The sequence below is a fragment of the Hypomesus nipponensis genome, chromosome 18 (assembly GCF_054491055.1).
Source record: "Hypomesus nipponensis isolate SF chromosome 18, ASM5449105v1, whole genome shotgun sequence".
Lineage (NCBI taxonomy): Eukaryota > Metazoa > Chordata > Actinopteri > Osmeriformes > Osmeridae > Hypomesus > Hypomesus nipponensis.
This window is the reverse complement of record NC_140378.1, coordinates 2,496,541-2,561,548: the sequence shown is the minus strand read 5'-3', so window position 1 is coordinate 2,561,548 and position 65,008 is coordinate 2,496,541. Positions and strand designations below refer to the sequence as shown.

Sequence of the window (65,008 nt, the reverse complement as noted above, 5' to 3'; positions counted from 1 at the left end):
TTTTTTAACTTTTGAGAATAATATAAAAACGTGATGGAGAATTTAGTCATAGTTGTTATTGATCAATAATGATTTACACTATTGACCGTAGCCTTTAGTCTACACAGTATGCAGAGAATCATGTTTCAGTATGTAATCATATACTCATTCATCAACAATTTTTTTCCCAATTCACTAACTTTTTCCAAAAACAAAATGCACTACCAACAGTAACAAATAAGAAGCACAAAGATCATTATAACAAGATAGAGTTCAGAAGAAAAAGTCACCCTTACAGCTACCACAATAGAGGTCCTGGAAAGGACTGTACTGTTTTGAATTGCTTTGTATCATCAAATGTCTTCCAGACTACTTGACTACTAAATTAAGATCAAATGTAACAGTATTATCTAATCCAGTCATATAGCCTACTTGCATTAGACACAAAGATTAATCTATACGTGGCATTCATGGAATTCATTTTGGCTGTGTAGACCAGAAAACATGTATAAACACAACCTCTTGTTTGACTTTTGAGACTTTCCAAACTGTGGTGTTTTTTTCTGGGTAGCCCACTATTAGAGTGCAAAATCATATTTCTTAAACATGTTATGCTAACTGCGACTGCACAGTTTCTATGGATAGATGTTCCCCATGATTATAACATATGTAGACAAAATCCACATATGTTATAATTTAGGAATTTTCGCGAATTTTAGACATATGCTTTTAGTGTTCATTCCTGAGCACCTGTTGGGTTCATGACTGCAATTATTTTGTGTTTTAGTATTTAAAGTATTTTTTTAGAATTATAATCAATTCGCTGTGCACACAATGTAGAATTTCACGAGTAGTCCAGACATAACCGAATATCTTTTTCCAAATGTGCCTACTGTATCGACACTTGCATATCTAAATTGAATTAAGCCAGGTTTTGTTTAAGCAACAACACTGAACGTAATCACAACTATGACAATAATTCCATTCAGTATGTTCAATGTTGCAAACAACAGATTCATTCATTGCATATTGGTATTGTGTTATGTACATGTTTGAGGACTATAGATAAATGCAATACAGCTTGCTAATAGAGTTGGACGATGTCTACCGAAGTAACTTGCTATACAAATGCAAAGTATTTGTTGTAAAACCTATGAGTCAACAATTGTTTACAACAGTTGTAGACATTTCTTCATGGAATGCATGAACATTTTCGAAAAGGAAGGCATTTGATGAGAGAACCTTCGGAATCCTTTTACATAGTTCTGGAAGGCCCCTCTCCTTGGCTTGACACAAATATGGTATCCTTGTGCTCTTTTTTACCTAATTAAAAATTGTGTGATTTATTTACAACATAAACAAATACAAATCATTTGATATATCCGAAACAACTGTTTTTGTTGTTGTTGTTTGTTTATATCCCTTGAATAGAAGGTTACAAAATTGTTCACCTGTATTGCTGTACCAAATTGGAACTGTTTCATCGGATACTGACTGTGTGCATAAGCCCTGTATAAATAGTGGACTTTGTATCCAGTGCCAAAAGATGTTCTGTTGCACTTAGACTCTTTAGAAAATGTGCATGTTTGTGCCAAAAATGGTTGCAGGTTTCTCCCTTCAATCTTAAAGGAAACTCTCTAAGACATCCTGCTACTTTAGTCATTTGTTGCTTTCGGAGGATCTTTAGGATTGGCAGTTAATCCAGCATGTTCCACAACTCTCTTCTTTTCATTCCTTTTCTAGTCGTCTTGGTTACCCCTCTTGTCACTTGTCATATTTATACTTGAGTTGTTTACAAACGGCTCTTGGTCTCTTTTCCTGCATGCTGTATAATTTCCAAACCAGATGTTGGACATGATTGTCGTTATACTATGGTTAGTGGAATGCTTTGTAATGGATTGCCTTAACTGAAGATTAATAAAACAATGACAGCTTTTGCAGAATTGAAACTGTGGTCTTTATTTAGCATGGAGTTGACAAACAAAGATAACATCTAGATTGTACTTATTGCTATTCAAGATGCTTTGAAGGGAATCTAACATTGACATTCCATTGTGATGAATCCTGTCCCTTTTACAAGAGGTATTTCTTCCTGACATATTTGAATATGTTCCACACTCATGTGCGGCCTCCAACCAATGAGTGAGTGTCTCTGCATGTTGGCTTCACAGTTGTGTTTTTCTCAGCCTTATGAAATGCATTGCTGACTAGTCAAGTTGTCCACCTGGGGGAGAGCGACAACTGCTTGAGCTATAAATTAACAGCCAATTGGTTGCCGCCACTGCCATCCACAATGAAGCCACTGAATAATCACTGAAGAATGGGTGGAAACAGAATATGTAGCTAATGAGACAGAATGATCATGTTCCAGTTGTGTTTTGAGCCGGTAATTCCTAATGTCTCGTTGCCGGAGGGGATTAACAAAGTAGTTAATGCTGACTTTAGGGCTCATTATCTCTAGGGTGATTTTGTATTGAATCAGAGCAACAAAAGTAATGCTAAATGAAAGCTTAGGGTTAACAATCTTGTTCTGCCACATGACCATATTGTTGCAAAAGATTCATACCAGATTGTTGGGTTGAGACTGGTTCACAGGTTTGAAAAAAGATTCAATTACTTGTGCAGCATTCTCAAATTAGTAGAGGCAATTAATAAAATTAACATGTTTTATCCCTTCATCTCTGAAAAGAATTGCAAATTCTGTTTAAGTATATCTGCAGTGAAGTTCTAGATCTAATTCTAACAGTGAGACTGATAATTAGGCTCAATTTAAGGTTGCAGGTAGATAACTCAAAACAATGGATTTTAATTACAGATAATGTTTCTAATGAATGGGAATAAAAAGCACCATGCAAGAGTAAATTATCTCAATGGCCAAACTGCTCAGTAGGGACTGATATAATGATTGCCTCTGGGTGTAATTCTGAGCTAGTTCAGAGAGGCTGGTGTAGGAGGAGGTGTGAACGTGCTCCATCGGACCCGATCGATGATCTCAACCCCTACTTTCTCTGTGCTTACAAAGGGATGACCCAATATTGACCTGGCAGCCAACCAAGACTGCTTATCCTTTGTGTCGTGTCAGCACCGTGCTCTTGTGCACTGAAATGGTCTCACAGTTTGGTAGCAGCAATGTGGCAATTTTCTCCACATTTTTTCCCCGGGTGAAGGGGTTAGTAGCAAAGCTTCTGGAATCCTAATCTAATAACCTAATATCCTTCTGTGGTATTTTACAAGTACACATTCAAAAGTTTGGGTTTCTCACAACCTCTTGCACTATGCTGGTTCAGCGAACCATTTACTCCTCAAGTCTCTCCCAAGATCACACAAGCACCATTAACAATTTTATGTTGTCCCTTAAAATGCCCATTTACGTGCCACTTACGCCACCGCCAGACAAATAGAGTACACATCCAAATCACTCCAAAAACTCATGAGGGCTTTGCTTGCCTTTAGCAGGGAAGTGTGATAGAGGCTGTTGTATCTGGGTTAGGCATCTAGACATGAAATATGATTTATTTGAATGCAACCAAGAGTTTAATGGTTATATTTACAGAGACAGACTCAAATGGTATGATGGACTGTTTGCTTATATTACATAAAGCTGGGGGTACTGGCATTGCAACTAAGACATTTTGTGTAACATTGTTTTTCTCACCTCTCTACCAATACATCACATGTATACAATACATAGTATACCATATGTATATATAAAATATTACGTAACTTTCCTTTTCACGATCAAACTTTAACTTTTCTACTTGCACTGTTACTATTCCAAAAAGAATTCTTGTAGAATTTCCAAACCTTATCACAACTGTTATGTGGGTGAGGATGGCCCTTATGTTGTTTTAGCAACTGGGGGAAACAATCAGTGTATTTGAAAATCTCAAGTCAGACAGAATGAATCATATTTACTATTTGCACTGTGAGAACAGCCTTTTCCCCATACCAACAAATTATAGAAAAACAACTCTCTAAATCAAAGTGTCAGGGATACGTTAGTGATTTCACTGCATGCATTGAGATGCCGTGTGAAACAATGGTACACGCTATTGGGCTTCTGAGGAGAAAAGAATGATACAATACATCACTGTTACACGAACAAACTGGGCTGCGTTGAGAGGCATGTTTGTAACAGGCCAGCATGGGTCTGCAGTGCCTGCTGTCCTGTATCCACTGCTGTGACTGCTGCCTGCGTCTCAGGTACTCCATGGATTACCCCTGGTCTCCAGGTGCTGGGAGCCAGCTCTCTGATCTCACTGGCAGAGGAAAAGAGAAGGGGGGAGGGCACAGGAGGGAAGAGACAGAAGAGTGAAGAGATGAGAGAAGAAAGTTTATAGAAAGGTGAGAGTAAGGAGTTCATATGAAAAGGAGAGGGGGGAGAGAAGGGGCGAAAAGAAGAAAGAGTGGCAAGTGTGAGAGAGGAGATAAGGGTACGGGATGAGAGGAAAGGTTGATGTGAGGAAAGAGGTGGGGGGGTGTGGCTGACGGGTGCCGGTGGGGATTGTGGGGGCGACCCCATAGGGAAGCACCATGCTCTGACTCAGCGTATCTGGTTGAAGCCCTTACTAAGCCTGAGGGTTGGGATTATGCTACAGAGAGAATGACTGCCATGCTCGTGTGAGTAGAATTAGAAGCCACTGATGTTGATTCTACTGTTTTCATAGAATAGAAGAGGTGTTAAAAGGGGTCATGTTTCTACACGTTGTCATCTTTTCCTTAACCAACAAGTCCGAAATTGTGATGTGTCATTAACTCTCGCAAAGCTTCCAAATTTAGGTCAAAACTGTATTCAAAGAGCTTAATATTTAATTGTGCTTTTGGAATTAAAAATGAACAATGAGTATTGGAAAGTCACAATATGGTAGCGACTGATAGTTGTTATGCTTGAAGTTGGCAGCTCTCAGCTTAAGTCCCTCAAATCCTTTTTTCTTCCTCTCCGCTGTACTGTTCTGTGGCCGCTGCGCTTTGTCTCAGCTCAGATGAGTCCTACTCATCCTGCAAAGTGCCCCCTTGAATGACACTCAAACACACACAAGTATCTTCTTTATTTTGGTAACCCTTCCTTTTACAGTCCCTTAAGTACAAGGTATTTACGTAAAAGATAAAGGGTAAATTTTGTGCATTATTGGGTATTACCGATTGGTACCAAAGTGGTAAATACAGAGATAATTCAAAGTATTTACCCATTAACTAAATACGAACTTGCTGGTTATTACTGGGTAATTTTCACTGGTAATAATTAGGTAAAGACAGAAAACTAAACTTACCATTTACCTGGAAACTTATAAATATTACTATTTAAATACCGCTGGTAGTAAGTTGGTAACTACAGGAGGTAAATTATAATGTGTTATTGAGTAAATACCACTGAGTAGGTAAAGACGGCCAAGCTCCAGCAGAATTACTAAGAAAAAGCTCTACTACCTTGCAGTTACCTAAAGTTTATGTCGGTAACAATCCACGTCTAATTAGAATATAAGATAGTACTTTCCAATAAAATACCTTTTCAGATACATTTATTGATGATGGCCATACTCATTTACTTGGCTGGTAACAACCTCCATGGGAAGAGTTTTCCTCTACTATCATGGTAAATCTTCTTGGATACTGGGTAAGTTCTTGCGCATGTTTGGAGTATTTACTCAGTAAGTAAGCTAAAACTGTACTGTAAAAAGCTGTGTTTGTTTCCATGGTGTTACCAGGCTCTTACCATATATTTTGTAACCAAATATTACTTTGTCAACTTTACCCTTACTATGAACTAATACGTTCCACAGTGATACCAGGTAACACTATATACTCAGTAAGTAAGATGAAACTGTACTGTAAAAGGAAGCAGTGTTGGTTTCCGTGGTGTTACGAGGCTCTTACTATATCCTTTTCAACTGTTCATTCCCTTTTCCATGCAATAAACACAAACTTGGATTATGTTACTAAGAAAAACATGACACTTCACTATGTAAATTGTGAAATGAAAGCTCTGTTTCCATGGCATGACATGAACGAAATACAAAGGTTAAATCACAATTTCCCCAATGATGTCAGGCAAAGCTAGTGTGTTCTTGTCGACATTTTGTTTTCGGAAGCTGAGGGTCATGCTCCTGGTGTGCCGAACACGATAGCGGTGGACAACATCCTCTGAAGTCTCTGAACTACAAGACAGTTCATAAAAGAACATACACATTGGTGCTACATCATAATCACACAATTATATAAATATAATATAGTTAAAAGAATTATCTAGCTAACTACAGTACATTTTGCGCTAAAGAAAATGTGGTTTAATGTCATTTCACGTTAGCAACGTGGACGAGCAACCAGGCAATGGCAACTGCTAACTTAATAAAGCTAAATATTGTTGTAATGCTACTTGTGCTAGGTAACTAGCACTAGCTGTCTAGCAATGTGCTAGCTAACATTAGCTATAGCCTAACGTTATTATCAAAATACATTTGATTAGCACAAGATCAAAATACAATAATTTGATATGTATTGCTATACTTTTGCTTGACAAACAAATATTAGGCACAATTATTATTTTGTGACTTACTTAGCTAGTAATGCAAGACGGCTGCTGGAGCGTATGTACGGTTAAACGGAACCAACCAACTGTCGAAACCACTCACTGTTGACAGAAACTGTTCAGAATAAAACCCGGAACTTCCATATATTAGTTGGCAGGTGATTGGATGAACCATCGGTCTAATAGCTGCCAGTAAAACTATGATTTGTCCAAAACATAGTTTAAGGCTAAAGCTAGCCAATTTTATCTTTGTTTGCCATTTTAATCTCACTATGCGCGATATCTGCATCCAAAGTTTTGCTCGCGAACAAAACGTTCCTGAGTGGTAATACAACTTTATCTAATTTAACATCTGTTTTAGTGGTATGGCATTTACACAAAGATTACTTCAGAGGACAATTCAAGGTGGTAAAAGCTTAATAAGAAGGCTCCAGAGGGAGAGGCTGCTGGAAAGAAAAAAACAATGCCCAGTGTGCAACCACTTCTAAAGAACCAACATGACCACAGCATCCTTGGCTACCACACAGGATACACTCAGATCAATGTGCCAATTGATTATTCTGTATTCTAAGATATTACTTCAAATAGGTAGAATCTTATATATTTGTAGACTATGTTTTATGTACAGGAGCTGTATAAAGACAGACAATAGGGGCCACACTCATACTGACATGTGTTGTATGGTACAAAGTTATTTGAGTTTTGAGATTTTATATGGAGGTTTGTATAGATTTAACCTTTGTATTTGTTCATGTTATGCCATGGAAACTGTGCTTTAATTTAAAAAATGGTTACAATTTACATAGTGAAGTGTCATGTTTTTGTTAGTAACATAATCCAAGTTTGTGTCTATTGCATGGACAAGGGAATGAACAGTTGAAATGGTAAGAGCCACGGAAACAAACACTACTTCCTTTTACAGTACAGTTTTAGTTTACTTACTGAGTAAATAGTCCAAACATGCACAAGACCTTACCCAGTATCCAAGAAGATACAGCATGATAGTAGAGGAAAACTCTTCCCATGGAGGTTGTTACCAGCCAAGTAAATGAGTATGGCCATCATGGATAAATGTATCTGAAAAGGTATTTTATTGGAAAGTACTATCGTCGTCGTCGTCGTCATCTGCCGCTTGTCCGGGGATCGGGTCGCGGGGGCAACGACCTAAGCAGGGAGGCCCAGGCTTCCCTCTCCCCGGCCACTTCCACCACCTCTTCCTGGGGGACCCCGAGGCGTTCCCAGGCCAGCCGAGTGACATAGTCCCTCCAGCGTGTCCTGGGTCTTCCCCGGGGCATCTTCCCAGTGGGATGTGCCCGGAACACCTCACCAGGGAGGCGTCCAGGAGGCATCCTAATCAGATGCCCGAGCCACCTCAGCTGGCTCCTCTCGACGCGGAAAGTACTATCTTATATTCTAATTAGACGTGGATTGTTACCGACATAAACTTTAGGTAACTGCAGGGTAGTAGAGCTTTTTCTTAGTAATTCTGCTGGAGCTTGGCCGTCTTTACCTACTCGGTCGTATTTACCCAATAACACATTATAATTTACCATATATATCTCCTGTAGTTACCAACTTACTACCAGCGGTATTTAAATAGTAATATTTATACGTTTCCAGGTAAATGCTAAGTTTTGTTTTCTGTCTTTTCCTAATTATTACCAGTGAAAATTACCCAGTAATAACCAGCAAGATCGTATTTATTTAATGGGTAAATACTTAGAATTTTCTCTGTATTTACCACCTTGGTACCAATCGGTAATACCCAATAATACACTAAACATACCCTTTATTTTATACGTATATACTTAATACTTAAGGGTTTGTAAAAGGAAGGATTACCTTAATTTTTTTGTGTCTCTCTGTCTCTGCTCTCAGCGTCTATTGCTGGTGCACACTCAATATCTCAGTCTTTCTTGTTTACTCGGCCTTTCTCCACTTTCTTGCTTGCTCTCAAACACGTGCATACTCTCTTGCTCTGACACACACATTCTATCACACACACACCTCATTTTTGTCTTTCTCACACTCACCTGCACATCATTTATGTCTTTCTCACACGTGCACACACACACACATAAAGCAGGCAAAAGACATACTTCTGGACACAGTTTGGAGAGTTGTCGTCCCAACGGGTCTGGCACAACCCTGCTGCTCAGCTTGGTTGTGTCTCTCCTCCACAGTCTCCCTGCCTAGCCAGGGAAAGAGCCCCCGACTCTCTACAAAGTGAAGAGTAGAGATGATATCCATCTTAGCATTGCGTGCCCTAGCTGCTTGTAGCTCCCCTGCTAAGACTGGGTATCAGCTGCACCCAGCTTCCTGCTCTGAGACCTGTCACCCAGTGAGATGAGCCTCAGTGAGGTTGACTGTAGAAGAGTAGTTGTGTTGTCAATTTTCATGGGAGCAGGATTCACGAAGAGCTATCCATGGTGCTGAAATGTTTGGAGCCAGAGGGCAGTGGTGCTGTGTGAAGTGCGCGTAACCTCAAATACCTTTTATTGAACAGTTTGTCTTTGTCGCAACAATTAAATCATGTGAGACATTCTCTCTCCCTTCTCATTCCAGCCTTGACCATATCCTAATATGTGCATTACGATTCAAAAGTAACTTCTCATGTGGCTTCTTGTTAGAAAAGCATATACTTAGCATTTGACACTGCTGTGGATTTTGCACAATTGTCGGATTTTGAGCTAAAGAATGGAGCCCTACCTTGTTACCTTAGAATTCTGATGACATACACATTTTAATAACACCAAATGTATCTTAAGCTAACAGGAGCATCTGATAATTAGATTACCGGTTCATAGGTAAATATTAGCTTTAGCTCAAGGAAAGTCCCTCTGAATTTAAATAGGGGTATTACTCTGGATCTGGTCCAATTCTCTTGGCATAAAAGGGTGGCCTTTGCAGGTAACGTCTATGTGGTCTTGTCAACAAACTAATGGTCTATTCCACAATTCTATTACGCCTGTCCGGATGTCCTGCTGTGGTGATCCTGAAGAAAGTAACACTCAATTTCATATAACTCTTTCTTCCTCTCTGCTCACACATCCTGTAAGTGGAGTTGATCCTATTTGCCCCAAAACAATTCCCCTTGTCTCTCAATAACATGTTTTCGTTCTTGTCTCTTGTCCCAGTGCATCACATTGGACCCAAATTTCACTTCTGTGTGATTCAAATGCATGACAGTACTTCCACTTTAAGCAGATTCCCTAAGGTAAGGACCTTATTGCAGGTGAAAGGTGGATTTAGTTTGTGGATCATTTCACCCTGGCTCATGCTTCTTCTTATTGCAGAGCCAGCTACTTCATACTGTACAGTATGATTTTTAGGTTGTTTGATTTTACCACTGTCTGAACCTCTTACACTAGAATATGTTGATCATTCTCTATATATACAGTCTTTTATTACTGTATGTTTATTGATCGAGTCATGATACATGCTGCCCATGCACTCTCTATGCCCTGTGTTTCTGATAGTCCTATTGGCTCTGCTTTGACTGTATGCCTGTGTCAGCTCATGTATTCCCCCAACATGTAAAACACACACATACCCTTACTCGGCTGACTGCTAATCCCTAGCCCCGCCTCCATTCATCTCTCATGCAAAGTCTCCCTGTGGTTATGAAGTCAGTCATTCATCCTTTATGAAGACAAGAGATTCCTCTTGGTCCAGCATGTGAATTAAACATCCCCCTGACAACACTGTGACAACGTCCCCTCTGTGATGATGTCACATGGTTGGAAATGGACAAGGCTCTATACGGAGCCAGCTTTTTAGATTTCCCTAAAGACGGACCCCCTCACTGAATGATCCATCGAGACTACAGGATGTATTCCTGCCTGTCACTCTACAGATCATTAGGATACAGTGTGTTTTGATGTGTATGGTAAATACAGTGGCACACACTGTGCAGTCACAGTGAATCCCATTAATAATGCATGCTAACTGTATTCATTTTTCATTTACAGTTTGTAACTTTTATGTACTTGACCTTGTTTCCGTTCTGCAGAACACCTACAATATTCCACTCTTTCCTTCCCTCTCGCACTCAGAGTGGGAAAGATTGTGTTTCATTAGAGCTTGTTGGATGAGGAACAGGGTGATGGGAGACATGGAAGACAGGGGTCTAACCTGGGCAGGCTGATTGTAGTGAAAGAGAGGTCTGCACTGGGATGAGTGAACCGCCTCAAGCTCCAATTGTCGATTGTAAAATATAACTATAATGAAGTGGGTGTGCTTTTCAATCTTATTTTCCTGTTTAATTTTTCATCCATGCTATATACGTTTGAACCTAATCTAGAATTACTGAGATTCCTTTAACATGTCTTTAAAATGTAAAATGCTCTTTATTTAATATTATTAGTAAGCAACTGCCATCTTCAGGTTGAATCATGCTATTACAAGCAATCCTTTCATTACAAAATCAAGACAAAAATGGCATCACATTAAACACATCTATCAAAAGCTTTACTTCTGTAACAAAGTTACAGATGGGAGGAGTACTCAATCATTTACCAAATCCTTCACAAAGAATTGTGGCTAGTGGCTAGTGTTCAATTCCAAGTCATTGCAGAAATGTAGGGTTCACAATTCAATCTTTCAAAAAGGGTACAAAAAAGGCTCACATAACAAATATCCTCCACTAGTAGAAATGTTGTCTGTCAACTAACGGTTACAGCTTTTCGTTGGCAAACATATTATAATCTCTCTATTAAAAACTTGGTGAACCACTGCTGGCCTTCATCAACATTTTCAGAAACTACCGATTATCTTGTTGTGTTGACATTGTGTGTTGATTTGGTTTATTTAGTCTTAAAGAAAAGAAGTGTTCAACAGCTCAAAGTCCTTCCTTGACGATATGGTGTGGTTTCAGGCTGAACTTCTGTACGAGGCTTTTGTCAAGGAGACCACTGCACACAGACAGATCCTCCTCAGAGAACGGTAGCTGCAGCACCAGAGCCTGTTCACACTCAGTCAGGAGCTCAGACTGGGTTCTACTGTTGCAGGGAGAAGTTCTCACTAAGCCATCCCACTTAAAGCTGACCTGCAATAGAGACTCACTGTTTTCTAGTTCTTCTGGAAGTCCATGGGGAGGGCTAGGGTCGTCGGACTCACTAATATAGTTCAAGGCAGTGACACTGTTGCAAGGAACATACTGTGGCTGACTTACTTTTTTAGGCTTCAAGGAGGTGACAGTGTTCCTCAGTAACTCCATGGGGACAAAGTTGCTCTGGGTGAACTGGCTAAACGACACACTCTCCATCTCATCAGAGACTCTCTGGACAACCTTCAGGCTCCACAGGTCCCCAGCACCCACACTCTCGCTGGTGGGGGAGGCATTGCTTGGGTCCATAATGGTGCAGCTCTCTCCACCCACCTCAGCCTCATCCTCCTCCTCTAGGGAGCCTGTCTCCCAGGCACAGTCTATCAAGGGGGATCTGGAGCTCCGGCCGGGGGACTCGAACACCACCCCCCTGGGTGTGGTTCGGCTGTGCTGGTGGGGTTGGTTGGGGAAAGCAGTCACAGCGAACGGGACCTTGGGTTGGGCTGCCATGTAGTTCTGGACAGACTCTGGGACCAAGACTTCATGATGCTTCCTGCGGGGCAGTAGGGCGGATAAGGATGGGACGCACCTCCCCACGATGGGAACCAGGGAGGTGGGCCGCAATGCCGACACAAAGTCCTCCAGCTCCTGGTAGGAGGAGTGGTCTGAGTAGGGCACCACGTGGACGTCAGGGTGGAAGGAGACCAGGGGCCTGCTGGTGGGCAGGATGGCCAGGGTTGGGAACTCCTGGTTCCACAGGAGCAAGTTGGCTGAGCTGATCTGCGACTGGTCCACGGCTCGGATCCGGCCGGCTCCCGGCTCAGTGGTGAAGACATCTTGCAGCTCTAGGACTTTCAGGGTTTCCAGTCTCTCTGGGCTCACTTCCACCCAGGTCTTGAATTCTAAAGCCAGTTCCACCAGTAGGCACTCCTTACCAAGGGTATACATACCTGCAGGGAACACAAAAGTCACAGAAATCATCAGTTGTCTGTGTGTAGCTGCTACTAGCAACACGAAACACAATGATTTATTTGTTAGTTGCAACTCTGCAGTGCTTATGATGAGAGTCAACATAGATGAGGCCCTCACCGATGACCACATTGTGACCGGGATGGCTGCGGATGATCTCCTTGATCTGCTGGGTAGCTCGTTGTCTGGAAGGCAAGGTGCGCGTGGGGTCGCAATTGGTGTTGTCCAGGTACAGGACATCTATAGTGGTGTTGGTCCTCAGGCAATGCTCACGAAGCATGGATGGAGTGTATCTGAAGTCACCTGGAATTTTAGTTTATTTCTTTAAGATGGAAGTTCATTTGAATACGTTTCACATTAATTTATTATCTGTAAACAAATTTAAAAAAAAACATGCCAGTGTAGAGGATGGTGCCAAAGTAGCCTTGGAAGAGAAACATGACAGCCCCAGGGCAGTGGTTGGCATCCAACAGGGTGACCGTCAGCTTCTCCTTGCCAATATCATCCAGTGGGAGTAAGTATGGCTCACCCAACTCCAGAGGGTGAATCCATTCCTCTTTCACCTGGAGAGAGGATATACCATTGATAACAAAGTAGCCAGGAAACCAAAGGATTATGATTTTGATACATTACATTTGGAAAATGTGTCTGCCCTGCTGTATCATGATGATACTTGTTCTTACTTGTAGTTTAAGTTTCAGCAGTGTGGCTGAAACTGGAGAGCAGTATATGGGTCGGTTGCTCCAGGTGGACGTCAGACAGGCAGTGTGGTCACTGTGCATGTGGGAGAGGAAGAAAAGGCGTACGTGCAAACACTTGCGCACTTGCCAGAAGTCCACGGCCAATGGCGTGTGAGGAATGAGTTTCCCGTTCATTTTCAGAGCTCTAGTTTTCAAAAACAACGGCAGGAGAGTGAGAAACAAGCTAGTGAAACAATAGAATTAGTAAATAATGCTTTCAATCTTTACTACCATACATTAACAAAGAAATCAATTTAAACATAATTCAACAGAAATGGGGCATACTGTCGCAGATAGCTCCCTGCATAGCCTGAAACATACAGATGTTTGTACTGTATTATTAGCCGATAGTGCTAGCTACGCTACTGTATTTGTGCAACCAAACGGTTATTGGGATTGGGAAGCCTAGCTACTTAACAATTAGCACAAAAGCATGATACACTATAACGTTGTGAGTTGTACTCACCTGTGTAGTCATTTCATATCTAGTTAGCTGAATTGGCTGAGCGCTAGCTAGCTACAGTGCCTTACTGCTGAGACTCCCGATTCGTTATTTCCAACGTCATGATATTACAACCCGTTTCTTCTCAATGTAAATAATGAATGCATAAGGTAAATATCAATCTAGATGTCATTGCAATGCCAGTAAAGGGAGCACTTTTGTCTCGTTGGAACAGTAAACAGGGTTTGAGGTTTTCCTGTCGCTGCTCTTTCACAGCCAGCCACTGCCCCGCCCAGATCAGCTGCGCCTCGCTCTTTTTTGTAGAATTGACTTCATGGGCGTAGGGTTAGGGGACACACTTGGTAGGCCTACTAGTAGATATTAGGTGCGTTCGACATGGACTGCGGCTGCATGAAACGACCGGCGAGAGTATCCGCTTGCTTTCGGGGAGGAGTTGAAAACGGCTCTGTGAAGTCGGACATTTCAGCTTCTCGTGGTTTGCTGCGTTAACAGTCACGGGCCACGGCCGATTAAGCACTGTTTGCTTACTTTGCGTTATTTATAATTAAACGTAGCCTTTCCGTTAGTGATTGAAGAGGCGGAGTAAAACCCTTTCTTCAATAAATGTTTAATTCAATTAAACTGTTAAACCCGGATTTGAGCATTGGCGAAACTGAGAATAATTACAAAACACGAGTCAAAGTTGTCGTGTGTTAGTCTGGCAATCATGAAATAGCTGTGTCGTCACTAGAATCCGTGCAGTTGCTCTTCAGAAAATGCGCTCGGCTGTAGCCGGCTACTATGTAACACAGCTGGCAGTTCTCGAATCGATCTCACGGTACTTCGATGGCGACGGCACAGTGACCTATCCTCGGCGCCGTCTCAAGTAGGACAACAAGTCTAACCAGAATTCACTGTTTCAAGTCAGCCGCCTGAAGCTGGCTGCAGCGCTGCATGAAGTCAGTCCATGTCGAACGCAGCTATTCTCTGGTACTAGTCTACGGTGGCCCTGAAGTGCAAATGACACCCACTAACATGAAAGCGCTGCGTCCCCCAAATGAAAACAGACCCCCCGAATAAGAGTCAACTCCTCCCAAATAGGACGACGTGCTTATCTCCCCCCAATACAAGAGTACGCTCCCCCAAATGGGAAACAACATTACATTACAACTCAAAATATACATTACATGTCCCTACCAAAGCTGAGACCAAACCTACGCCCTTAATTGACTTCAACTATTGTCAATGTTATGTGCTCACATATAATCTGTCGTATTTGTTGAAATCTCATATTATATGGTTTACGACTAGTTACCGTAGTTTTTTGTGCAGTTATAATCCTAAAAAGTGTAATTTGACGTGCACCGTATAAAAACTGTGACCATGGCCCATACGCTATCATTGCGTTTGATGATTTCCAACGCCACTTGGAGGAGTACAATTATTGTCTCTAAAAACATGCTCAGCGTGATTCTACTTGGGAAACCCAACATTTAAACAGGAACGTTTTTTTTATAGTGACGAGAACCACAAAAAGTATTCCCCTTAATCTAATGGAAAGGGGGTAAACTTGACAGTGTATATTAACCAAATATGCTGGAATTGCAGTTATTTGACTATTAAATCAGAGCAAGTATGGTCAATGTAAAGTTGAATTAAATTGATAACTTATAACGTTGCAACTGAATTAAATCAATTACAAGGCAAGCATGTTAAAAAAGGAAGGTTTACATTTTACCTGCTCTATTATTGTATATTGTAGAGAGAAATTGAAGCGAGCAAGCAGAATAAAGAACAATGCACCTAATTCCCTTGTATACCCAACAATTTCACAATAAGGTGTGAAAACCATCAAGGAAATACTTTATCCAGCAACTTCAGTCTTTAGCATATCAGAGGTGGGGGCAGGGCGTCTCCAAACCTACTAAGAGTAACTAGCAATCCTGCGATTATACTAGCAATTATATTTTGCTTGTGTGACACAAAACAAGCATCCTCCTGAACAGACCTTCCCCCTGAACTTTCCTATATAAAAATCCCCTAGGTGGCAGTAGGAGCAAAGCAAAACACTCTGAAGACGCTGTGAATTGGGCAGAGCTGTTTCCTGGCAACGGTGACAGAGTTCCCTTCCCCCACCTCTCACAAGCACAGCTGACTTGAGGATTATACCTGGGGATGCTGTGCAGCAGACGCACCCACTTTATATCACACAGCTGGGAACCGACCCTCCACTGCCAAGAAGGAAATAAATTAGGAAATAAATTAACTATAAGAAACTCCCCTTGAGATGAACCTGCCAATAGAAATTATGGATGTGATTAAACATGTTGATCAAATGATGAGGAAGGCTCCCCATGTGTGATTATTGGAATAAGGCAGCAGAAATCAGTCCCATGTATATGCGTACATCTCAGGACAGGGCTTTCTGAGATTAAAAAAAAGTATACAAATCTTAAATAATACAAGAGACAATTTGCCAAAAGCAAGTAGAGAGTTATCTTTCTTGTTTACATGCCAACACACGTTTTAGGGTTAGGCAAAATCTACATGCCAGTCATTAAAATCAAATACATTTGTTTGTGAGAAAATCAAGAAGCAACATGCAAAATGACGATCAATTTTGTGGAGCCCAACACAGGATGAGTTGTGTATTTGTCAGGCAGAGGCAATGCTGACATCCTGGCCAGATGTCTAAATATGTCAAGAGTACAGATATGGCTGTCACACTCCCTGATAACTTTAATCTACCTCAGTGTTGCTGTGACATCTCCAACATTCTTATAGTGGCATATAGTCTTTCTCTGACTATTAAAAAATCTACGCTACGTTAAACATTCCCTTTTTGTTATGTGTAATGAACAATGTGAAAATATTTTGTAGTGAAATAGTTGATTATTGATATGCGACAAAGGGGGAGCCTTTGGCCAACAGATTGCTCTCAGATGTGTATGAATGGAACCTTCAGTTCCACAACACTTTCAAGACCCACACAGGGTCTACAGGGCATTATTGACATTGGCATTTTATCAGCCCCCATGAATGGAACAGTAATGTAAAATATCTCTGTTGCCACCATACATCTGAGTCAACACATTTGTTCTGTCAGGAGCTAAGTGGTTCGCCTCCCACCCTCCCTGCCAATATAGGGCCCCCGTCATACACATTTCTGTGTTGCAGCAGGGTATTTATGAAAGTGCTGAATTAATCAGAGAGATGCCTGAGAGGGAGTTGGAGTGGTACGTTGCCTGTGAGCAGTTTTGCAAGTACTTTCCCACCCAAACAGAAGCCTTCAGTTCACTCCGCCCTTGCAGGCAGGCAGGCAGGCAGGCAGGCAGGCAGGCAGGCAGGCAGGCAGGCAGGCAGGCAGGCAGGCAGGCAGGCAGGCAGGCAGGCAGGCAGGCAGGCAGGCAGGCAGGCAGGCAGGCAGGCAGGCAGGCAGGCAGGCAGGCAGGCAGGCAGGCAGGCAGGCAGGCAGGCAGGCAGGCAGGCAGGCAGGCAGGCAGGCAGGCAGGCAGGCAGGCAGGCAGGCAGGCAGGCAGGCAGGCAGGCAGGCAGGCAGGCAGGCAGGCAGGCAGGCAGGCAGGCAGGCAGGCAGGCAGGCAGGCAGGCAGGCAGGCAGGCAGGCAGGCAGGCAGGCAGGCAGGCAGGCAGGCAGGCAGGCAGGCAGGCAGGCAGGCAGGCAGGCAGGCAGGCAGGCAGGCAGGCAGGCAGGCAGGCAGGCAGGCAGGCAGGCAGGCAGGCAGGCAGGCAGGCAGGCAGGCAGGCAGGCAGGCAGGCAGGCAGGCAGGCAGGCAGGCAGGCAGGCAGGCAGGCAGGCAGGCAGGCAGGCAGGCAGGCAGGCAGGCAGGCAGGCACATATGCACTATGACACAGCAGGGTCTCTGAGCTCCTTTGATTGGACATGCAGAGAGTATTGACACCATGGGCAATACTCTTCTTGCTCTGCATCAGGTGGACAGTACTGGAGAACAATATCAAAGTAGCACAGTGAGTCAGAAACGGATGTGCAGATATTTAGTTTTGCTGCAGGGCAGTGGGTGTTGTACACTGAGTTGAGAATTCCATTCGATTTCTTTTCCTCATTTGATTTAATTAGCTCAGTTCATGAAACTAAGGCTTAAAAGGACTGTGTGGAGCTCCTGTGGACTGGCAAGGGGTGTAGTTTAGGAATGCATACTACATTCAGAGCATCTGGTAATTAACCTCTGAAATCCCCAAGATCCAAATTAACTCTCTTGTTGGAAACACAGATGCAGTCAAGTGAAATAAAAATGTTAGTTAAGTTTACTAGCTACAGTACATTAACTCTGTATTAGTAAGTAAGTAAGTAAGTAAGTAAGTAAGTAAGTAAGTAAGTAAGACTTTATTATAGATATGTGTATATTACAAGCTAAACGTATAATTGCTCTTAATTGGAAAAGTGTTGATGGCCAAATAATTGGTATGTGGGTTAAAGAAATGGCCTCGTACATGGCAATGGAAAAGATAACGTATATTGTTAGACGTAAACAAAATGTTTTTGATAATACCTGGGGACCTTTTAGGTACTTCTTAAGGTATAATACTAATGTTGGTAACTTGCTCCAGCAAGAACAGGCTCTGGGGGAGTAGGACAACTATCTGATTATGTACATTGACTAGTAGGAAAAACAACAACAAAAAACACAAATTTTTCAGTGTGTAAAGTATGCTTTTATGTATCTCTTTATTTTCTTTTTATTATCTGTTTTTAATTTAACTATTATTTAGTTACTCTATTATTATGGGTGGGGGGGCAGGGTGAAAAGTTTTGCTGTGTATTGTTCTGTTGTTACTCAACTTGATATGACTTGCAAACTGAAAAACAATAAATACATTGTTTAAAAAAAAGTAAGACTTTATTTATATAGCACATTTCAAACAAGAATTGTGGCTCAAGGGGCTTTACATAAAATCAATAAAAACAATAATACAAGTGATAAAAGTCATAATTAAAATAGCAACAATAATATAACTAATAAAAGTAGTAAAACCCTTCTGAGATAAAATTACTTAAATGCTTCGGTAAAAAGGTAAGTTTTAAGCTGTCTTTTAAATGTCGTGTTTGCTTCCTTAATATTTATGGGTAATTTGTTCCATAGTTTTGGGGCGTAATTAGCAAAGGCCGAATGACCAATCTTCTTATGACTGCTTCTGGTGACCTCTAATAGGCCTGCATTTGATGATCGCAGTGTTATAGCTGGTGTGTAGTTTATAAGGGAGTTAGCAATGTAGCTAGGTCCTTGTCCATGTAGAGCATTGTATGTGAGGAAAAGGACCTTAAGTCAATTCTGAAAGTGACAGGGAGCCAGTGTAAAGTAGCTAGGACAGGACTAATGTGTTCTCTCCTTTTAGTTTTGGTTAATAATCTAGCTGCAGAATTTTGAATGAGCAGTAGTCTTTCAGTGGTTTTCTTGGGAAGACCAGTGAAAAGTGCGTTACAGTAGTCCAGCCGGCAGGATATAAAAGCATGAATTAGCTTCTCTGCATCATTTTGGTTTATGAATGGTCGTAGCTTTGCTATATTCCTCAGGTGAAAGAAAGCTGTTTTGGTCACTTTATTTATGTGAGAGTTGAAATTCAAATCTGAGTCCAAGATTACACCGAGACTCGTCACCTCAGGTTTAAGACAGGGGGTTAAGCCTCCTAGATTCTTAGTAAGCATCTCTCTTTTGGATTTGGGGCCACATAGTAGGACTTCGGTTTTGTCTTCATTTAATTTAAGAAAGTTATCATTCATCCATTTGTTTATTGCCAACAGGCAGTTGGTAATGGAATTGATGGCCATTGCATCGTTGGGTTCAGTGGATATACATAGTTGTGTGTCATCCGCATAGCTATGGAAATCTATGTTATGTTCTCTGATTATGTCGCCGGGTGGTAACATAAAAAGAGAAAAAAGTAATGGACCCAAGCAGCTACCTTGAGCAACCCCGTAGCATTTCTCATGTTTCTTGGACCTATGGTCTCCTAAACTAACGTAAAACTTCCTTCCTGTGATATATGATTTTATCCAGTTCAATACACTATCCGTGAACCCAATAAGCTTTTCCAGTCTATTGATTAGGATGTTGTGATCAATAGTATCAAATGCTGCACTGAGATCTAGCAGGATAAGGATAGAGACTTTATTTGCATCAGAGTTTAGTCTGAGGTCGCTAATTATTTTGGTGAGAGCAGTTTCAGTACTGTGATATTTCCTGAAACCTGACTACGAGACTTCCAGGATGTTATTTTCTTCAAGAAAATAATTTAATTAGACTAAAACTATCTTTTCCAGTACTTTACTAATAAATGGAAGGTTTGATATTGGTCTGTAATTTGCAAGTAGACTGTCATCCAATTTGGGTTTCTTTAATAGGGGCTTTACAACAGCTGTTTTGAAGGCATCTGGGAAGACACCAGTTCTCAGGGATGTGTTTATAATCTCTAGCACCGGACCTGAGACACTATCAAACACTCGCTTAAAGAATGTTGTGGGTATAGGATCAATATCTGAGGTTGTGGAGTTAGATTCGCTGACAATTTTGAAAAGTTCACTAAGTGTGATACAGGAAAATGTGCTCATGGTTATGTTGCAGAATCTACTGATGTCAGTTTCGACTCCACTTTTAATAATACTAGGTCTGATCAAAGTTATTTTGTTCTTGAAGAACAAAGCAAGCTCTTCACATTTAACTGCTGGGGATGGGGGTGGGACAGGGACAGTGTTTAGCAGCTGGTCAATGGTGGAGAAAAGAACTCTGGAATTTCTGGCATTTTCTGTAATAATGTTGGAGAAATATTCTCTCCTTGCTAGACGGATGGTTTTGTTATAGATGGTTAGTGTATCTTTGTAGATATTGTAGTGGATATGCTTGTGCTATATGGTCAAACAAAGTCTCATAATGATTTTAATGGTAGCGAATAAGGTGCACTCACTTATTCTGTCTAATGAAAGTACTGTCAACTACTAGCAATATTATGCCACTGATAGCTACCCTGAGTCTCTTGTCCTAAATAATCTTTGAGGTGGAAGGGTGGACATTATATGGGGGATTTCTTTTCAATTCAAGCAATGTGAGAACTGTTGCCTTTTGATGTGCTGCAATTGTGCAATTTTGTGTGACTGGGAAATTCATTTGCAGATAATGAATTTGACGTATTTGTAAAACCTTGTTTTTCTACACTGAGTTTCTAGTACCTGTAATTCATAGCAGATAGATATATCAATTTGACAATCTATGTTGAACTTGGTAGTTGCATTACCCAGGATTTGGGAATGATAAACCTAAGAACCCCATTCACTCTTCAGATTTCCAATTATGTTAACCACTCATCCATGGTTAATCATATATACTTTAAGCTTTGCCTTGACAAGGTCGGTGTCAAATTTGCCAATCCAGGGCATACAAATATCAGTACGCTGAAAAGATCTGTTATCAACAAAAGGTTTTGAATGCAAGGTCACATGGACATAAGAACACAGAATGTATATCTTCTATAAATCAAGATAAATTTTTGGAAGGAAATTATATATAATGCTTATTTTTGTATAGGATTAAAGGGCTTAAGAGAACACACTTTTTCCATCCATCAAGGTACAATGAATTCCCAGTTGTTTGATTCCTGCTAAAGGAAAACTAGATAAAAATAAAGGGTAGATTGAATAATTGATATTGCAGGGTAAAAGAAAAACCTTAATGGGTTAGGAAGGGAGTGTGCACAATAGGCAATGATTTGGGGTAGCTTAGTGCTTGAAAATATATTTTAGTTACTCACGGTTAGGTAAAGTGACAACACGTTGTGTATTTAATATAGGTACAGAATGGAGGAACCTGAGGAACAAAGGAATACCGACTATTGTTTTGCTACCCAGGAGACTACAGCAGACAGCTTCTATTTTCTTTGTGATTTCACACATTTGCCAACTGAGGTGATTGGTTGGTTTGTAGCTAACTGTGCCCTGAAAGGACTTCATACTGAAGAGTGTCATGTTTGAGTGTGCATTTGTGACAGTGAGTGTGTTTCTGTTCATGTGTTTGTATTGACTATAGGAGAAAGTCTGTTTGTTAGTGCAAGAGAGCGAGGGAGAAGGAGTCAGAGAAACAAGATAAGAAAAGGATGGCAGTATTGCCTGGGGACACAGGTAGTAGCAGCCTGCCTGCTCATTATCTGCCATTATTTGGGCCTGAGACAAACTTCCACATGCTAGCCGGCTGCTAATGAGACAGATGGAGTCACACATTCATACACACACTGCCTCTCCATACTGTCAAGGATACTGTACATGTTTGACAGGAAACTATTAAGTCTCACATTTAGTGAGACAAACATATTTTATATGAATATTTTAATAATAACCGTTAGCTTCCTCTCATCCTGTACACACACACACATACACACACACATTAACATCAAACAGTATGTATACACTAGAAATACAATTCCAAATGTATCAACCTTTATTCTATAAATGACACAGTTGAACAATGCATTGTAAATTAACACTCCCCTTTAGCAATGTTGCTTTGCCACCTTTGGTGAGTTTCTTCACCTCTGCCTTTCTTCCTGTTCTCCCCAGACTACTTGGCCTCCTTCAGCTTCTGTCTCCTCTCCTCCTCTTTGATCTTCAGACACTTCACCACCTTCTTTTTGTGTCTCTCCCATTTCTTGTCTGTGGAGGTCTTCTCAGTCTCCCAGCACGTCTCCCGCCTTGTTCTTTTCCTGAGGAAGAGAGACAACATCGATAAAGTCACGCGACAGCTAGTGAATTAATACACACACAACACTTGATCCAACTAAACACCAGACACACACGCACAAACTACATTAACATACACAGACATGGGCTCACACACAGAGATTAAAGGGGGGATTTACTGTTTTTTGGGGGTATTTCACAGTGTTCCTTAAGGTCTCCGAATAGGGTATGTAACATTGGTTGGGTTGAAAATGGCCCGGGTGCTCTTCTATGCCCCCTGATAGATCCTCTGAAATGTTCCCGGGAAAAAACACTAGCTTTTCTCCTTTTATGGTATGCTCATTAATATTTAGATAAGCTGCACACTGATTGGTTGGTTTTCGAGTGAAGCTGGGGAGCAAAATGCAACACGGCCAACAGCAGCACTCACTGAAACACCGAAGCTGGAGACTTGAAATAAAAACGCGCAAATAAATCTATGTCTACACAACACTGTTTTCAACAGATTGACTACATATCATTTGAAATGATAACATTACTTGTTTCCACTTCTGTTGTTGAAGCAAACTGGATTGACTTGGGTGGGTAGAACGTTAGGCTTAGCAACCATACAATATCGGGATTCAACTTGGCTTCAGTTAGCTAGCTCTAGATACCTTGCTGAAAAATAACCTGACAAAGATCTGGACAAACATGCAGTTAATTGTAGAATTACATGACACAGGTTATTTACTTGAATGAAACACAGTCAGGAACATGAAACAACGTTAGCCCCATTGCCAATAAACTAGGCTAAATTATCACACATTCTACCTATGCTCTTGCGTTAGCAAGCTAAACTAGTTTACACGCCTACTACAGTCTAGGTAGTAACAGTTACTAGCAATGCTAACGTATCCTGTATCTAGCACCTGCCTTTCACCAGTTCTTTCAAATAGATTATCTAGACAGGCGTTAGCAATAAGCCAGACTGCTGTACATTTCCTGGCTATTTTTTCGGAAGCTTCCCTTCTAATGCCGACTACACCTAGTTAGAGTCATTTGATGTGTGTAGAAACGTATTTAGTATTCTACCTATGCTATATACAGGACCAATAGCATTGCTAATAACTGTTGGCACAACATCATACTGTCCTTACAGCTTGAGGTTGCAATGAGCATACGGTCGGAATAGCACCTCTTTCCAGGTTCAGCTTCCTAGTAAATCCTGCTTGAAATTGTCCAAGGTTGTCAAAACTGTCTTGGGTAAAATGTTCAGAGCAAATGAATGATTGAGTGTTGAACTTCAACGGGATCTTCTCATAGACAACAGCAGCCATGCCTGTCGAATGGTTGGCTCCTTGGGAAGACTGTGAGTGTTAGCCTTTCCTGTACAGCCTGGAACACAGCCTTTACAACCGTGGTCCATTTTCAATATCCTTGTTATAATTCAAAACGTTCTTCTTTGTAATTCCTTATAAGTAGCCTATACAGAGCAGCACGCAGCTAAACTAGTATCGGAGATAGACGCTACCTCGGGCTGGTCTGCTGTTGTAGGCTGTTGTAAGATACAGACCAGAGCCAAAAAGGGCAGTCCCCGGTCCTACGTCACACCGGTGGCTTTGTTGAAAAGTTAGCGTTTTACAGCCAAATTTTTTCTTTTTGAGATTTGCACAGGAAAGGACGTTGATATTCACTGCATGTTCATTTTACCCACCGAACTGTCGTTATTCAACTATGACAAGGTAAAATCGGTTTTGCAATCAAATCCAATCGCCCCTTTAAATCAGAGCCATAGAAAAAGAGACTTGCGACACTTCCATAGACTCCCATTGTTATCGAGGAATGCGGAAGTAAAGCGTGTCTCACACGAGCTATAGTTCCAAACATTCTATTTTCCTCCGTTGAACCCCATTCATTTTCAGTGTCTCTGAAGCAAGTTAGATGGTAAATTGATTAAAATCATGCATTTTTTTCATATTTCAACCACCACATATCAATTGTTATGAGTAGTATTTCATATAGCCAATTTTAAATTTTCGTAAGATTATAGCTTGTTAGATTCTAAATGCAGTTAGCGCTAGACTGTGGGTCTAGTATCTAGAGCTAAGCAACACTTTTACTGTGGCTAGCTAGAGAGCACCTGTATCATAACCAAAAGTTTGTTGGTTTATAGTCTGTCAAATTAGTTCTAGTTATTGGTGTTCGTTGGCATACACAGTTTACAGAATCTGCTATTATTAGCCTATAGTACATCTGATTAGAGCTAGCAACAATGAATTGCAGATTAAAGCCTTGGGTCCCCTATCGTCCAGCAACGCTCGGCAGGAATTTCAGGTCCACTCAATAGCTAGCTAGTTAGCTCAACTAGATGCATCTACTACTGAGATCTAAGGTTTGTGAAAAGCAGACATTTAGATCACCTGCTCACTAAAAACAAAAGGAGTGGAAGAACACTGGACATATTGTACAATACAATGTTTTATTGAATTGCAGTTGGTTGCCTTGTATATTCTGTTCTATTTTTTTCTATTGAACAGTTGCTGGTGATCATGGCTAGATTCAACTTGCATCAAGTACTACAAACATAAATGTTGTTAATGTGGTAAATTGTAAGATGGCTGATTAATAAAAAAAAGTTGAACAAGTCCCATTTACTTCAACAGTCGAAGGTTAAACATTAAGTGGATCAATATAGACTACTGCTAGCATAGCCATTTCTAGCTCTGCTTCACAATATTGCGTTATGTATTATATGTTAATGTTATACATACATGTTAATAAAGTAGCAGACATACATGATACAACACACCAGTAACCAATTGACATTGTGTTAATATACCGAAAATATCCATGAAATGATATGGTGCTGCTGTCTGTCCCGCCGAAAACCATTCAAACAGGTTAGCAGTGGGTTTTTTTTTGGTTTTTTTTATCACAGCGAGCTACCGGAACCACGTGACGAAAAAGCTCTAGCTTTTTTCCTGCGTTTCACTGGCAGTGAGTGTTCACAATGTTGTAGTTCACTCCATTTTACACCAAAAATGTCAGGGAGGACTGCCTTATGTAGATACGAATCAGCTGAATATCGGATTTCTTCAACCGAGCCTGTTTCATTCGTTATTTGCCTGAGAAGGCAACTTCCGTTGGCCAGCTCCATTGAAAACCATTCAAAAAAGTTGACAGCTGTGGGTTTTTTTGGAACTACAGCGAGCTACAAGAACCACGTGATCACGTGTCGGCGAGATCGAAGCGTGTCGCAACTCTCTTTTTCTATGGCTCTGCTTTAAACTACCACAAAAAATCATACTGTAGCGACCGTACAGACAGACGTGTTACATGTTAGGCTGTTAGTTGGTTGTGTTGTGTTTACCATTACCCAGAGCCATATCAAATATTGTTTATGGCTCTGCCATTACCCAGTGCAGTGTTGCCAACTCCCTAATCAGGAAAAGTAGCTATTGGCTGTCCTAAAAGTTGCTAAATTACGTCATCGTCCAATTTGCATAATTGTAACGACTGCTGTGTGGGAGAGAGGAATAGAATTGTCGGAGAGACAAAAAGTAAAAACACCCTATGTTTAGAACTACAAATGAATTTTCTTCTGTTGGGTGTTTTGGCATTGACAAAGGCCATCAAATCTCTAAATAACTTAATGACTTTAATGCTTTGTCTATACCGACATTAGGCTACATCAATTATTTATTCGTTTGACAGTGAAGAAACTTTTACATTTATATATATTATGTACAGTATGTAACAATTATTTGTTTGTAAACATTCGGTATGCGCGCGCTAAGTGGTGGCAGAAAACAAGGAAAGGATAGCATTTATAATGAAAAAAGGACCACACGGATGATTGGGGTTGCTCACTGGGTTGTATTTCACTCCATTCTACACCAGAAACGTCAGGGGGACTGCCTATTGTTGATACGAGCCTGCTGAAGATAGCCAGCATCTCGGATTTCTTTAACCCAGCCTGTTTCATTCATCATTTGCCTAAGAAAGCGACCTCTGTTAGCCAGGCTAGTTTTACCCGATCACTTGGTCAGGGTATTTAAAGGTATGGGGGTCAAGTGACATTTGTGCATAGACAAGTGAAATGTAAAGGTACTTAATTTTTATATTATTTAAGTTAATTTCAAGCCCTGCAATCCAGTGCCCTGAGATATATGATGACCTGACTGACAATCCAAGTGTATTATGGCTTGAAAATGACTTTTCAAGTGTTTATATAATTAGTTTGCCGGTCAGATCGCTGCCCCGCACTCTGCTGTGCTGTGATATGTTACATTAGCCACAAACCTAAGATGTTCTTATGATTTCATTTCAAGGCATATGCCTTTGCTATACTTTGTTTGAAAGCTTAGGTCCTCTAGAATTCAGTCGTGTGATACATTTTACAGTCAGTACATGTATTTGAGACTTACCCTCAAAACCGACAAGCTAGCACTGTGAGCAGAACGTTAGCTAGCTTCTTGTTTATCTACTTGAGGCTCTAGTTTTTACATCAGGTCTCTGCTATTAGCCATAAACTGCAAATTTATGAGTGACAAATTGTGCTGTAATAATAAATAGTAACAACTTTTTCATCGAGGGGCTTTGGTACAAGCGATATGCAACGTGTTAAAACTTACAAAATATGTATCTTCCCTCCTATCTAATGGCAATTATAAAGACGCATGAAATCATTTGATTGCTGCGTTGTTTCAAAAGCTTTATATTAAACTTAGATGCACTGCAGCAATTCTTTTCTCACAGCCATGCCCATACATTTGGTTATAATCATGTATCTATTTCATGAATTGAGAACACTAAAACATACTAAAATATATTTACTTTACACCCTTTATTGATACGAGCAGACAAAAGAAAACTTCGGTGTTTTTTTTAATTCAGCGCCTTCAGCCAGGGACGCAGATCTTCAACTTTGGTTGGAGGTCAATGCAAATTATGTCGGCCAACAACACTTGGACCTCTTCTTTCCATGGTCAAAACAATGATCATACAGGGTCTGATTCCCTCTTCTCCACCTGTTATGGCAGCCACAAACTGCAGTTGACGCTGGGCATCTCTATTAGCCATGAATGAGTACCAGAGCCTGTTTAAGACACTGTCTTTTAGCACCGTTATAAAGTGGAAAGTATCTCAACCGGAAATGAGAATACGCGGATGGCCGCACCCATTGTGACTTCCGGAATAAGGTGAATACCTGGAAGAATTTTGTCTTTTGCCACCGACATGCGCAGTTGAGCCTGCTTGACAGTTGTGTGACGTAGGTTGATAATTGGTCTATTTATTTTGCTATCTAAGCCAGTGCGGAACAGTGGCTTAGTGCATGCGTGATTCATTTGCAGTCTGCATGCGGAGTGTGTGGGTCTGCTGCTGTCTGCCCTGACTGTAGGTGGGACTGCTGCACGAGGCTATTGTGAGACTGACCGCCTGTGAGTGCTTAGGGACACGGAGGAGCTCTCAGCAGCACCCGCTGCTCGTTGAGGACAGTACTGCAAAACGATGCGAGTCTCCAAAACAACCAGGGACGTAGCCAGAAACATATTTTTGAGTAGGCCTAGAAAAATATGGCATCTTTCATTTTTTTTAAATTTATTTACTTTGAGATGTGCACCCGGTGCATAATTTTTCGGAGATATTTTAGTTTTTGGGTAGGCTTTAGAACAAATTGGGTAGGCCTGTGGGTTATGCCCCTAGCAACAACACTGGAAAAAGTCGCTAGATTTGTTGTTAGTCGCTTTTGACAATAAAAGTCACCAGGAGGATTTGGAAATCCGCCAGATCTAGCGAGAAAGTCACTAACCCAGGAATGCCCAAAATGTTCTATTGCAGGGCAACATGGTGGTTAGTGGAGGGGCATGGAGGGATGGGGCATTGTTAAGATTAGAGCCCGTCTACGGAGAGACTATCCACATCATGGGTTTCATGTGACGTCACACAGTGGTTGCGGCGCTGTCAGGCCAAAAACTGTCCTAGTGCCAATAACCATAGACTCTGGCTATTTATCAATCCATGTTTCTTTCCGTTCTTGTGTTCTTGCGAACTTGTTTGACGTCATCTTTCATTGCCCAAGTATGGTTCCAATCCAAAGAACACAAGTCACCAACAACCCCAAAAATTCCAGGAAATGTTCTTGATCCACCCCTTTTATCGAGGATGCATCGGATGGTGACTTGACCAGCGAGAACGCTTCTGATTCCCCAGAAGTCATTGCAAGATGTCAAGCGAGGCTGACAAACCTCACAACTGTAATTTTTTACTTTTCATATTTCAGCTAAACGGTACTTGTACCCCTCCATGAGTCACCACCTTACCGTGGTGGAGGGGTTTGCGTGACCTAGTGATCCTGGAAGCTATGTTGTCGGGGGCTTTATGCCCCTGGTAGGGTCTCCCAAGGCAAACAGGTTCCAGGTGAAAGACCAGACAAAGCGTGGCTCAAAAAACCAACCATGAAGAAACACAACAATGGTTCCCAGTTGCCCCTACCCGGAAGCGGGTCACCGGGGCCCCCCCCTGGAGCCAGGCCCGGGGATGGGGCTCGATGGCGAGTGCCTGGTGGCCGGGCCTTTTCCCATGGGGCCCGGTCGGGCACAGCCCGAAGAGACAACGTGGGACCCTCTTCCAGTGGGCTCACCATCCGCAGGAGGGGTCATGGGGGTCGGGTGCAGTGTGAGACGGGGCGGGGGCCTTGGCGGTCCGATCCTCGGCTGCAGAAGCTAGCTTTAGGGACGTGGAACGTCACCTCGCTGGCGGGAAAGGAGCCTGAGCTGGTGCGCGAGGTAGAGAGTTTCCGGCTAGATATAGTCGGCCTCGCCTCGACGCACAGCACGGGCTCCGGAACCAGTCTCCTTGAGAGGGGCTGGACTCTCTTCCACTCTGGAGTTGCCCTTGGTGAGAGGCGTCGAGCTGGGGTGGGAATACTTGTTTCCCCTCGGTTCGGTGCCTGTACATTGGGGTTCACCCCGGTGGATGAGAGGGTAGCCTCCCTCCGCCTTCGGGTGGGGGGACGGGTCCTCACTGTCGTTTGTGCTTATGCACCAAACGGCAGCTCAGAGTACCCACCCTTTTTGGAGTCTCTGGAGGGGGTGCTGGAAAGCGCTCCTCCCGGGGATTCCCTCGTCCTCCTGGGGGACTTCAATGCTCATGTGGGCAATGACAGTGAGACCTGGAGGGGCGTGATTGGGAGGAACGGCCCCCCCGATCTGAACCCGAGTGGTGTTCTGTTGTTGGACTTCTGTGCTAAACACGGTTTGTCCATAACGAACACCATGTTCAAGCATAAGGGTGTCCATATGTGCACCTGGCACATGGACACCCGAGGTCTCAGTTCGATGATCGACTTCGTAGTCGTGTCGTCGGACTTGAGGCCGCATGTCTTGGACACTCGGGTGAGGAGAGGGGCGGAGCTGTCAACCGATCACCACCTGGTGGTGAGTTGGCTCCGATGGTGGGGGAGGACGCCGGTCAGGCCTGGCAGGCCCAAACGTAATGTGAGGGTCTGCTGGGAACGGCTGGCGGAACCCTCTGTCAGAAGGAGCTTCAACTCCCACCTCCGGGAGAGCTTCGATCATGTCTCGGGGGGGGCCGGGGACATTGAGTCCGAATGGGCCATGTTCCGGGCCTCCATTGTTGAAGCGGCTGACCGGAGCTGCGGCCGCAAGGCGGTCGGTGCATGTCGCGGCGGTAACCCTCGGACCCGGTGGTGGACTCCGGAGGTGAGGGATGCCGTCAAGCTGAAGAAGGAGGCCTATCGGGCTTTATTGGCTGGTAGGACTCCTGAGGCAGCTGATGTGTACCGGCAGGCCAAGCGGAACGCGGCTCTGGCGGTCGCGGAGGCAAAAACCCGGGCATGGGAGGAGTTCGGCGAGGCCATGGAGAATGACTTCAGAACGGCTTCAAAAAGGTTCTGGACCACCATCCGGCGACTCAGGAGGGGGAAGCAGTGCTCTGTCAACACTGTATACGGTGGGGACGGTGCGCTGCTGACTTCGACGGGGGACGTCCTGGATCGGTGGAAGGAATACTTTGAAGACCTCCTTAATTCCACCAACACGCTTTCCGACGTGGAGTTAGAGTCTGGGGACATCGGGGGGGGCCCTTCTATCTCTGGGGCCGAGGTCGCCGAGGTGGTTGAAAAGCTCTGCGGTGGCAGGGCCCCTGGGGTGGACGAGGTCCGCCCGGAGTTCCTTAAGGCTCTGGATGTTGTAGGGCTATCTTGGTTGACACGACTCTGCAACATCGCGTGGACATCGGGGACAGTGCCTCTGGACTGGCAGACCGGGGTGGTGGTTCCCCTCTTTAAAAAGGGGGACCGGAGGGTGTGCTCCAACTTTAGGGGGATCACACTCCTCAGCCTCCCTGGGAAAGTCTATTCAGGGGTCCTGGAGAGGAGGGTCCGCCGGATTGTCGAACCTCGGATTCAGGAGGAGCAATGTGGTTTTCGTCCTGGCCGTGGATCAGTGGACCAGCTCTATACCCTCCGCGGAGTCCTGGAGGGTACATGGGAGTTCGCCCAACCAGTCTACACATGTTTTGTGGATTTGGAAAAGGCGTTCGACCGTGTCCCTCGGGGGCTCATGTGGGGGGTGCTCCGAGAGTACGGGGTACCGGATTCCCTGATCGGGGCTGTCCGGTCCCTGTACGACCGGTGCCAGAGTTTGGTCCGCATTGCCGGTAGTAAGTCGAACTTGTTTCCGGTGAGGGTTGGACTCCGCCAGGGCTGCCCTATGTCACCGATTCTGTTCATTACCTATATGGACAGGATTTCTAGGCGCAGCCAGGGTGTTGAGGGGGTCCGGTTTGGTGACCTCAGGATCGGGTCGCTGCTTTTTGCAGATGATGTGGTCCTGTTGGCTTCATCGGGCCGTGACCTTCAGCTCTCACTGGAGCGGTTCGCAACCGAATGTGAAGCGGCTGGGATGCGAATCAGCACCTCCAAATCTGAGGCCATGGTTATCGACCGGAAAAGGGTGGAGTGCCATCTCCGGGTCGGGGAGGAGATCCTGGACCAAGTGGAGGAGTTCAAGTATCTCGGGGTCTTGTTCACGAGTGAGGGAAGAATGGAGCGCGAGGTCGACAGGCGGATCGGTGCGGCGTCCGCAGTGATGTGGGCTCTGCATCGGTCCGTCGTGGTGAAGAAGGAGCTGAGTCGAAAGGCGAAGCTCTCTATTTACCAGTCGATCTACGTTCCTACCCTCACCTATGGTCACAAACTATGGGTAGTGACCGAAAGAACGAGATCGCGAATACAAGCGGCCGAAATGAGCTTTCTCCGCAGGGTGTCCGGGCTCTCCCTAAGAGATAGGGTGAGAAGCTCGGTCATCCGGGAGGGGCTCAGAGTAGAACCGCTGCTCCTCCGCGTCGAGAGGAGCCAGCTGAGGTGGCTCGGGCATCTGATTAGGATGCCTCCTGGACGCCTCCCTGGTGAGGTGTTCCGGGCACGTCCCACTGGGAAGAGGCCCCGGGGAAGACCCAGGACACGCTGGAGGGACTATGTCACTCGGCTGGCCTGGGAACGCCTCGGGGTCCCCCAGGAAGAGGTGGTGGAAGTGGCCGGGGAGAGGGAAGCCAGGGCCTCCCTGCTTAGGTCGTTGCCCCCGCGACCCGATCCCCGGACAAGCGGCAGATGACGAGACGAGACGAGAGACGGGTACTTGTAAATCAGCATCTGAATTTAAATGTGACGAGAAATATGCAGTGTAGTTGTCGAAAATGTTCTTATTTTATCGATGAAACAGCTCATTTGTAAATTTACACCGACTTTTCGATATCCTAGCTAGCATCTCAGTGCAGACACTGGTTAACATTAGGTACTGTAAGTTAGCAAGGGCTACAGAAAACGTAAAATTACAGGTAAAGGGACAATTTTTTTGCTTTGTTGTCTAGTTTTTGTAGTTAAACAGTGTTATCATTATGCTGGGAGTCCAGGAAAACCCTAACCATCTCAATTCATTCTCCGTCCTTGCAAGACCATTCTCGCAAGGACACTTGCAAGAACGTTCTTCAAAAGAATGTACTTGCGTTCTCAGCGTTGTTCGGATTGATAAACAGCCATAATAAAGAGTAGACGCCGCATGACGAGCCGTGGGGTCGCCATCTTGGAAGGGGCAACCGCTACACTCAGTGTAATGTGTTTGGCTGGGGCAATGAGCTGTCAGCGCATTTTATTAATCATACTGAACTGAATACCTGTAGTGTTTAAGGTTTACAACTCTAGCATGATGTTACGACAGTGACGTATTGTGTTACGACTGCCGTCATAGGTTGCACATGGAATGTTGGCACTAAGCCCGCGGGGGTTGGTTAGCGCTGTCCATAGTCAACGGCTGTATGCATGATATCTGCTAAGCATATATATATTCACAGTAAAGTACAGTAATGATTCAACCAACGTCTGTTCATTTCAAACACTAAACGAGAACATCACAATACCGAACTGATTTTCACGCGGTTTGATTTGCTGCAGGTGAAATGAATACACATTAAGCACCAACTGTTCCATTGTATCTTGTATTTCCTTGCTGTCAGGCAGCTGAATTATCAACACTTCCAGTTGGCTGACCATGAAAGTCTCATGAATGGCATCATTCCTGCTTTGACCCCTCCACTTCCTTTTTAAAATGCTCCTCGGTTGTGTGATATCAATACAAGTGTTCATAAAATTAATGCATTACTGTTGCAGGTGCATTTGGAATCAATGTTTGACACATGAATGTGTCCTATTTTGGACTAACAATGTGAGGCTGAACCCTGAATATGGAAACCAACTTTTATTTCTCATCAAACAATTCTTGCAAATCAGTTTGTTTGCCAGCTCTGTCGTTCCCCATTGCTGAAAACAATAGTGCATGTATGTCAGGGAAAAAGAAAGATAGCACCATACATTTTCAAGAAAACATTTTTCAGGCTTTGGAAACAACCCCCTTGAAGGTGTGCTGTTTGTTTGCTAATGAAGAGCAGGAAGAAGACGGGGTGGGATGAGAGCGGAGCTCATTAGAAATGCTCTTTGATCTTTTGGCTCCTCTCTCTGTCACTGTGTGTTGCTGTGAGACCTCGTGGTTGACAGGTGGGTGGTGAGGGGGAGTATATTTGTGTTTCCGTTTGAATGTGTGTGTGTGTGGGGGGGGGGGGTGGTAGATTGCAACGGGGAGCAGATGTCCTCATCTGACCACTCAGCACCAATTACAGACAGTGTAAACTGAGGTAAATGAATGCAAATGCCAAAGCCTCCCTTAGAAGGGCCAGATAGACAGAGTGCTGATCAGAAACTCTTACGGTCACTTAGTCAGTGCCCAGACTTAAATGGAGAACGTTTTATATAAGTATATATATATATAGCATATGTTTACAATGCTGTCATTTAAATTATGAGTAAATTGGTTACATAGATAAAATGTATAAAATATGTATTAATAGATACAAGCGACAAAGCATTTGCTGACCTGTCGGAAGAGTAAACATTTGGTTTCTTATATACTACAACAATACGTGGGAAAATCCCAATCAAACACGTTGAATCTGGAGCAGACGCCATGTTGTCAGAGCAATCAGCTGCAATTGCACTGTTGACGTCACTACATCTCCAAGGCAACATATCAACAACTGAACAGAACAACTCTCTGGTTGGTTAAAAACTTTATTTACCTCTGCGAACATTCGGGAGGTCAATAAACGGATTAATTAACTTTTGAGAACGTCTTCCGGACCAATAGGAACAGCGTATTAGTCCCATTATTACACTAGTATATAAGAAACATTATTATTGTCAGATGGTTTCCTTAACTGCATTGCAGAATTGAAAAATACCATGTTTAGAATGGTTCAGACTATGCATAAGGACGATAGACTATGCATAAGGAATTTAATTTAAGAAACATGTTGGGTCAAAAACAGTCCTCAACTATTACAAACAAAAAAAGCCCCCCCTGGTGCCCCCATGCTATCAAAAGTGCCCTCTTGGATGTCCCTATGGTAGATTAAACATGATAAACGGTCCTGTACGGTGGCCCAGTTTCCAACAAAATGTGATTAAGTCCCTTCTAGGGTGCCCTACCAGTGAAGAAAACATGATGCATTGCCCTCTGGGTGCCACTGATGTCCCTGCCTAAGCTGATATCAAACGTACGTCCCTGAACTGCACTGTTTAGCAAGGGAAGTTTGTATAGTGCATTGTATTGCACACTTCTTGGAAGGAACCTTGGATTTTTTTTTTTTGAGTAGCTCTAATTTGGGGTGCTGTACCCCTGAAGAGCTTTATGTCTAGAAACACCCCTGTGCCCCACCATATGCTGGTTCTTTTTTAATTTGCTTCACCCCTGAGTCCACCACTGGCACAGTCCTCGTGATGGCTCTGATTTTTTTGATAAACCAAACCAGTACACACTCAGCAAATGTCTTTATTTACCACTATCACTGAGTATCCCACCAGATTGAGCATGCTGCTGAGGTACTTAAAGGTCTAGCCATGTGCCAGATAGTGTTCTGACATCACTGCAGACCACACAGGCCAGCAAACTCCTAGGCCATGAAATGAATCGCCTGCTTATGAAACATCCCCCACCACCATCCTCACACTGTGTGTACCAATGGTACTGTGGTGAATGGATCTATGCACAGCATGATATGGAGGAATCCTTCCTTCAAAGATTCAGTAGCTAGGCAAGAGATGTATTTGCATATTTCCTCTGGGAAGGAGCCGGTGTGAAGAAGCACATTCATCTTCCTGGATCTGCTGTGTCAACTGACCCCTGAAACAACGTCTGTCATTTTGACGTGCTTTAAAGGGGCAATTGATTGCAAAACCGATTTTACCTTGTCATAGTTGAATAACGACAGTTCGGTGGGTAAAATGAACATACAGTGAATATCAAAGTCCATTGACACCTCTTTCCAATGCAAATCTCAAAAAGAAAAAATGTGGCCGTAAAACGCTAGCTTTTCAACAAAGCCACCGGTGTGACGTAGGACCGGTGACCGCCCTTTTTGGCTCTGGTCTGTATCTTTGTCACGCCCCATAATGTACATCTAGACCAGCCCGAGGTAGCGTCTATCTCCAATACTAGTTTAGCTGTGCGCTGCTCTGTGTAGGCTACTTATAAGGAATTACAAAGAAGAAAGTTTTGAATTATAACAAGGATATTGAAAATGGACCACGGTCGTAAATGCTGTGTTCCAGTCTGTACAGGGAAGGCTAACACTCACAGTCTTCCCAAGGAGCCAAACATTCGACAGGCATGGCTGCTGTTGTTTATGAGAAGATCCCGGCGAAGTTCGACACTCAGTCATTCATTTGCTCTGAACATTTCACCCAAGACAGTTTTGACAACCTTGGACAATTTCAAGCAGGATTTGCTTGGAAGCTGAACCTGGAAAGAGGTGCTGTTCCGACCGTATGCTCATTGCAACCGCAAGCTGTAAGGACAGTATGATGTTGTGCTAACAGTTATTAGCAATGCTAACGTGTCCTGTATGTAGCATAGGTAGAATGCTAAATACGTTTCTACACACATCAAATGACTATTGCTAGACTAGCTGTAGTTGGCATTAGAAGGGAAGCTTCCAAAAAAATAGCCAGAAAACGAACAGCAGTCTGGCTTATTGCTAATGCCTGTCTAGATAATCTATTTGAAAGAACTGGAGAAAGCCAGGTGCTAGATACAGGATACGTTAGCATTGCTAGTAGTCAACTGTTACTAGTAACACCTAGACTGTAGTACATAGGCATGTAAACTAGTTTAGCTTGCTAACGCAAGAGCATAGGTAGAATGTGTGATAATTTAGCCTAGTTTATTGGCAATGGGGCTAACGTTGTTTCATGTTCCTGACTGTGTTTCATTCAAATAAATAACCCATGTCATGTAAATCTACAATTAAAGATGCATGTTTGTCCAGATCTTTGTCAGGTTATTTTTCAGAAAAATATCTAGAGCTAGCTAACTGAAGCCGAGTTGAATCACGATATGGTTTGGTTGCTAAGCCTAACGTTCTACCCACCCAAGTCAATCCAGTTTGCTTCAACAACAGAGGTGAAAACAAGTAGTCAATCTGTTGAGAACAGTGTTGTGTATACATAATACATTTGGTACCTTTGGTGTTCCAGTGAGTGCTGCTGTTGGCCGTGTTGCGTTTTTGCTCCCCAGCTTCACTCGTTGAAAACCAACCAATCAGCGCTGAGCTAATCAAAATATTAATGAGCATACCATAAAAGGAGAAAAGCTAGTGTTTTTTCCCGGGAACATTTCAGAGGATCTATTAGGGTGCATAGAGCACCCGGGCCATTTTCAACCCTACCAATGTTACATACCCTATTCGGATACCTTAAGGAACAGTGTGAAATACCCAAAAAACCCAGTCAATTGCCCCTTTAAGTTACGTCTTGTGGACGATGGTGGTGATATAAATACATGCTGGGCTTTCTGCCCTGGCAGACAGGCTCTTAGAAAGTCTTAACACAGACATGACAGAAATAGCAACCAACATATCCTTTTAGGACGATACAATGTGCTGTAGCTGACCAAACATCCAGACAGAGGCTGTTATCAATTTTGTTCTCTCTTTTCATTTTGAAAACTTTCTACAGTAGAGGAGATAACTAGAATTAGGGGCTTGCTTAAAGTACACATCGTTGAATGTATCTTCTGCTCATAGTAAGTAAGGAAGGGTGGTAGAGATTATTCATGTTATGTTTGAATGCATTTCTCACACTTTGATAGAGACTGAACAAAATTGTCATAAATTCTCAAATCTTTTCTAAAATCTTGTTTCTTCATTGTTATGCAACATTTTTGTTTTCATTTGTGAAAAGAACAACAAATCAGTGTCTGCTGCAGCCTGTGGAATGCTATCTGCGCTAGCAGCCTCTGTTTTATTGTCAGCAGACAGACCAGCTTTCTCATTACCATTTCATGAAGCACAGTTGGCAGAATTCACTTGGCACAGTACATTGCGACTGGCACTCTGTTAAAGTGAATTCACTCAAAATAGAAATTCAGAAAGTTTGGCCTGACATAATTTTTTGCATCTTCCGACTTACTTAGCGAGGATGCAGTGTAATCAGGGCAAGGATTTATAAGGACAAATGTTGAATAACGCGTGAAAAGGAGTAAGAGGCAAATGTAACAGGTTTTATTGTATTGCTGCGTTTCAGACAAGGGTTGTCACGTAAGGTCTACCTATACATTGCTTTAGACAATGTCACTTTTCTTTGTCAAAGGTGAGCGTTTTTTATATTGAGTGAGTTTAACCTACTACTCGGTTACACAAAGATTTCTTTAATGAGCAATATGATGCATTGGCAAAATGTACTTTGAAAGTATGTTTCTGATCATCAGCAGAGAAATCAATAACAAAGTGAAAGGGCAGCCTACTTGATCTTATTTTGTCTTGTGCCTCAGCCTTGTTTTCTACATCTATGTTGCAGAGCACAACCTCACTCAATTCTTCCAACAGAAGATCCAATCTAGAGACGGATTTTTAATGTTAGTGGAGAATAGAGCAAATTGCCTGGCCTCTTTGTCCAACAATGTTTTCTGTTAAGTTCCAGCAGGAGGTGAATGTCATGTGATCTTACCTTGTACTAGTGTCGTTCATTCATCTCACATCTGAGGTGTTCCTCAGGTGTGTCAAAAGAGCATGCTCATGCTGAGACAGCAGACACCTAAGCTGTCCGGAATTTAAAAAGGGGATAACCGGCATGACTGATGCCCCAGAGAGCCTGTGACATCAATGCTTATTATAGACCGTACATTGTTATCTGGAAAGTCACTGAAAATAGGTCACCCAGTTTGCACCTACTGAGCCTTAATCTGAGTCGGAAGCAAACAGAGCAAACAATGGCTTATTTGTCCTTATTGTTGTCTAAAGACTTGGAAGGCAAGTTGCTCAAAGTTCATCCTCAGTTTTATGGCTGCCCTGTTTGTCCACTGTAGTTCAATTCATTGAGGTTTCTCATTAAAAAATCAATAAGACAATGGCCAATCCTAGAGAACAAAATCCAAGCCTGGCATTTGCCAGACCAACTCGAATATAACCAAATTAGTTAGGAAACTTTATTTTTGATATCCAAGGTGCATTATCATCAATCACAGACCAAAATGCCTCTGGATGCAATTATGTCAAATGAAGTAGATTACTGCAGTGCCCATTTGAGTGATCCATGGCTTCATCTTTTAGCATTAGTTTATCATTAGTTGCTTTGTTGAAAATGCTGTATATAGGGGCCAAGCAGTGAAGCTGTGAAGTCACCAATTGTTTTTGTTTGTATTTCAGACTGCGACTGGTTGATCTTCTTCTAGTTAAATGGACTGAATATGCTTTCTCTTGTATGATTGTATATTTGACAATTCTGTAGTGTATCAGCTAACATAGCACATACACCTAGCCAAATTGCACTGTAGGGGGCGAGAACGAGTCTTCGAACCTGTGTGTATGCCTTGTGTATGAAATGACCACATGAAACGTGACGTGCCAACATGGATGCAGCTATGAAGCTGCCAGGTTTGCTTCAGGGAAAATGTATTTTTAAGAAGCTTCCCAATGGAAACCTCGACCCAGACTAAGGTTGTTTGCACCTTGTGCGATGCGGAATTAGTTTACTGTATGAGGTCTTCCAGTCTCAAATACCACCTAAACGCAAAGCCACCCTTAGCTAATGCGGAAGATGCCGGGCCAAGCACTGATGTAGCGCAGGGGAAGAGTCGTCGTCAAACTTCTGTTTGAGTGCAACCGAGGCAAACCCGTCAAGCACAGCTCTATCAGCCAAGCTAACTAATCTCCCTCACCTGGCTTGAGAAACCTGTTCTGAAAGACTTACTTTAAGTCATTATTTGGGTAGCACACATTCTGAATGCTTCGGCGGAATTCAAATGAGCCATTTTAATCTACATTAATCTATATTAATTCCAAGATTACGGTGAGATTAATCTAGATTTTAAAAATGTATCTATGCCCACCACAGGTTTCACCATTTATTTTCAACTCAATAGTCAAGTAATTTAATAACATCCTTGCACAATAAACTTAAAATGTGCAAAATACCCGAATGATTAGCTAGCCCGACCATGAGGGCATCTCAATACATACAGTCAATGAGAACATGTAAGTGCTAGTTTACCAAGAAGGATTATCTCAGTATTGATTAAAGAAAAAACCTCTTCCACCTCTAAACATGACCCATTATTATACTTAATCATCAACTCAAACATTAGTAATTTTCAAGACATTAGATTTGGTTTTTCATACTTTTTTCTCTCACAATTAACACGTATGAGTGGAAGCAGTGCTCCATGCGTCAATGAGCAAGGTGAAGCTATCTGCATTTTTGCATACTACGTCCTCTTATCCGTCAAAATAAATTTCAGTTCAAAATAAAACCATTAATATAGAAACATAAATGAAACAATATTTAACTTAAATAAAATACAATTTAACCTTTTAACCAGGGGCCTATTCCTCAAAGGCCGCTCAAAAAATCTAGACTTAAAGTCCTAAACCAGACTTGAATACGTTTAATCAGTCAAGCGGGGCTTAAGCGGTTCCATAAAGGCCAATTTCAGCTCACGCAGTCCTACTAATTCAAGTCAGATTTACGTAGTCAAGCTAATTGCGCGTGCACCCTATTTTTTACAGCCCGAGAGGTAAAACATGGATCATACAATCCACCACGGCAAAAGCAATGCACACGGCCACATGACTTCTTCCAGAAAGAATGTCCCCTTTAAATCGTGTACAATGACAGCTCCCTCATCCACCGCTTCAATCAATGTAAAATGACACGCCATGATTGACGTCGTGAACGTAGACCTTTGTTGATTAAAAAATACCCTCTAAACTAATCTAAATGGACTTTTTTGACATTGTTTAAAATAAATAGCCTACTATTAATTAAAACATTATCCAGTAGCCTAGTGCTAACTTTTTAACATGGGTTTTGTGTCGGGGAAATGGGGGGCGGATTTAGGTTTGTTTTGCAATTGTAGGCTACTGTTAACAATTATATTGCTATGATAATTATACTTGGATAATTTAGATTGAGATGTAGGCCTATGCCTGATTCCTAAACATTTGAAATCACAAACTAACATCCATACATTTAACGGCTATGGTGCGTAGCCTATCAAAGCATTATTCATCATTGTTTAATGCATTAGGCTAAATGTTGTAGCCTATGTAGGCTATTTACGTTGATTTTCTGTCAATGTTGAACTGATGAGAATAAGAAAATGAGAATATACGTGGTAAATCATCGTCTTCCCGTTGGGTCAGTGTTACAGGGACGTCTGGTTAAGCACCAAGTCACGCTAAGCCTGACAGTTAGTCTGACCCTGACCAGACTAGTTTCGTAGCCTAAGTTGCCATAGTAACCGAGTTCGAACTACGTTGAGCTAGCTTTATGGAACCGAATGAACAAGAAATGAGTCCGACTAACTGACATAAGTCTGGCTTATTCGGTAAACTCGCTTTATGGAACAGGCCTCAGGTGGGTTACACCCTCCCCCTCTGGAGTAACATGAGTCCCTTCATGTTCTCTCAAGGGTTATGGGTACCTTCAAAGGTTTGAACTAAGGCTCGGTTGAACCCATCAAGAATGGTTTGTGCAAATGAAATCAAAGGTCTGCCAAGCTTTGGGTAGGTAAACTAAGCAGGGGGCTTTCTCAATCATTCAGAGGCCTGTTCCATAAAGCAAGTTTACCGAATAAGCCAGACTTATGTCAGTTAGTCTGACTCATTTCTAGTTCATTCGGTTCCATAAAGCTAGCTCAACATAGTTCGAACTCGGTTACTATGGCAATTTAGGCTGCGAAACTAGTTTGGTCAGGTTCAGACTAACTGTCAGACTTAGCGTGACTTGGTGCTTAACCAGACGTTCCTGTAACACTGACCAAACGGGAAAACGATAATTTACCACGTATATTCTAATTTTCTTATTCTCATCAGTTCAATCTGTTAAACATTAATAGAAAATCAACTTAAATAGCGTACATAGGCTACAACATTTAGCCTAATGTATTAAACAATGATGAACAATGCTTTGATAGGCTACACACCATAGCCGTTAATGTATGGATGTTAGTTTGTGATTGGCATCAGGCATAGGCCTATATCTCAATCTAAATTATCCGAGTATAATTATCATAGCAATATAATTGTTAACAGTAGCCTACAATTGCAAAATGAACATAAATCTGCCCTCCATTTCCCCGACACAAAAACCATGTTAAAAAGTTAGGCTACTGGATGTATTGATTAATAGTAGGCTATTTATTTTGAAACAATGTCAAAAAAGCCAATGTAGATGAGTTTAGAGGGTATTTTTTAATCAACGAAGTAAAGGTCTAAAAAGGTCCTCGACCTACGTAGCCTATCGTTCACGACGTCAATCATGGCGTGTCATTTTTTTATTGAAGCAGTGGAGCTGTCATTGTACACGATTTAAAGGGAAAGTTCTTTCTGGAAGAAGTCACGTGTGCATTGCTTTTGCCGTGGTGGATTGTATGATCCATGTTTTACCTCTCGGGCTGCTTAAGAATAGGGTGCACGCGCAATTAGCTTGACTACTTAAATCTGACTCAAATTAGTAGGACTGTGTGAGCTGAAATTGGCCTTTATGGAACCGCCTTAGCCCCGCTTGACTAATTAAACTTATTTAAGTCTGGTTTAGGACTTTAAGTCTAGCTTTTTTGAGCGGCCTTTATGGAACAGTCCTCAGATCTGCGTACTGTATCAGCAGTCTTGTTGTCAAGAGAATCAGGATCAAGTAGTTCAGGGGAACTAACATTTGTTTCAATTTTGTCAAATTCGGTGGATTGTCTCTGTCTGTCTTTCCTTCAACTGTTCAATTCCCTCTGGGTACTCAGTTGGATAGGAATTGTCTGTTTTGTCATTTTCCATTTCAGTATTTTCACTATCTGTCGTGTTTTCAGGTCCCAGTTCGGTAGGTTTCCATTCAGGTTTCCATCTTGGGTCTCATCCGGTAAGTTTCCAGATTCCTCATTTGCTCTTGGGGTCAAACTGTTTGGTTGAACAATTCTTGTGGTTGTTTCGATCATTGTGGGATAGATTGACTATAGTCCTCATCATTATCTGAGTCAGGAGGATTTTCCTCTGGTGGGATAGGAGTTTGCCTTGTTTTGGGTTTTGGGGCTTGTTTTGGTTTTGCTCATTTCCTCATCCTCCTCTGGTAAAAATCTGCAAGGTAGCAGTAAATTGCGAGTGTGCGCCACGGTCCTTCTTGACCCTCAGGACTAACTGTATATACAAGCATATCTCCAACTTTCTTTTAGACAACATTAAAAAATGGTGAACTCCCACCTATTAGCTAGTTTGTGTTTGCCGCAAAAGCAGAGATTGCGCACAAGGACTCAGTTGCCTGTGTCAAGTGTTGACTCCCTTACGCTCATCAAATCTACGTTTATTTTTCTCAGCTACCTTCTTTGCATTGGCTGAAGCCAACTGATAGCTCTATTTCAGGTAGGACTTAAGGTTGCGTACACACTGTAAATGAGACATACCAGTATCTTTCTTAACTGGTAGACCAATCGCTAGATCTATGGGCATCATTGGGCGAAAACCCAGTGACATCACTCCTCGTGCAATTATACGCGCGAGTGAGAGGTCGGACATATTCGCGCCACTTTTCTTCATCCAGCGTTCCCAACATACTGAACAATGTACGGTTATACCACTCGACGGGATTACCCCGGGGATGGTAAGGGCTTGTTCTCACCTTCTTAGTACCAACCAAGGCGCACAACTCTGATGACGTCTGACTCAAAGTCACGGCCTTGGTTGCTGTCAAGGTGCTCAGGAAACCCGTAATGGAGAAAGAACTGTTCCCGTAGGCATTTAGCTACGGTTAGGGCTTTTTGATCTTGAGTCGGGATGGCTGTTGCATATTTAATAGTGCTATCAGTTTAACGCAAACCCATTTTAACAGCGTCCTTTTTTTTCTCGCACGATTAATGTTCTTTATGGCCATGTAAACTTTGTCGTTTTTTTCACATGGTGTTGCAGCAACTAGGCCTACTGACGTTACAAAAACTACAAAACCACATTGGATCTAGCTAGACCGGAAACAAAACAACAGGCAGGCCGCACACACTTGTTTGTGCTTGCGAGCCAGCTAAAGAGTAAGTAGGAGGCTAACGTTACGTTTTGAGTGGATGGCGAGCGCGAGACGCCGAAATGAGTGCCAACAAAATTCTGGATGGAACATTTACTTTAAAAAAATTGCCAATGGTTCCATTGACAAGACCAAAGTTATCTGTGTGTTTTGTCGTTGTGAACTGAGCTATCATCGCAGCACGTCTGAAATACCACCAAGCACACAGCTGATGAGAATTCTCCGCCCCCTCGTCAAAGCCAGGCTATGGCAATGTTGTTTTCAATAAATAACTAAAAACATTTGCACTAAGCAATCCGATCCACTTTTTCATGTTGATAAGAGCATCAACATGAGAAAAAAATATGGGACAAAAAGAAATCAATGGACATTTAGAATAGATAAAAATGTGCGATTAATTGCGATTAATCACGGGTTGACTATGACATGAATGCGATTAATCACGATTAAATATTTTAATCGTTTGACAGCACTAATATTTAGTAAAGTGGTCCGTTATGACCAGAATGTCTTTGACATTATGACTGTCAGGCTCAATGGACAAGAAGTCCATACAGACAAGTTCCATTGGTTGACTTGTCTGTATGTTGACTAAAGGTGTTGCCTTGTCAGGTTGACTTTTTCTTTTGACGCACCTTGAACACGTTTTGATTTTAGACTCAACATCTAGAGCCATCTATGGCCAATAGAGGCGAGATCTGATTAACTCAACTGTTCTTTCAATTCCTAAATGGCCCATTTCATCGTGTAAACTATGAAGCACTAGATTTTCTCAGTGTTTATGGCAAGACAATTACATTTAGCAGACGCTCTTATCCAGAATTACAAACGTCAATCATGGTGATCAAATCAATTGACAATTTATCACTCTGTTGTTCAATTCACATCTATTTTTAACCCTTACATTTTTCAATTCACATGCAATTTCATCACCACCATCTTTGTCAATAAATTTGAGTTACTGCCACCCTTGAAGTCTCTTAATTTCAAATTTAAATGGTAATTGTCTATTTTGAATGACAAGTTATGAACGTAAGATGGGAACAAATCTAATCACTTCATAATTTATTGCTCTGTTTTCCAATTCACATCCATTTTCAGTCCTCTATTTATCAATTCATATGCATTTTCATCCCCTCCATTTTCAATTCACTTGCATTTTCATCACATCCATTTTAATCAGTTCATTGTTATTCATTCCACCCTTCATGCTTAGAATCATGGTTGGGGTCTACAAAGTGAATCCACATTCTTAACCTGTATTTAATTCCATTCAACTTCACATTCCCTAACCCTTTTACTGTAATGCAATTGCTATTTCAATGCCTGTATCGATTGCCATTCCATGAACACATAAATGCAGACAACTGAAAATACATCAATCCCACATCAATCCTCTGCACGCCTTTTCACTCATTAAGGAGGGAGTGCTCATGTAATTACTGTAAGGTCAGAGAGAAGTCAGTTCACAAGGGAGGATGGGCAAAACCAATTAATCACTGCTCCTTGCTAACACTAATGCTTTACTAAAGCCCAGATAGTCTGAGAAATTGTACTCCGAAAATGTACAGGGATGAAACAGTACAGCCCATGTGCTGACATACGAGTTTCTCAGCTTTCCTCTGATCAAACCATTCTGCTGTCAGAGAATTTCTACATGAGGTCAGGAGCCTGTCGTCCATAACCTTGAAGATCCATTACATTTGGTGCATCAGATTCCTTGAGTGAAATAATACACATCTATTCTCTAGCCAGCTATTGATTGTGGGAATACGAGACAACCTTATCCAATATCTCCCATTGCCACACTATACGGCCATGTTGACAATGACAGTCTAATTGAAGAAGCGACATGAGTGAGCATTCGTTATTAATGTAATGAAGTGAGGACTTGCTGTATGCATTAATTGTTCATAGATTTGATCACAGAACTAAAATAACTGTTTTTTCACAGTATTTTGCTGGCAAGTTTCAGACCAGTACAGCATACAGTGTGACTTTTGCAACCTTAAAGAATACTTCAGTGATTTTTACAACAAAAACAATCAAATAATGTACGATTGTAATGGTTATTATACTGTCTTTACTAGTGACAACATCAATATTCAAGACGTAATATTGATATGGTCAACCAGGCTAAAGGCTTCCAGAAAGAGGATGTTAAGTGCTTGCCAATTAGTCCAGTCGCATGAGATGGGCCAAGGTGAGAGAGGATGTGTTTGAGACAGAAGTTCACACGCCAGACTTGAAATTACTTTTCCCTGTAGGAAGTTGATCTTGAGTATATCGTTCCTCTTTGCTTGTGAGAAGAGAAGTGCTGTACAGGGTGCCAGTGAGGCATGTGATGGGTCCAAGACAGGAGATCTCTGGGGAACACTGCTTGTTAGACCTGCAATCTTGCCTGGATGGAGTATGTCGGGCTGGATTACCTCATGGCTATTAGCCACTTTCATTTCATAAACACCAAATGGGCTAGGGCACAAAAAAATTGAAGTGAGATATGGAGAGAGGGAGAAAGAGAGAGAGGAAAGGCGGTTAAATCAGGCATAAGCATTAAATTGGTGTTGTGCATTGGTGTGTAACAGGGATTATGCATTGGTCTTGCAATAGAGTTAGGCCCCATTTACACGGAAGAAAAACGCATATATTTTCATGCGGTTTGGCCTTTCATTTAGACGAAAACGGAGGTTTTATCACGGAAAACGATCATTTCTAAAAAACTGCGGCCAAAGTGGAGATTTCTGAAAACTCCGTTTTTGTGTTTGCGTGTGCACGAGATTAACCCTTTGACACCTTAACGGAGTTTTCGGTTCTCAAACGTCACAGTATGGGACTAAAAAAGCATCACCTCGAGAGCGTCCTGTTTATAGTAATAGGTGCGTTCGACTTCATACAGCGCCGGCGTCGCCAGCAGCCGTCTGCAGCCCGGCTGACTTGAAGGAGCCAATGGCTTTCTCAGCTTCAACGCAGCCGGCTGTCGGCACTGCCGCTGCTGAATGAAGTCGAACACAACTAGCGTAAGGGGGTCATTTATTTGTGAATTGCGTTACATTTCTGAATCACGAAATTCATTTGTGCATCACATTTGTGAATCATTCAAACAAAATTCACATTCGCTCCTGAAAGTGAAGGAAGTCGATGGTGTTATTGTTGATTTTGAAATTTCTGATTGGTTTGCATGGCTTTATCCTTCACATTACACTGCCGCCTACAGGTTTGGCATAGTTAAGATGGTGCTCGGGGGCGTATATGCGGGTTAATATAAACAGAAACATTTTTGTACGACGTTATTTTTGAAAACGGAGGGGCAGAAATATTCGTTTCTGTAAATACCCTGCTATGTGTAAACGTGGCCTTAGAATTGTAGTTGTTTGCTTTAGGATTTTATTGCCATGTTTAAACTATATTCATATGTAATGCTTTTGTACCTTAAAATGTAAATTACCGTAAGAAGGTGAAAGGAAAATGGTAGAGAGGTGGTGGATACAGAGAGGGAGAGAGTTAAGGGGGGTGGAAAAAGGGTAGAGGTGTGAAATCAATTTGAGGAAATGAGTGTGAGAGAAAGCTGGAGGGAGAAGAAAGAAACCAAGAGGTGCTGCACGAGACCACAAAGATTGATGGAGATAAATTTTAGCCATACAAAATCTTATATCACCAGCCTGCCTGTCAGTGCTGCAGCCTGCCGTGTCTGGAAGCAAGTGTGACCTCCGATTGGTCTCAAAAGGACTAGGCAGCCAGGGCTGAGAAGATAGACGCTCCTCTGGAGCAGAACTGCTCAGTCAGAGAGAGAGAGCTATCTACCTCTCCGATGAGAAGCAAAAAGTACTAACTTTCCTCTCAGTTGCCTGCTCTCTCTTCTATCTCTTACCCTGCAGTCTCTCTCTCTTTCTTAACCCCATTCCTCCATTAGTGTTGCCTAAAAAAGTTTTCCATTAAGAAGACTTGCACTTCAAGATGTCCAGGTCATTTATAATTGAACAAGTTTGCTCCTTGGAGATGCATGGTGGAGTATTTCTGTGAGTGTGCTGTTCACTTACCACAGTCTTGGTCCTTCAAAAATGACAAAGCTTTTGGCAAATAACCTACACACAGGAACAGTTTTGCAATCACAACGGAAATATTCCCAATCTCTCCATACAATTCCTAATTCAGTTTAATCTCTCGAAACAAAACCTAATTTGGATTGACTAAAGGGAATTATTTCCAAAGAAAATCATAAAGTGAGACCATAAAAAAGGAAATTAAGAAAAATTCACATCAGTGTACGACATTTGGGAAACTTGCATGCAGCTTTCAGTAGAATGGTTCCTCTCAGCCAAGGAGTGATAGAAGAGGGATCTCTAGGGGCTATGTTTTGTATGCACGGATGTTTTGTAGGCAAGATGTCCTGCCCTTGTGCTATGTCTCACAGGGTCTTGAAGTGGGATGTCCTTAAAATTGATTGAAGTAGACCTTTGTTGTTCACTGCTTGTGGTGGGGAATTTTATTAAGACATTGCACATTATTGCGTTGGAAATCAGGGCAGTATCACTTGAGCTAAAGGTTTTTGTGTGAATCCATCATGACACAGATTTTTGTCTGAAGAAGATCTATCTAACAACTCAGATTACATCATCTTGATTAGATCAAAGATATCTCCAACAGTGAGATTATCCTCAGATTAAAAAACCCTGTTGGGCCCATCTGTCTCTTCTGGATTTGCCTCCTACAGGATGTTACACTACTGGAAAATAGTAAAAACATTCTGTCCCTCGAAGAAATGGTTTGTTGTTTTCAACAAGATTCTAGTAGCTAAGGTTTCACATGACATGACTTTGATGAATGATTCTTTAATCCAAAGCGACATACAGATTAGTATAATAAGTATAACATATATATATATTTAATAAGGATCAGAAGAATTGTAGAGTTCAAACAGTAGTTAAGGAATTACGATTTTTACCCGACGGTACAACAGCAACATCCTCACAACTACAAACTACATATTTCTGATGATAGGGCAGTGCAACTGTTACAGGTCCCAGGCAGAGGACCCATAGACAGATAAGAATATCCTGAAAAACAGGAAAATAATTGAGACCAGGCGACAGGTGCTTCTTATTGCTTTTGCCCCGCTCAGCATATTCAGATTTATTTGCCAATATGAAAAATAAAACATTTTCTTTTGTGTTCCAATGCCATTCTGGCAATACAAAATATATATTTATATCAAGTATCAAAAATAAAACAAAATACATACGTTCAAATATACTGTTTTTCAAACAAAACATTAATTTCCAGTCCTCTACCAAATGGGATTTTGAGTTCAGCATTTTAACCTCAACAGTAGTACAAACAAAATACAAACACACAATGGCTAGCTTACATTTGGTTGGTAGATGACATCCAGGCAAAGTCTAATTTCTTAAATTCTGACAACATTCATTGAACACACAAAAACACATCTCCTAACTTCAAATATTATAACAGATCAACAGTATTTCCTTAACATGAAATGTGTTTGAGCCACAAGTAAAACATGTCTCGGTTTTACTAAAATGTTGCTGCCCGCGCCATATTCAGTTATCCTGGTCCTAACCAGACTCTCACATTTCATTTGTACAGAGAGTCTGGGATCGCTCCATTGACAAGCGTTGACTTCCTTGTAGGCGGGTACTCTGTTGAAGTTGAACTATTGGATCTGCCCAGAGCCACTCTGGATCTGCCACAACCAATTGCTAGCATTCGTCTTAACTAACTCCTTCAACACTAACGGAGCCAGGGGCGTAGCCACGGGTAGGCCTGGGTAGGAGGCACAGGCCTACCCAATTTGTTCTAACGCCTACCCAAAAACAAAAATATCTCAGAAAAATTATGCACCAGGTGCACATCGCAAAGTAAATAAGTAAAAAAAAAATGGAAAAGATGCCTATCCGTATTTTTCTATGCCTATCCAAAAATATTTTTCTGGCTACGCCCCTGAACGGAGCTAGCTGGAAAATCAAACAAACCCCGTGGGGATCAAAGATTGTTCTTGCTCCGGCCCAGGACCGGCCTTAGGCATAAGCGAAATAAGCGGCTGCTTAGGGCCCCCATGGCCACCAGAGGGCCCCCAAGAGAACATGAAATTACAGTTTAACGTAATGTGTTTCTTCAATTAAACGCTACCCTCGATTAAACGCCGCACCAAAAATGAACATTGTGTGTTATAATCATAGACTTCTATATTAAAAGACACAGCTAGATTTTTTTTCCAGGATGGCGTCCCCATTTATTTCTATGAAAAGTGCTCAGTAGTTCAGTGAGGCAAGCGAGAGCGCAAAACCGGACCTTAACCATCTTTCCACTTCCGACTCTTCCGGTCGAGGGTTAAACAGTGGCTTGCTTTTTTCCTAGCTAGTGTAACGGAGTTAGAACCGTGAAACTCGCTCCTCAGGTATGTAACTGGCTACCCGCGTCAACGAAGAGCTAGCTTTTCTTTGGCGTAGCTGGTAGTGGTCACGCTTAGCAAGTCGGAGGTTGTGCGTTCGAGCCCAGTAAGTGGCAAACAAGCCTTGTCGCGATGGAGCGTGGCTACAGCTGTTACATACCCGTCACACTAGTAACTAGCTGTACACGTCATACTTTACGACAACCAGTCGTGAGCGTGTGAGCTAAGGCATTGCAGTGGCAGAATGGGGTACAAGTCCGATAAGAATTAGAGACATGATGCAAACTTTACAGAAATGTGTGCTGTCACTGTATAGTATTCCTTTCACTTGGTTTATAGAAATAGGCTATAGTGCTAAATATAGGGTACTCACTAACCTACGACTATGTTATGACGATATGACTATTGTGAAGACAGCCAGGTGGTGAGATTTTAATGCAGGTTGCTGTAAAAACTTTGATTTGTTGATCTGCGTCTGATGAGTATTTTCTTAATTTCGTACCAGGGTCAATTCTACATCAAAATGGAGAGCAGTGTTTTAAAGATATTGCGGTTGAAAAGACAGCCAGCAGGTCAGCATATTTTTGTGATTTGTGTAAAACTTGGAATTTGAGTGAGACCACGTCTTGTTTTGACGTTAGCCTCAGAGTCACAGACTCGGCTCGCTCACTGGCAGTGTGTAGTAGTAGGCTACAGTACTGTCTTCAATGCAACAGCTATTATTATGTCAAAAGAAAGTTCTAATTTCTGGCGCTTCCAAACAATCAGTGAAGTGTGGCTAGCAACAGCAGCTAGGTTGCCTCTAGCAAACAGCTTTTAAATTAGCCATGTCCCCCTAAATTAATATTAAACTTATAGTTTTAAGGGGCTTATTTTCAGTTAGCAGACAGTACTGTTTGAATCCCAATTCAATCTGAAATACTGCCAGTGACAACTTTGTTGCAGTAGCTTGTTTCAAAGGGTGTTCGCTTGTTTCAAAGGGTGTTCTTAATGAATTATGCAATATGAGTAGGCTAAATGCTTGAAAATATAACTAGATGGGAAAACGGACCCACCTGCAACCAACGCAAACAAGCACACCCTACAATTTCCCCAGAAATTGTACCCTCTCTAGTTTAAATATATATCATTTCATTGTGGTTATCAGTTGAAGTATTAATCTTCGTCTTTGCTCCAGATAGACATGTCAAAAATCTATGCTCACGCTTAACATAATATAACATTTGCCATCATGTCATGAACGTTTTTACAAAAAATCAAATCTGTTTTAAAATAACAGGAATAAACTATATTAACAGCATTTCATGTATGTGTGACAACCATTTGCTAAACTTGCTACAACAGGGCAGGCAACTCAAGCCATTTCTCCCTGTGGTCATTCAATATAAGTCTATGGCTCATTCAGCTCCAGGTAAATCGGCTATCGGCCAATGTGAACTTTTGTGCTTGTGCCCTGTTAGTATCTCAAGCACATTTGCAGGCAACTTTTATTGACGTAAGCAAATCAATGGGGTGCTTGTTACCCATTTTGGATTGATTTCAAATTTAGCAAAAATCTGGAAAAATGTGTCTATGAAAAAGCTAGTAGTATGAGCCAGGTTCGATAATCGAACAAAAAATTATTGAGGGAGACAGTTTTGTAAATGTTGACTGGAGTCAATAGAAGAAGAAAAAAACGGAAGAGCCGAAGTCTAACAAGAAATGCAATACCACCTACAACCACCGGGGCCGTTGCTTCAAGCCGAGGGGCGTGGGCCTAAATAAATTGGGCAATCTGGTGTAAAAATTGTCCTAATCTTTATCATTTAAAATGTCTCAAGTGTTTCCCTTATAGTGATATTTTCAAGCATTTAACCTACTCATGTTGCATTCATTCATTAATAAAACAAACCCCTTTGAAGCTTATTCTAACAACGTTGTCACATGCAGTAGGCCTGTGACAACTCAGATTGAATCGTGATTCAAACAGTACCATCTGCTAACTGAAAATGTGCCCCCCAAAATGTTAATAAGCTTAACATTTATTTAAGGGGAAATGGCTCATTCAAAAAATGTTTACTGGAAGCGATCCTTGTCGTCAGCGTCAGGGCCGGCCCAAGCCTTTATGGGGCCTTAAGCAGAATTTATTAGGGGGCCACTCGGCATCGCCAATTATTATTATTTGTTCTTAATTACCGTATTTCTTCTATTAAATGTATTACTCATAACTTTTTCCATAATTTTGTTGGGACGTTTATTTGAGGGTGCCATTTATTTGAGGGCGACGTTTACTTGAAGAAATATGGTATTCTATATGCTAGCTGCACTAGCATGCTAACGTGTTAGTTCGCTACATTAAATATTCTTAAACAGTTTAAACAGTACGGTCTACTAAATCACCAATTAAGCAACGAGCAAATGTCAATATTAGTTAAACTAGCCAGCTGTATCTCCTCTGCTTTTTATTAAGGCTGATTTGCAAGGAATGCAAGAACAGCTAGATAGCGAAAATACCTAGACTACCTTCTGTAGCCTGTAAACTATGGAGGATTATAGGGGCCAAAACTAAATAAATAAATACTTGGATAAATAAATAATTATATAACACAAAGCTTAAATAAATGACTAATTATATAATGTAATACCTAATTGATATACAAAATATATAAATTACAAATTAAATGAGACACTAAATATATAAATGTTACATATATTTGTGTGTACATATATATATATTTACATTTTAATGTGTTCACATTTATTTATTTATCCTTACATTTATTTATTTATCCTTACATTTACTTATTTATCCTTACATTTATTTATTTATCCTTACATTTATCCACGGTGTAACTTGCTGCAGCAAAATAAATCCGTCGTCCCACGTCACCAAGTCAGGGGGCGGGTTCAAGCCTCTGATCGGTGGTTCAACTTGAATCGACTGCTCTTGACTATTCCAAGATGGCAGCACCTTGTGCGTATTCAATTAATGAAATATTGAATGCTACAGTGGTCGAAATGTTGGCGGTGGCTGAAGAGATGGAGGCACCTGCCAATTCACTTATTTTTAACATCATATTGAGAGCTTCGCTGAAATTATCGGAATGATATTGGCCCTAACTGACACAGACATCAATGAAAATGTGTTCACGATCCTCAGCGAGATGATACAGCATAAGGGTGGGCAAATCGATCTCAAGACCGACAGTGGCCGGGTTGGGAAACCCGGCAACTATCGATACCAACGTTGGTATCAATAGCATGATTGATAGCGTGATAAGATCGATACTTAAGTTTCATTCCACACTGAGTACACAACCCCCTTTACATCATAGTGGTTGTGCAAACACCGTCTAACTTCGCTCAAACTCACTTTGCCCCTCCCCTGCTAGGCTGAGTTGTTGCCGCGTACGTGCAGTAACACGACTCAGCGGAACACATTAACAGTATTTTTTGACAAAACTCGTTGTCCTGTGTTTTATTGTGATCATAATCATGTACAATTAATTAAAGGAAACATTTTAAAAGTTCTTTCAAATATTTATATTGATGATGCATTCACTTAATCAATTATGAGGCATTGCTTTCCCCGACACGAAAGTAGATTAACTGCTTTTCTAAGCCAAAAGTATCGGTATTGACAATACTGGCCCTGTATTTATCCATCGCACACCCCTAGCAGCTGTATAGTGAGGCGATAGAGGATCCCTCTAGATTGAAGAGAGCTTGATCGACTGGTGAAGTCTGCTTGGTGTGTAATACTGTTCATTCACCAATCAGAGGCTTTAACCCGCCCCCTGATTTAGTGACGGGGGACGACGGATTTATTTTGCAGCAGAAAGTTACACCGTGGATAAATGTAAGTATAAATAAATAAATGTAAGTATAAATAAATGTAAGTATAAATAAATAAATGTGAACACATTAAAACGTAAATATATATATACACACACAAATGCATGTAACATTTATATATTTAGTGTCTCATTTAATTTGTTATTTATATATTTTGTCTGTCAATTAGGCATTACATTATATAATTAGTCATTTATTTAAGCTTTGTGTTATAATATTTATTTATTTCGTTTTGGCCCCTATAATCCTCCATAGTAAACTAGTTCAGCTTTCTAACGCAAGAGCACCTGCTTCTCCAGTTCTTTCGATAGGATAGACTGCTATTCGTTTTCTGGCAATTTTTTCGTAAGCTTCCATAATGCAGCCTGTCCTAACCCTAACAGTGGACCCCTAGTGCAACACAAGAGAATGTTCATTAAAATGACATGCTGCTACTGGGTATTTCAGGACATGCTACTCCTACCGTATTTCTGAGGCGGCGCAGCGTTTCACTGAAGAATCACATTACATCAAACTGTAATTTCATGTGCTCTTGGGGGCCCTCTGGTGGTCATGGGGGCCCTAAGCAGCCCCTTAGTTTGCTAATGCCTTGGGACGGCCCTGTTCTATGGGTAGCAAGCTCGGTAACCATATACAGTAAAGCAACAAAATGATATAGCTTTAGTCAACTTACTTTGTAGCTCGACCAAGGAGAGTTGGTGATCCAGAATTTTATTTCAGCAAGGCCAGCTTTGTATAAGCTCAAGTTGAGGAAACAGTCATAGCTGAAATGTTTGGCGCAGACATACTAAACTTTGGGAAGTTGTGTCGGCACATTTCCAGAGAAAATAAAATTCAGACACTGTGGGCCTCATTTATTAACAGAATTGCGCCCATTTCAGGCGTAAAATAGCGGGTAAAGACATAAAACCGTATTTACAAAGGCAGCGCACTTGAGTAAAAACGCAGATTACCGCTGCTGGGAGGGTATAAGGGAAAGTGGGTGTACGCCGCAAAGAGATGAGAGGTGTATTTCTTCCTTGTAACATGTTAATGTTAGCTGTAACTTTGTGAACCAATATTTCTATCTCCTGTTCGCTAAACCTTTTTCTTTTCCTCGAATGACCCATGGTGGCAGTAAAGGCCGATTTATACTTCTGCGTTTTTACGCACACGCACACGAGGAACGCCCCCTCCGTCAAAAAATGGCCTCTGCGTGTCCACGCAGAGCCCTCGCAGAGCTCTGCGTGTGCCTTCTGATTTTCCTGATTGTCCGTCTGTCCGTGCGTCTTTTTACGGATACCCCTTGGCTATGATTGGTCCGTATTAAGAACCGTTTGCGTCAGGGGTGGGGGCGGGGTTGCCGTGACCAACAAGAGAACAGAATCCTTTGACCGCCATTGTTGTAAGTTTGTACAACTCTTATTTCAGCTAAACAGTTCATGTAAATCAGCATCTGAATTAAAATGTGACGAGAAATGGGCAGTGTAGTTGCTGAAAATGTGCTTATTTTATTGATGAAATGGTTCATTTGTTCATCTGCTCCGACCTTTCGATAACCTAGCTAGCATCGCAGTGCAGCGTCATCTACTGTTCTGGCTGTGAATTGTTTTCAACACGCAGAGCCAACGGAGTAGTATAAATTCAACCAGTCCGTCCGACTCCGTCCGACTCCGTGCGTGCGTCTGTCCGTTAACGGAGACGCAGAAGTATAAATCGGCCTTATCATCCAGGCGATTTCTCCTGCCTTTTAACGGTGCGCTAAAGGGTTGAATAAGGCGCTGATTGCCCGACGAGTATGGAGGACCAAACCTGCCATATTTACAAATGAATGAATGAATAAATAAATGTCCACATCCATGCATTTAGACAGAAATAAACGAATATATATATGAATTAATGCACAATTGTCAATCAATAGTTACATATATTTTACATTTATGTATGTATTTATTTTTGTATTCATTTATGTATTCATTTATTGATTGATTTATTGATTGATTTATTCATTCATTTATATATTCATTTATATATTCATTTATTTATTCATTTATTCATTCATTCATTCATTGTTCCCAATGTGATAATGAGAGGAAGCCAGTAGGCGTGGAAACTGATGTTCAGACATTGCAATCAATCCAGAGCCATAGATTCAATCTAGCTAACGCCTGGGACACACTGTCTGAGAAGCGCCCTGGAGCGCCACAATATGCTACGAATGGCGCGATGCTGTTCACACTAGACGCACATTTCTCCACGCCGGTCACCAAGCCTTTCACCTTCTCTGAGCTTTCCTTTTATACATGTAAAGCTGACATGGTACATAAACATGGCATAGGCTACAGGCTATTTAGGCAACTTGTTGCTCCAACAACCGTCGCAACGGCAACCCATTCCCAACATAACGTGGCAACGTTTGGCTTTTGTTGCCGTAGTCATTGTAAAATATGTGCTGTGGGGCATACAACTCCATTTATGACTAAGCTACTTTTTATCTTAGATGATTAACTTTGTGTCGTCAATCTTCACAAATTTCTCTTCTCCTTGATTGGGGGCTATGACAGATCGTATATCTCGCTCTTACACACAGGACAAATATGTTGGTTTGACAATCAACAGTCAGGACATTTTGAAAATTTATCGGATATCGTTTTTATCGGGGTAAACACATGGTTGGCCAGTCAGCGTAGTGAAGTTGGGTGTTAAGTGATAGCCCACAACTAACGTAGTAAAATCTTTATAACATGTTTGTTTATCCAAATATCATATATGGTGAATTAAATCTTTGTCAACAAGGTCGGCCAGCCTGTCCATGTAGGCTATGTTGTCCATGACAGCAAGGATGGATGTAAGGCTAATCGAATACAAAGCGTAGAAAACGATTAGCCAATGGTGTGTCAAATACCGCCTACCTATTTTGAATGACACATTGCATTAACATATTGAGAAGAAGAAATACAGGAATGAATGAATAAATGAATGAATAAATGAATGAATAAATGAATGAATAAATGAATTAATACATGAATTAATAAATGAATTAATAAATAAATGAATACATAAATGAATACACAAATAAATACACAAATAAATACACAAATAAATACAAAAATAAATACACATATAAATACATGTAAATTATAAGGTAATATTGATTGACAATTGTGCATTCATTAGTACATGTATTCATTTATTTCTGTCTAAATGCATGGATGTGGACATTTATTCATTCATTCATTTGTAAATATGGCAGGTTTGGTCCATAAAGACTAAGGGGTATACACCCCTTAAAACCAAGTGACCAAACTTACTTGAAACCTCGGGCTATGTGAAAACTGCGCGACCGGCAACAATGGCGGCCATATCATCCAGAGACTCCGCTAAATATAATATTTTCGGCTTAATTAATTGATAAATACAGTCATAAACATATATATTTGCAACCATTTTCCTAATTGAAACGTTTCTAAAAATCGCTAGTTTGGTACGCTAATATTACAGTGCTGAATTGCACAACAGTCCGCATTTCTTTGACTAGCATGTCTACAGTTTAAAGTAAACTCCATTAGCTGCGAATTTCTTTTAATATCAGTGCACTTCACTTTGGAGATATCGATACGAGCTAGATGACTTCAGTATGGAGAGCTTATTCCCTTATGAATGGCCCATCAAGTCATCAATAGGGCCCATTAGAGAGAAATAGTTTACAGCAAATTCTCTAAGACTCAGTTCTTTGCACTTTTTTCATTTTGTTATGGACATTGAATCAGAATGTTGCTTTGGAGATAGAAGCGCACACACACACACACACAGGTTGAAACCGTTTCAGTTATTCTCATTGTCCAGATGCCTGTTTTTAAAGTGGGCTTTCAGACACAAAAGAACAATTTCATTGATATGTAGCACCTCTAACCTGTATTAGAACGATAGCTATATATCTATTACAGGGCAGGGTCCTGGAGGGTGCATGGGAGTTTGCCCAACCAGACTACAAGTGTTTTGTGGGTTTGGAAAAGGCGTTCGACCGTGTCCCTCGGTGGCTCATGTGGGGGGTGCTCCGGGAGTACGGGGTACCAGATTCCCTGTTCGGCGCTGTCCGGTCCCTGTACGACCGGTGCCAGAGTTTGGTCCGCATTGCTGGCAGTAAATCTAACTTGTTCCCGGTGAGGGTTGGACTCCGCCAGGGCTGCCCTTCTGTTCATAACTTATATGGACAGAATTTCTAGGCGCAGTCAGGGCGTTGAGGGGGTCCGGTTTGGTGACCTCAGGATCGGGTCGCTGCTTTTTGCGGATGATGTGGTCCTGATGGCTTCATCAGGCCGTGACCTTCAGCTCTCACTGGAGCGGTTCGCAACCGAATGCGAAGCGGCTGGGATGGGAATCAGCACCTCCAAATCTGAGGCCATGGTTATCGACCGGAAAAGGGTGGAGTGCAATCTACGGGTCGGGGAGGAGATCTTGACCCAAGCGGAGGAGTTCAAGTATCTCGGGGTCTTGTTCACGAGTGAGGGAAGAATGGAGCGTGAGATCGACAGGCGGGATCTGTGCGGCGTCCACAGTGATGCGGGCTCTGCATTGGTCCGTCGTAGTGAAGAAGGAGCTGAGTTGAAAGGCGAAGCTCTCTATCTACCCTCACCTATGGTCACGAACTGTGGGTAGTGACCGAAAGAACGAGATCGCCAATAGTAGCGGCCGAAATGTGTTCTCCGCAGGGTGTTGGGCTCTCCCTTAGAGATACGATGAGAAGCTCGGTCATCCGGGAGGGGCTCAGAATAGAACCGCTGCTCCTCCACGTCGAGAGGGGCCAGTTGAGGTGGCTCGGGCATCTGATAAGGATGCCTCCTGGACGCCTCCCTGGTGAAGTGTTCTGGGCATATCCCACTGGGAAGAGGCCCCGGGGAAGACCCAGGACACGCTGGAGGGACTATGTCTCTCGGCGGGCCTGGGAACGCCTCGCGGTCCCCCAGGAAGAGCTGGTGGAAGTGACTGGGGAGAGGGAAGTCTGGGCCTCCCTGTTTAGGTTGCTGCCCCCAAGACCCGACCCCCGGAAAAGTGGCAGATGATGGATGGATGGATGGATATATATCTATTACCTAGACTTTGAGCAGTAATTGACAAGACTCACAAAGAGACTTGTCTTTTTTTTTACAGAACAGCTGCCAGGTTTATTACACAATCACTGAGCAACACTATTCACAAAATTGTTTTATCTTGCATTTGAAAATACCCCAAAAATAAAATAGAGCTCTTTGATTAGAAAAAAATTGGAAAACAAAATAGATTGTCCTTGGGCAAATGGAAAGTCACTCTACCCGGGTAGTAAACCAAAAACACATTCAAGTGTTCCTTATCTGGAGTCCATAGAATCCAGTATCCGAGATCTGGATACAAATCTGTTCAGTCACTCTGCAGGAAAGGATCCGACACAGCTGGCCACTCTGTGTCCAAACGTTTCTCCTGTAGGATGTCATTCACTGGGACAGGCTCGCCATCAAAGTCGGTATGGTTTGGAACCAACCTAAATCCAGGATCCAATAAAAACTAATCTGTACATAGCAGTACAGAATTAGTAAAACAATTATAATCATTTCTATCTCCTTTTCCAAATATGTTTCTTTTCTTTTCTCAATTAACCAGTTACACATTTAAAACCATTCTCTATGGTTATAAGAGAACGGTTCAAATCACCCTACATTGGCAAAGCCAACACATGGCATAAAATTAAACAATAGCATTTTCACATTTATTTTCCTAAATAAATGATGATCCTTACTCGCCCGGCTCTGCCCTCCTACGTATTTCTGCTCAATTTTGATTTTGCTTCTGTACTAGGTCTGGCCATTCGGTACGTTAGTCAGATTTTTCAGGTTTATTTTCAACCGGCCAATCAGTGAACAGAAGGAGTAGCTGAGAACGATGATGTTGATGGTGCGTTAGTTGTGTTGTAGTTCCGTAATGGCGGCGGAGAAAGATGCGAGCGAAGCCACATTCGGTCTGTTGCAGAATATCCATAAGCTAAAGCCGGAGCAAGAACAAGTTTTACTGAGTTTTGTTGGTGGTCATAATGTTGTGCCCCCCACCCCCCACCGCCACAACGTTTGGGAATAGTTTAATTTTCTAGCTACGGCAGGAATTGGCTAAGGCGAATGCTAGCGATTAGTTATGGCTGATCACAGTGGCTCTAGGCAGATCCATTAGTTTCAAACTTCAACAGAGTACCGTCTACAAGGAAGTCAACGCTTGTCAATGGAGCGAGGCCAGACTCTCTGTACATATGAAATGTACGAGAGTGTGGTTAGGACCTGGCTAGGTCCTTACAGGATTAATGCGTTTTCCTATCATAACATAACTGTATGCTATTAAACTATTAAACAACATGAAATAACTACATTATTTCCCAATAGTAATTTTCCTATGTTTAATTTTCACAATTAGAAAAACTGTATTTCTTAGTGAGTACAAGAATTTACTTGTACTCACTGTGAAATATTTTTACTGTTGCTTGCTTTTTTACAGGTACACTCTTGCACTTTTTTTTGAGTTCATGTTGTTTAACTGTAACTTCTTTAACTACATGCTCTTATAGTTCTTCCTTTTGGCACTTATTTAGTTTTTTTCACAATGTATGCTTCATGTTTGGCTACCTGCAATGTTTGGGGATATCTCGGTGTTATGATCAGTGACCTATGCACTTTTGAAAAGCTCTCTCTTAGAAGTTGCTTTGGATAAAATAATCTGCTAAATGAATACATGTAAATGTATTTAGTTGAATGCTTAATTCAGCAAAACACATAAATCACATATTACAAGCTAAGTGCAATATAACCATCTTACTATACTCTCATGTCACTCCTATTGTTTTTATTATAATAGCATGAGGTGGGAGAGGGCAGTCAGATGGTTGTGGTTAGGGAATTGGGCTGGTAATCAGAAGGTTACCAGTTCAATTCCTGGCCGTGCCAAACGTGTTAGCTAGCAATATGGTAAGCTAATGAGCACTTTGAAACAACTGAAAATCACCGGAGGTTTTGGCAAGAAAACACGGTAAAGAAATAACACAAAAGCATCTCCCACAATGCAGTCCTCGGGTTACCAATAGAAAGTTATCTTATCCACACAATTCCTGATTAGAATTGAAAAGATATCTTACTGTTTTCTAATTTATTTTCGCCACATAAACTTGGGCTTTTTTCTAATGCAACTTGTGGAGAACGGAGAATCCCTTATCAAAAAAACATAAGAACCGCGCTAGCACGCCCTTTACTGGTATCATGTCATTTGACACTTGGCTAGTTAACCCTTTAGTGACAGCATATTCTATATGGGTTACAGATAGAATTGCTATCTGAGGAGAATTGCTGAGAACGGTCTCATCTGTTTCTCTGGGTCTTTAATGATTACCCTCTCTCTCTTCCACCCTGCTACCTCTTACCCAACAGTTAAGATACTCGGCTTGACCTCAGCTCAATAGTTGACAAGAACCTGATCAGAACTCGTGAAAACCAGGGTTAATCTTTTAGTGCATGTTGTAGGAAGTGCTCACTTACCCTTACCCCTGCTGCTATGGGAAAAAAGACAAAAGGTTGCTAGTTTGTGCATGTGAGTGATCATTGCCATGGACACATGCTGCTGCTTTGGAGCGTGTTCTACATGTGTATCAGCACATAAGTAATACATTTGGTTCCACCATGTTGCATTTAATCACCACTTTACATGAATGGCATTAAGACCTTGCCGGTAGATCAAGCAAGATGAATCTGTGTAAGACTGTTAAATACCAGTAAATGCCTGAGTGTGTGTTGGTGTGTGTGGTGGTGGTGAGGGGGTGTTTGTGGGTCTGTGTGTTGGTGTGTGTGTGTGTGTGTGGGGGGGTGTTTGTGTGTTTGGGGGGGGGGGGGGTTGTGTGGGTCTGTGTGATGGTGTGTGTGTTTCTGGGAGGGGAGGGTGTCTGTCTACCAACCAGGAGGATATTCTGATCAGTTAACACATGTCAATAGTAGTGCTGTCAAATGATTAAAATATTTAATTGCGATTAATCGCATTAATGTCATAGGCCTACATAAACAGGGAATAATCTATCATCTGTTATCAAATTCTTGCAAGGTATTGTTTACTTCAGACTACTGTTTGATCTGTACAGGACAAAAGGCTCTAGAAGTAGAGGCCAAAGGGGATTATTCGGCAGTTAGAATAAGGCGACTTTTTGTGCAATGCGCATCAATTATATATTCATGATGTCTTTGATATTGAAATCGTACAATGCAAATCATGAAATAAAAGGTGACTTTGTCAGTTACTTTGCTGCAACTTTAGTGAGATCTCTTGATAATTCATTGGGATTGAAATCTTGCATGCAAAGTGCTCTTCAATGCCTTCTCTGTGCCCTCCTATTCCTTCTACACAGCATTAATGTGTTACACGGAAAGTCATTCATTCAAATTAGTCCCTCACTCCCCTCTCTCACTGTCTCTAACACTCGCCAGCTTGAACACTGCTAGAACATAGCATACTTTATAATCCCAACTCCACAACCAATTTGCCTCATTTATCATATTGCTCTTGGAGTGAATTGAATGGCCACTTGCTTGTGATGAAATTCCCCAAAGCATGGTCACGCTTCACCCTGAGCTTGGAATGCTGGGTTGTATAGGGGAATTGATGGTGACAGCAGGAAAACAATCAGCTTCAATCACAGTGCTGAGGGGGCCAGAACATACAGTTAAAGATCGTTTTGAAAAACATGAGCAAGCATAAATGTTTCCTTGATTAAATTGTCACTTGAACGTCCTCTCTCCCTCTTTCACTCGCTCCCTTTCTTTCTCTCTTTTCTTCCCCTCTTTCTTCCCTTTTCCACTCCGTTTCTGCCTCTAATTATTTCTCTCTAAACAACATTGATAGTTGCTTGCTAGAGTACTGGGCCACATTTGAATATTACAGATAATAATTTGGACACAATTTTGATGAGGACTGTTGACAGAGGGCAAAGGGAGAAATTGGTTGCTCACAGTAAGCAAAACTCAATTTATTCTGCAAGGGATGTTAAAAAAATGATTTTAGTTTTTGACTTGAATTACACAAGGGAAATTGTCAATTTCAAAACTCTCAGTCCTTGCCACTTGCTTTCATGTTTTAGCAATGAACATGAAAACAAGCGGAGCTGGTTCATGCAGGGGGACGCGAGACATAGCGCCTCATTAGCAGCGTGTCACTGGCAGTGCGTCATCACGCAATAGGGGCACACCTTAGCTGGGTGGGTATTTAATCAGGATATCGCTGCACTCTGCTTGCTAGTGCGACACAAGCTGCTTCTGTTTAATCTGCTGTTTGTGTCTTCGGGTAAGGTCGGTATTTGGCGGTTTTCTGCTGTGTGGGGCTGAATCTTTGGAACACTTTGTGTGTCTAATGTGGGTCTGTTGGCCGCCTGGCCGTGGTTCGGCGGGACGATGGGTTATGTCTGTCTGCGTGTAGCACAGCATTTTTCGCGGGATCTGATCTGCATGTCTATGTGGTTATCGACTCTGGACTGGTCCGTGTTGGATCCGGAGTGGTTAGCCGCGCTTGCTGGGCTCGGTAGGTGGCGTGTTCTGGTGCGGGCGTTTCCCCTGGTCTACTGGGTTGTGCCTCGGCCTGGACGTCGTTTGTTTTGGGGATGCCTCGTTGTTATGGTCTTGAACTAGCACTAAAGTTCTCTTGGAAGTCGCCTTGGATAAGTGTCTGCTACATGACTGAATGTTAATGCAATGCGAGGGGTTTAATCATAAAACCAGATCAAACTTATGGTTGGGTAAATGTCCGCTCAATGTCACTAGTGTGTGCCACTGCAAATGTTTTCTCAGGAGCCCGACGTGTCACTAGGGCTAGCAAGGATCCGGCAGGGGTATCTGTGGGCCGCAATTGGTCTGTGTTTCCTTAGTCGGTGGCACAGCTACCAGTACATATCTGAGGCAGTGGCGGCTGCTGGTTTTCGATTTTTTTTTTGGTTTTCTACGACAATAGCCTGGGCTACTGAATGAATTGATACATGAACGAACGAACGAACTAACGAAGAAACATTAACTCAAAGGGAATGTGGGAATTAGGTGAACTGAAACGAGGGATGTGGTGTAATTGTATGATCGCAGCATTATTCATTGACTGTAGAGTTTCGAAGAACTGTTGGAAGCAGCCCCATCGAAGTCCATTGAAGCTGGGCTTCAACAGGGGAATGCTCTGTGACGCTACAGGAATGTATGGGATGGAATCAGTCAGTCGACCTGCTACCGTACGTAGCTGATTCCGAACGAACTCGTCTTCGAGATGAACGTGTTCTAACTCATCAAATGTTAACACAATATAACTTATTTACCCGTAATTTTGCATTTAGGGGAAGCTGAGTCTTAAAGGAATCGGCTGATCTGGGGTGACTGAGGGTTACAGGGCCTGGCATTTTGCTTGATCTGCCTGATCCTGTGTGTTTCGGCAATATCAGTTGACATCAGTCAATTGCCGGGCAGGCGTGGGCGCTGCATGGCTCTGGCAGGCTGTCTCGCCGACGCGTCAGGTATGCCCTGAACAGTCGCAGTGGCACCTGTCGGGATTAAACACGATCGCGGATGTCTTCATGCTCTTATGGCGTCAGCGTCGTAGCGGGTGCGCTTTTCGACATTCCGTCCGAGTCTTGCGTAGGTCTGCTGGACGGGTGCAGAGTGCTCGTGCTTTTGACGATTTTGTGTTGGATTTTTCGTCCTTGCACCGGCTCGGTGCGTTTCATTGTCGTTGCTCGGGCGTCCTAATTTCGCATGCGCATCGTCTCACGGTAGGTCGTCGTTCCCGTCGGTTGCGGGCTGCTACACAATCTTGTCGCATAAGGGTTGCAATCCGATCGCGATCTGGGCCGTGCTCTGCGGGCTTTGAACGGGTGTCGTTCTGTACGGCCAGGGTGCAACTTTAGCTCCCTGTCGGTAAATTGTGTTGGGGATTCGATGCAAATGAAGGGCTCGTTGGAATGGAGTTCGGCAGGCGATTGCAAGTCACAGCACTGTTCGACTGTATCCCACTAATTGTACCCCACTTGTCATAGGGTAGTAGGGTTAGTGTGAGCATTATATTACTCTTAAGTCTATAAGATTGGTACAACCTATACAAGGCGTATTAGAGGTCCAGTATACTGTATTGGATATTATCTATTCAGGAGGTTTAGCTTTGTTAAGATGTAATCTATGTTATGCCAGGTTGCTTGCGTTGTCTTGTCCTGAGAATTCAGGGCCCAGTCTGACCTGGTGTTTGCGCATCCG

General features: G+C 42.1%; 1 protein-coding gene and 1 long non-coding RNA gene across 2 annotated transcripts; both read right to left on the bottom strand.

Annotated features, from left to right (window-relative positions):
* Positions 1 to 5,946: 5,946 nt before the first annotated feature.
* LOC146250829 (uncharacterized) lies at positions 5,947 to 6,908 on the bottom strand. Its single transcript, XR_014732132.1, has 2 exons — positions 6,533 to 6,908; positions 5,947 to 6,134 (listed from the first exon to the last, which is right to left on the bottom strand). It is a non-coding gene; the product is annotated as an uncharacterized LOC146250829 (long non-coding RNA).
* Positions 6,909 to 10,834: 3,926 nt separating this feature from the next.
* On the bottom strand, positions 10,835 to 14,700 carry dclre1b (DNA cross-link repair 1B). The gene is made up of 5 exons (XM_084679008.1): positions 13,728 to 14,700; positions 13,205 to 13,406; positions 12,919 to 13,084; positions 12,642 to 12,824; positions 10,835 to 12,502 (listed from the first exon to the last, which is right to left on the bottom strand). Exons 2-5 carry the CDS (start codon positions 13,394 to 13,396, stop codon positions 11,346 to 11,348), a joined length of 1,698 nt encoding a protein of 565 aa, XP_084535134.1. The 5' UTR covers positions 13,397 to 13,406; positions 13,728 to 14,700; the 3' UTR covers positions 10,835 to 11,345.
* Positions 14,701 to 65,008: the final 50,308 nt, after the last annotated feature.

Excerpts from the sequence above, each read along its gene's own strand:
- dclre1b (XM_084679008.1), bottom strand. The coding sequence starts at position 13,396 with ATGAACGGGAAACTCATTCCTCACACGCCATTGGCCGTGGACTTCTGG. Across the intron at positions 13,085-13,204 it reads TGCTGAAACTTAAACTACAA|GTGAAAGAGGAATGGATTCA; the intron begins GTAAGAACAAGT and ends TCCTCTCTCCAG. Across the intron at positions 12,503-12,641 it reads CGGTCACAATGTGGTCATCG|GTATGTATACCCTTGGTAAG; the intron begins GTGAGGGCCTCA and ends TGTTCCCTGCAG.